Raw genomic sequence first — 72,089 nt, forward strand, 5'->3', positions numbered from 1 at the left:
CGGTACTTTGTAAACACCTAGAGGGGTGGGATAGGGAGGGTGGGAGGGAGGGAGACGCAAGAGGGAAGAGATATGGGAACATATGTATATGTATAACTGATTCACTCTGTTGTAAAGCAGAAACTAACACACCATTGTAAAGCAATTATACTCCAATAAAGATGTTAAAAAATAAAAAATAAAGATACTTCCAGGTTATAATAAAGTTGACAAATTTGGAATAATATTTGAAAATTTTAAAAAAACACAAAACTGTATTAGTGATTTCTAAACCCCTTCAGAACCTAAGGGCAATCAGTTTTAAAGATATAGCAAAAAATACAATTCTCCTTTAATTAATTTCTGTTGAATTGGGTTTCAGTATTCTAATTAAATAAGTCAAAAAAATAAAAAAGATAAACAGAAAAAGTCAAAGAAAACAGAAAAAAATATTCTTTGCTCTCTAAATATATATACATTAATTCATTGAATATTTTAAATATTGTAAGTAATAATTATATAAATTTGCCTCAGCAAATTATCAGGAATAAATCTTATAATCTCTTCCTTCAAACCTCTGTTTCTTTATAATATAGAATTCTGTAATAAGATACTTACTAAAACACCTTAAAAATTACCTGCAATTAAAACTTAAGCATCATTAATCAGAAACTTTAAGACTGATTTTTTATTTCACTTTAAAATTATTAAGGTCACAAATAAAAATTATTAAGAGTATTTTCAAATTTAACACTGAAATTTTTTGAGGTTAATTGAATATATCTGTAAAGCAGATTCTGCCTTAGTGAGATCATTTGATATTTTTTAAAATTTATTATCAATTAAATATAGCACATTCAATTTTAAATGAATTAGCCTTGAAAATGGCAAATTTAGATATCAATCTATGCCTTCGTCTAATAATTACAATCAAATTTACAACGAAATTCCTGAAGATTATGTGCCTCTTAGTGCAAATTACTGAGCTCCTACATCTCACTATGAGATATTTAAAAAGTAAAAAAAAAAAACCAACATGAAATTATGCAAAGTGATTGAATAAACATGGGAACATCATGTCAAGATACTGTTCATATGTTTCTCCTTTGCCTCAAACTTAATGTAGCCAAAACTATAGTTCTTTCTTTTCTTTTTTATTCCTAACTCCTCTCGGTGTCCCTTTTCTCTGTATGACACATCCATCCTCCCAGTAACTAAGGATCATAATTTGGAATCTCCATTTAATTCTAAATTTTGATCCCGTACCTAATATGATACTAAGATTTGTTGAGTTTTAACTACAAAACATTCCTGTTTTTCTTTCTCTTTTTACCATTGTGACTCAATATTCCACTCCACATTATTGTAGAAGTCATCTGAGTTGTTTTTAATACACTTGAAGGAGTTCAGCAAGTGTAGGAGGAAGTCAGGATATAAAGAGAGTCTTGGAACTAAAAACAGGCAGGGAGATGTACCACTGAGATATACTGGTAAATTATACACAAATATTTCAGCAGGCAGAGCATCTGAATCATCATGTCTATACATAATAGGTCACAATCCAGCAGTCTAGTAGGGGCAAGTAGAATGCCTGGCAGGATGTGGGCTTTACTCATATGTAGATAGAAGCAGAATTTCAGCCCATGAGAGGCTGAAAGAGCAAGGGAGGACATCTGCCCTAAGTAAGGAAATAAAATATAGTACTAAAAGCATCATCTAAGCAGACTGCCTGGTTTCAAGTCCTCTCATATGACAGCTGACCTTAGGCAAATTGTTTAGATTTTCTTGTTTTCCATTTCATTATGTTTAAAATTGGGATAAAATAGTATCTATATCATAGGATAAAGGAGATCATTTATATACAGAGCTAAATAAATGCCAGCTATTCTTAGCACCAGTAATTCCAGACCCGAGAAATCAGGCAAAACCTAGTATTTGCAGCTGAGATAAGAATTAGAGGTCACACACAGTATAGCAACTTTGTACAAGCAGGTAAAAGTCAGGGGTGGTCTTGATAGATAAACATACCTTGCTTTACCCTCTCAATTTTGAGGTTTCATCTAAAAATTACATAACAATTATATAGAATTTATGTTATCATTTAAGCCACCAATATACCATTTAGTTTATTAATGAATTTATAAAATGCTTTTTAATGTAGTTATTGTCATTGTCTTTGTATCAGAATATAAGCATTTGAACAGTATGGAGGTTTCTTAAGAAACTAAAAATAGAGTTACCATGTGATCCCACTCCTGGGCATATATCCGGAAAAGATGAAAACCCTAACTTGAAAATATACATGCACCCCAATGTTCATAGCAGCACTCTTTACAATAGCTAAGACATGGAAGCAAACTAAGCGTTCATCAACAAATGAATGGATAAAGAAAATGTGGTATATAGTATATGCCATGGAATACTACTCAGCCATAAAAAGAATGAAATAATGTGCTATTTGCACAACATGGATGGACCTAGAGATTGTCATACTAAATGAAGTAAGTCAGACAGAGAAAGACAAATAACATATGACATATGTGGAACCTGAAAAAATGATACAAAGGAACTTATTTACATAACAGAAGTAGACTCATACATAGAAAACACTTAGGGTTACCAAAGGGGAAAGGGCAGGGAAGGGATAAATTAAGAATCTGGAATTAACAGATACACACTACTATATATAAAATAGATTAAAAAGGACCTACTGAATAGTACAGGGAACTATATTCAATATCTTATAATAACCTATAATGGAAAAGAATCTGAAAAAATATGTATATGTATATAATATATATAACTGAATCACTTTGCTGTATACCTGAAACTAACACAACATTGTAAATCAACTATACTTCAATTTTTAAAAAGCAAGCAACATCTAATTAAACTATCCTAAGGTATTATTTTTGCTTTGAAAGGGTAAAAACTTGTATGTGCTTAAATATCACTCTAATAATGCAGAAAGTGGCTGACAAACTGAACTTAAAAAAAAAAGTGACATTTTAGAATTTTAAACTGAAATATGCAAAGATAGATTGTTCACTTGAATAACTTTTCATAATTGCTTTACTCTAGGTCAAACTCAGGTTTATTTGTTTGTTTATTCCTCCTACTTCACCAAGACGTCACTTCTTTGATGGAGCATTATAATAGTCTCAGGCTAATTTCTGATACCATCAAGGATAGCAGTTATGAGAAAATACTTTCATCTCCAAATGTTGGGATTTTGCATTTTCTTAGAAGGAACCATTTTCAAAATCTTAAGTAAAATGTGGGCTACTAAAAATAATTACCTCACAGATACTACTTTTCCAAACAGGAGGCATATTATAGGAAAATCTCATAAGTACTTTAAGACAATTTGAATATTTGGGTTCTTATTATCAAAAACTGAATATTAAAATTATATTGGGATTAAAACTGGGAGTTAGTTTTCCTGATATGGGAAAATATAATTTAATTTAATTTCTCCATTTTACTCCAAGAGTAAACTCAATATTCCTGTCAGTCAGTGGTTAAGAATATCATTATATCCTGTTATGTTTATTGCCATAAACATTACATTTTAAGAATTTAAATGTGTAATTTATGTTTGGGTTCATTTTAGGAAAGACATTACATTATACTTATATCAAAAGCTCTAATTTTAATGAATAAATTATAATATTCCATACAAATGTACTCTAAATGTAAATTCAAACTGCACATAAGGCATTATGCACATTTAAAATTGACCAAATAGTTGAAGATATGACTAATAAAATAGGTACTGTCATAACATTGTAAAATGAGCCTACAACTAAGGAATATTACTGTCATTTATCAATTACTATCAATTACTATCATTTATCAATTACTGTCTCCATGAAATGTTTTATACCCAGTCTCTTCATATTATTTATAGTTATTTCCTACATGCATACTTATATTAGGTATTTATCTTGCTTTATATTATCTTACATACCCACATTACATTACTTGAAACGTTTCTGAAATAATATTTGTACTTATTTATTTTCTTGTCTTTTACTGGAATAATGTATTTACCATGTAAATTGAAGACAGTGTTTCTGCCTAAAAGTCCTTCAGATGATTGGATTAATTGCTTTTCTGTAACCTCAAGATTTGTTTAACTTATTCATGTGGGAAAACTATTCAAGACTCCAGGGTTGTGGTGATGTCATCTTCTTGAAAAACTTTAGAAAAACCTTTATTTGATGAAGGAAGGACACATTTTAGAAAGGACTAACCACACTGGCCAATCTGGCTACGATTAATAAAACACCACGAGCTTAATAGGCTGCATACGTTTATGGGGCAGGCACCATGCGGGCATCAACAAGAGTAATCCAATATTCCCTTCCTTTGTCATCTACCTATTATAGGACAAAGGAACTCTACAGATGGACAAGGTGATTTAGTTTAGACTAATTTACAATGATTATTTTGTGATCACTTAGACAGTGGATGTTAGATGAAGTAGTTTGTCCTTTAGAAATTAGATCAAGATATTGAGGATAACCTTTAGATGGTGACCTTTATTCCTTTCAGCTTTGGATAATTATAGATCTTGGTTTCAAGGTTAATGACGTTATATCCATTATACTGTCAGTTTTCTAAGATAAATCAATTTTAAATGATATGACTGTAGTGCGAATTTTTCACATCAGGAGCTATTCTGGCCATGCACTTCACAATTTAACTACTGTAAAAGGAAAACATGCTAAAATGTAGTCATTATATGACACCTTTAAACAGAGTGCTGCCAGTACACTTTCATTTAGATCTCTGAAAATGAGTAAAGTTACTTTAAAAAACTTTAACTTAAAAATGCACAAAACACACAGAATAAAACAAATTGCTTGCTTATCTTTGTATCATAGATTTAAAACATTTACCTAGATTATATATATATATAAACACACATGTGTACACACACACATTTTATATTTGTGGAAGATAAGAAAGCTAATTATATTGCATTTCTTCAAAGAATTTCAAGTATGATCAGGTAAAATGCTCAGTAGTAGGTATAGTATGCGAGGCTTGAAATATATTTGTAAGTTTCTAACTCCTCCATGTGCAAACAATTTATTCACATGTAAGGAATTTGAGAATAATATATGATTTCCATAGTAAGACCAATTCTTGCCTACCACGATAAATGACACCATTTCATGATCCCATTGTGAACTAAAAAAAAACACATCCTTGATAGTAATACTAACACAAATAATAATAAAACCTGTCCTATAAGGTAATCAGGCCATAGGTATTAAATTACTCTTTTCATTTTATACAGTGCTTTAGAATCAAAGCTAGAGCTAAAATAAAATGTTTACTCCTGTAATCTGCATCTCTGATTAGTTAGGAAATGTTTTCCAATACTAGACAATTTAAAAAATGGATATGGAAAGTCTGTAGTGGCTCAAAATAAGTCATGGAAATTTAAAAATGCCATGCTGAGATCTTTTTCAAGAAGTTATTTAACTGTCATTCATTAGATCATCATTATTATATCTCAGTTTAACGAATGTATACATGTTTTTAAAATTCTACCAAAACCTAACTAGTAACTCTGATACAATATTCTAAAGGATAAGGTAGGAGGGTTTTGTTTAGTTGAATGTAATTTGATGACGGTAAGGGCAAAATTCTCGAAAAAGGAGTATCCTTTCCTGTGTCCATCAATGTTTGGCTGACAGGTCAAAGAAAACTTAATTTATTATCTTTGAATATTTTGCTCTGGGAGCTTTTAAGATTAAACTTCACATTACAACTATTAATTTAATCAATTATGTCACAGATCTGTCCATCAATATAAATGATGTACAATTTAACTTCACTATCACATAGTATTGTTTAATATTATTTACCAAAGAAGCTAATGTGTTTTTTTACGTATTTTTAGAACATTTACTCTCTTCCAATTAACATTGTGAAGCTGATGTATGCCTGAAAATTTCCCTGCCAATGAGTGAATTAATAGCATAATCTGTAAGTTGCATCTTCAACATTTTTCCCACAGGTTTGCCATCTTTATTTCTTTTTATATACAGCAACTCAACAATGAAAATATCTACAACAGATACGTAAATCACAAGTCTATTGATTGTAGCTATCCATTTTATACCACGTTTTAGGGACCATATTATTTGAACAATAAATTTACCAGCAAGTAATTAAACAAAATGATCTCTACCCTCAAATAGCAACTGTAATCACAACATTTAAGCATCAGTACTGACAGTTTGCCGTAATGTTTCATCATGCACTTCATTCTTCACAATAAATTGTAGTTTAAGTTAGAGGTATAGCTTTGGCATAGGAATCCACTTTACCTTTTGGAAATTAAGATTATATATTTAAATCCATACTCACATAAAGCTCAGCTATCTTCCTTTTGTATTTTATTCTGTCATTTTACATTCAGATTATCCTGATATCAAAAAGTCCTGCTGTTTTGCCTTTCTTCATTAGAATAGGAAACTAACAATAGAAATGTTCAATGATGAAACCATGGTTACATTAGAAGTTCTGCATTAGTAAGACATTCTATTAATTTGTGTTATGTCCATCATATGAGGCATATTTCAGTATTTTGAAGCAGCCTCTATTCATGAGGGAGATACAATAAGAGATAGGTTTTAAAAGATCAACTACTTATATTAAACAATATCAGAGGCTTCTAAATAAAACAGAATGAACAAAGTATACTCTTCCATTAACATGTGAAATAGCATTCTGCAGATAAAAATAATCATCTTATAAGGTTGGTGATAGCACAAAAGCAAAAGTACCACTCATACCTCTCCTATATGAAGAAGATATTCTTCTTCATATCCATAGAAAACAAACACTATTTTCTCTAATATATTATAACTGTACATTTTAAACACATAACGTATATTTAGCAATTTTATTCAATGAAACAAGTTTCAAACTTTTGACTATTGTTCATTAGCTACAAGAAAAAATTATGTTCTTTATATTAGGAACTACAAACAAAATAATCAAATGCACGTGCTAATTTTTGTTGTACATTATAAGTTGTTACATTTTAATGTGCTATATATGTACACATTTATAGACAGATACTTCATATGTATAGAGGTAGACAGTATACAAATATACACACAGATATAGATATACTTACATAGTTTATTTTTAATTCATATATCTGTATTTTTAAATTAATGGCTTGATGCATAGTCTTCCTTGACATAGTCTGTGAACATACAAATATTCATATTTACATGAATCAAATAATTTAACAATAACAATCATAGGTATTATTTACCTAATAAGTGCACATAAAATAAAGGTTGTGTTCTAAAGCCACACTTCTAAATTCACATTCAAAGTAAATTCCTTGATAGATGAACTAACCTTTAATATTTAAACTCTCAGCTCCCTTATCTTTAAATTTTGGAAATTAGGATGACAATGACAATATTTTCTATGTTCTGGACACTATATACGATATAAATATATGCATATCAACTTATGTAGTGGTCTCCATTTATAGAGATATTGAAGACTAAAATAGTTCATACAGAGTTCTTAGAATATGTGGTACATGGTGAACAATCAGTACATGTTGCCTTTCATTACTAATGACCCAAATCTTTTTGGCTGGTATTTTACATTCATCCTCTCATTTAATTCTCATGATAGCCCAATGGAACACACAATACCTGCTTTATTTAGAGATGTGGAATTAAGGTTTAAAGAAGTTAAGCCATTTTCCCATAGCCACTCTTGTCAATGGTATAACTGGGACTCAAGCTCAGACTCCAAAATCTATAACACTAACTGTTTGATAATTTCTGTTTTACATAGCAGATACGAACACTGCTGTTTATCAACTGTTTATATTTTTACAAATCTGATAGTATTTTTATTAATACCTCCATATATTCATAGATATATTGGCCTTTGGTATGTTATTTTCTTATATTTATTCATTATTAATGTCATTTTATAAACTTTTTTTCCATTTTACTTTCTTTTTGTATTACAAACACATTTATTTATTATAATTTGTACAAATGTAGTATTATACTATATTAATATTCTGCAATTTTGTTTTATTTCCAAAATAATCTGTCCTATTCTCTTCATATCAGGATATAGAGATTTCCCTTGTTCTTTCTATATGCTAAATAATATTTCATTTTGTGAGTGTACCAAACTATATGCAACCACATTTTTCTTGATAGACTATAGAAAAAAAATTTTTTAATTACAAATGACCCTGCAATAATCACCCTTCCACATACTCTGCACCTTTACAGTGTTTTTCATTTTCCATTGGACTATTAATCTTTTCCTTAACTAATTATGAGTTGTTTTGCATATTAAGGAAAACCGGCTCTCATCTGTCCCATTTATTGCATACATTTTTATCTATCATTGTCTTTTTTTTTTTTTTTTTTTGCGGTACGCGGGCCTCCCGCTGTTGTGGCCTCTCCCATTGCGAAGCACAGGCTCTGGACGCGCAGGCTCAGCGGCCATGGCTCATGGGCCCAGCCACTCCGTGGCATGTGGGATCCTCCCGGACCGGGGAACAAACCCGCGTCCTCTGCATCGGCAGGCGGACTCTCAACCACTGCACCACCAGGGAAGCCCTATCATTGTCTTTTGACTTTTTTGATGTAGAGTATTCTCAGCTGTTATGTAGAGACATTCACTAATCTACTACTTTAGGGGTCCTGTATTTCATGTCATGCTTATAAACAACATCCCCATTCTTTAGGGCGTTTCTTTCCCCAGCCTCCAGGAGTTTTCTCACAGTCATGCACTGATCAGTATTCTGTTCAATACTCAGGGAATCCACTGCATATCTCTGTGCAGCTCTCTTTTCAGGTGTTGGGATTTGCAGAATTATTTCAACCTTGGTTTCTCCAGTCCTCAGCTTAGACTCCTTAACTCAGGGACCATGGCAGTCTCTACCTAGGTACCCCCTCCCTGTGCCACACAGCATGGAAGCTCTCTCAAGGCAAAAAGCTGGGAAGAACTCACCTCATTTTTGCCATGTCTCTTAGGGATCACTGTCCTTCCTTGCTTTATGTCCACTGTTTTGAATACCTTTGATTTACAGATCTTGTCCATTTATTTTTTCATTGTTTTTAGGTAGTAGGGTAAATTGAGTCTCTGTCACTTCATCTTGGCCAGAAGCAGAAGTCCACACATAGGTTTTTGACTTTTATTATTATTTCCTAGAGACTCAGCAATTTTTTAATTTATTTTTTATTGAAGTATAGTTGATTTACAATGTTGTGCCAACCTCTACAGCAAAGTGGCTCAGTTATACACATAGAGACATTCTTTTTTTCATATTCTTTTCCACTATGGTTTATCATAGGATATTGAACATAGTTCCTTGTGCTGTACAGTAAGACCTTGTTGTTTATCCATCCTATATGTAATAGTTCACATCTGTTAATCCCACACTTGCAGTCCTGCCCTCTCCCACTCCCCTCCCCCTTGGCAACCACAAGTCTGTTCTCCATGTCAGGACTCAGTAATTTTGAAATTGATTTCCTTTATGAACCAACAGATCCCAACTATCTAGCATTATTTTGTGTATCTCATTTTACATGATTTATTTTTATATATTTATTTATTGTATTTTATATATATTTTTTAATACATCTTTATTAGAGTATAATTGCTTCAAAATACCATGTTAGTTTCTGTTGCACAGCAAAGCGAATCAGACATATGCATACACATGTCCCCATATCTCTCCTCCCTCTTGAGCCTCCCTCCCACCCTCCCTGTCCCACAACTCTAGGTCATCACAAAGCACTGAGCCAATCTCCCTGTGCTATGCAGCTGCTTCCCACCAGGCAACTATTTTATATTCCATAGTGTATATACATCGATGCTACTCTCACTTCGCCCCAGCTTCACCCTCCCACCCCGTGTCCTCAAGTCCATTCTCTATGTCTACCTATTTATTCCTGCCCTGCAACTAGGTTCATCATTACCATTTTCTTTCTTTTTATTTTTTTTAAAATTCCATATATATGCGTTAGCATACAGTATTTGTTTTTCTCTTTCTGATTTACTTCACTCTGTATGACAGACTCTGGGTCCAACCACCTCACTACACATACAGTCTGGCCAGGTATGTGCTCTGTACAATTTCTAGTGTTTTGAAGTTATTGAGAATTTTTCATGGTTCAGCTACAGTCACTGATGCCTCCATTATATTTTACTTATTCCACTGAAATGTGTGGAAGTCAGCACTATGATTCTGGAATCAGCCTCCTCAAGACATGTTTTGGAGCTACAGTTTAGCTCCAAAGAGATTTAGAAGAGATTCCTGAGTTTAGAAGAGATTCCTGAGTACCTTAGGGCCCTGTGAGCTGCATCTTCCCCCTACTTCTGTCATATTTGCATAGTCTGATGATTCTACTATAGTTCCCTGGATGTCTCCAATTCCCTTCATAGGGTTGGAGTTTTCCTCTGAACCTCTGTCCATGTAGCTGGTGACACTCTGCCTAGTACTTCTAATTTCCATCCTCCTGAGAGTGGCTCCTTCTCCCTGATACCAGCTTCTCTTCATGTGCTCCAGGGAACTAGATGACGTCTAGGAATCAGAAAATGACCCTTGCTGGCATGAAGCAATGCTATGGGCTAAGAGTTCTTGTTGACAAGCTCTGTCCTTTGGATATCATCACCATTTCCAGTTACTTCTTGTTCACAATCACCCTTCATTCCTCATCTCCACTTTAGGATAAATGCCCTCCTCTACACTAATTAATTTCCCTGTATTTCTCACTCCCAAGTTCACTTGAGATAGGACATTTCCCTTAATATGGTATAGTGTGGAAGAATTAATTATTCCACTTCACATGCCATACTGAATTATCGTTCAAGTTATTTGTTTCCATTTACCTTTACATTGTATGGCTAAAGTTCACAGTGAAGAACAAAAAGATGCTTTAAGAAAAGCTGTTTCAGGGCTTCCCTGGTGGCGCAGTGTTTGAAAATCTGCCTGCAGATGCAGGGGATGTGGGTTCATGCCCCTGTCCGGGAAGATCCCACATGCCGCGGAGTGGCGGGGCCCGTGAGCCATGGCCGCTGGGCCTGCGCGTCCGGAGCCTGTGCTCCGCAACGAGAGAGGCCACAGCAGTGAGAGGCCCGCGTACCGCAAAAAAAAAAAAAAGCAGGAAAAATTTTCTTTAATTCTATGCTAAGTCACTGAATCATTTTGTAATTAGGATTTTCAAAATCTAATTAAATGCATGTGACTTAAATGATGGGCTACAATTTATATTTTATATAGCACCCAGTCTATAATAAAAATATCAAATTAGTTAATTAACAGTGTGTTAATTAAATAATGAATATGCAGAGTATGCTACTTCAAAAGGGTTTGGGGCCAGGATGTGTGGGTATATAATTATCAAACTTTATGGCAAATGAAAATAAAATTTCACAGTTTCATAAATCCCATCTTTAATGTTTACTCTCCTGATACCACAAGTTTGGATAAAAAGAATGAATCTATTAATAATTACCAGAATAAGAATACACTAATTGGAAAATCTTTGTATATGGCTTTATAGTTTACAAAGGGTTTTCACATATGGATAACCAATATAATAAAAAAGAGAGTAAAACTGGTCAAAATTTATGCTTCTTTATTTTACATTACTCTACCTTTTCTTGGAATAATTTTAAAAATTAAACTGAAGTCACACGAAAACATTTTTTATTTCAATTAAAAGACATGTTTAATTTTGAAATCTGTCTCTTACTCTCAAAGTGTCTGCAAATATGGTGTCTTTCATGTGAATTCTTTCACTGCATGAGAAAAATATTAGTTTCTTACCCACATTGTAAGTTTTTCACCACTACAAGTAAAAATCAGTTAAATTATGTTGACTCACTCTGATGGCAGGTGAAACTGTTTCATTAAAAAATATTTGAACACATTGGATAAAATAAATAGTAACATTAATAATAGACTATATCATTAATAGTCATAGTATTGTTAAAATGCTATGGAGGATAGGATGGCTATATCTTTGTAGAAAAGAAATCTTATCTCATTCAGTTCCACTTGCAGCAGTGAAATATCAAAAAAGATAGACTGATGTTTGTATTGTTACCCAGTGAGAAAGTCACAATTTTACAATACAATATAGTGTTTCTCATTTTTAGATTTTTACTAGAGTCACTATATCATGTACCTTAATAATGAAAAAACCTTAATTTTATCAGCTATAGCATATAAACAAATATTGATTTCTTTCCAGTAGTGGCATAAATAATAAAAGGATGGAAAGACACAGCCAAATGTAGGCAATAAACTCAACCTTTATTGAGTTACATTGTTATGTGAGAAGTGAAGTAATGACTGAATTGAACCAAAGTTTTAAACAGATGAATTCTTTAATTATATCTCATTATAGCAGCAGTTTCACTGGTTTTCAACTCTTTAGAAACATTTTTTTAAATCCTAGAAGGGTTTCAGAAGTTCTCATCCAGAAATTGTAAAAACTATAAGAATTTTACTTTCCATAAAAACATTTGGAGGCAAATTTTATTGAGAGTTAAGATGATAAATGAAAGCTTATTATTTTGAGCCAGAATTATATTTATCTGAGCCCTTTAATAACATCCTTGTTATAAGTTCCAGGAATATTTTGTATCTCTAAGGGTGATCACTCAATTTCCACTTGAAAGTTCCGACCTAGTTATCACAGCACTTCATGAAATTTAAAACCCATTACCACCATGATCAGTCTTCTTAATATTTTCTCATTTATTTAATGTATTTTATAAGGAAATTAATTTCAAACTACTGAAGCCTTGTCTTCATAGCTTATTATTTTATCCCTTCTTAATAAGAGTAATTTTTCTGTTATTTCTGTTCGTTCTAATTCACTTTAGGTTTGTTTCACACAAGTAAAAATGTTTTATAGAATGTTCGAAATTCATTTAAATTGGTTTCAAATATATGCCTGTGCTCCGGAATGCTCACCATATTTTGGTCTACTGATCTTCTTTCTCTTTTTTGTTATCAGCCTCTTTCTTTCTTTTGACTCTTTATTTCAAACATATAAACCTGCTCAAGTCTCATCCATCTTTTAAATCCCTCCTAGGACCCATCTACTCTCCCAATTACTACTCTAGATCTCTTCTCATTTACAGCCAATCCCCTGATATATTCATCTGTAATCTCTCCATTTCATTGTCTCCCACTCATTCTACAACCCACACCAATATTCTCTAGCTAATGTCAACTTTGAGCTTCATGTTGCTAAACCAAATGGGCATTTGACACTTTATGTAATTAATTAATTCATTTGTTTGTTTATTGGTTGAGGTGGGTCTTTGTTGCTGCACGTGGGGTTTCTCTAGTTGCAGCGAGCAGGGGCTACCCTTCGTTGCGGTGCGCAGGATTCTCATTGCGGTGGCTTCTCTTGTGGACCATGGGCTCTAGGCATGCGAGCTTCAGTAGTTGTGGCTCGCGGGCTCTAGAGCACAGGCTCAGTAGTTATGGCGCATGGGCTTAGTTGATCCGCGGCATGTGGGATCTTCCCAGACCATAGCTCGAACCTGTGCCCCTTGCATTAGCAGGCGTATTCTTAATCCCTGTACCACCAGGGAAGCCCTGACACTCTTTATATAACCAGAATGACACTATTTCTTGGTTTGCTCAGGAGAGACTTGAATTATGCTTGCTGTTGTTATGGTGTCACATCCAGTTTTATATTTGTCCAAGACTTTTCATTGTTTAGTAAAATCTAACTTTTAATTCTTGCATTAAGTATGGCAAGTTGTATTGAGTAAACTGCTGTTTTGAAATGCCCACCTTCTGCTGTGACCTTACCTAACATGTGAAAAACATGAGCAATGCCCAGACTTCTCATTTTAATAATACTTTAAACATTATTATTATGATATTGTCATATTAAAATATCCCTGGACAGTCTCATATCAGCTGTAGATTAAATTTATATTCACAACATATTTGAACAGACCAAAAGATAGAGATAGCATGATTAAGTCTCATTATTTCTGCACCCTCCCCAAATAGGATGTTTAAACTCTTAGAAAACATAGTATTAACAGAAACCTCAGAAGCATTGCTTTGAAATACTCAATGTTTTATAGCACTTAAAAAATCATTTCCAATGTTTTTTTTTAACCTCAACTTTTTACCTATACTAGATGCTTTTCTTTCCCTTACACAGATACACACACACCACACACAGAGTAAAAGGCTCTCTATTTGACTTGTTTTTGTCTGTTTATGCTTTACTACTGGTTTCCTGTAGTTGAAGAGCTGAATCATCCACTCATCCACTCAGGGCAATACTTCTCAAAAATATTCATTTCCTTTCAGAAACGCTGGTAGATAACATTGCGACTTGCCCAGCTCATCTTTATTAGAGTTGATGATGAGCAAGACATGCTTGTCGACTTGGGTATTTGTCCTTGAGCGTGCTGTGTTTAAGAGTCACTTTCAATACTCAGAAAATACGTGTTATTTTCAGTATCTAAGTTTACAGTCCTGGAAACTCCAATCTCTTTCTCTAAAGACTTATAAAACCATATTAATGCTACACAGATGCATTAAAGAAGCTGAATTGAGATATAGCGGGAAATGTTACTGTTTTCTCTTTTGCCCAGAATCTTCAAGGCCCCATTTCAAACATCTCATTTTGATTTCTTAAGCAAAATCCAGATTCTTCACACTTCCATTTCCTTTCCTACCCAGAAACATAATTATTCTGATTAAACTTCTTATATTTCCATTTATCTAATATGTCTAAAGTTATTTGAAAATAGGGACATCTTAAATGATTTTTAAATTTAATTCTCAGAAAAGCCTCCAATAATATGTGAATATTATACAACTTTTGAAAAAATATTTTTTAAAAATATCTTTAGGGCTTCCCTGGTGGCACAGTGGTTGAGAGTCCGCCTGCCGATGCAGACGACGCAGGCTCGTGCCCCGGTCCGGGAGGATTCCACGTGAGCGGCTGGGCCCATGAGCCATGGCCGTTGAGCCTGCGCGTGCGGAGCCTGTGCTCCGCAACGGGAGAGGCCACAGCATTGAGAAGCCTGCATACAGCAAAAAAAATAAAAAATAAAAATATATATATATATATATTTAGAAATTTAGGAAACACAAACAATAATAACTACTGAAAATTATGTGACTGCACTTTGACAACTGAAAAGTACTAAGCAAATGGAGACTAATACAGTTATTATTACTCTGTTAGACACTAGGATTTGAATCTTTTCTACATCTGTATGTAGGAGGCCAAGAGTAAGGGGAGGACTAAGAATTTGGAGGGGAGCAAATCCTGAGGTACATTCTGTGGATATTACATATCTTTGGGAAATAGTCGGGATGAAGCCCTGTGTGGCCTCCCTCAGCTCTGCAGCTAAGCTTCATGCTTCAATTGCCACAGCTTCTTTGGCCCTGTTTTATTAAATTCAACACTAACACCAGGGTGTAAAGTTGCTAGGGAAAAAATTTGGAAAGGTACTTATTCACAGCCCCAGTTGGTTTTCTATGGATTAATAAGTAGCTCGGTGCAATTTAATTCATTTCAAATCAATGATGCTACCAATCTATCTGTGGAAGAAAATTATGCTCATCTCTGTTTAACATTGGTGAGTGAATTACCTATTTGTATTGCTTGCTCCCCTCAGTACTTAAATGTTTTTAATTTTAGCATAAACAGAATTATCTGTCTGTACAATTCTGGCCTTTAGCACATTGTTTAATTTGTGCAGTAGCTTTCTAACTTTCCACAGCCACATCTGGTGTCTTGGGGCAACTGCTGTCAAAAGAACCAGCCTAAGACAATGATTTCACTGTGGTGCTTTTGGCTCAGAAAAGGTCACTAGCTTATGAATGTCACAGAATATTTTTCTTGGGCTTCTAAAATTCCCTAGTAATCATCCCTATCAATCATCTGGCAAAATTATATACTATATTGTAATAGTGATTGTGTGTGTGTGTGTGATGTATTTCCAATTATATTCCAAGATGCTTACAGATGAGAAATTGAATTTTACTTTTGACTTGTGGCTATTATTTAAATCATGCCTGCTGTGTTATAAGAACTTTATATATCTCATATATCTAATTACATAGCACCTCCTGCTAGGTGTTGTTTTCACCATCTTATATTAGGGAAAGTAAGTCACAGAAGATGTGTAACTTGACTAAGTCCCCACTCCTGAGTAGATGATAAAGCCACTTTTTTTTTTTTTTTTTTTGTGGTACACAGGCCTCTTACTGTTATGGCCTCTCCCGTTGCGGAGCACAGGCTCCGGACGTGCAGGCTCAGCGGCCATGGCTCACGGGCCTAGCCGCTCCGCGGCATGTGGGATCTTCCCGGACCGAGGCACGAACCCGCGTCCTCTGCATCGGCAGGTGGACTCTCAACCACTGCGCCACCAGGGAAGCCCAATAAAGCCACTTTTAAACTGAAAACCCTTGGTTCCAAAACCCTCTCTTCATATGACAACATACTGCCTTTAGTAATTTGTTTTTGCTTTTAATGATATTTGGCCTCAAGAAAACAAAATTATCAACAGGGTGATACATACTGGATGAAAGAAAAACCACTAAGATGGCTGCTACCTTCTCTGTTTGCTTATTAAAGCTAGGTAAGAGAAGCAAAGTGAAGAATCATGAAACCGATGGCAGGGAAAACATTCAGCAGGACTGGGGACACTCTATATTGCTCTTGTATGACACATGTCCCCTGATTCAGTAAAATATACAGAAAGAGTAATAGCCTACCTTATTTAGACACCAGTTTTAAGGCAACTTAGGAGAAAAAAAAAGCCACAAGGAGAATTGGCACCTGTGCAGTAACATTCTCTCCAGACTAATGAAATAAGTAAAAGAATATTTAGGACACCTTCATTGAGTGTTGAAACTCATGCAGAGTAACTTTTCCAACAGGAGGTGCCACTGGCTGCTGGGAATTTTTGATGGTCATTGTCCATAGAGACGTGGAAGGCAGAATGTACAGAAATAGTACTTTCCTATGTCCAGACTCTAAAAAAGAGGAGGCATTTCAAGAAATATTCCCTTTGTGTCTATTGAACGTTTTGCCTGATTTCATGTGCACTCCATTAGCAAAAAAAATTTCTTCATCCCAGTGGCAAAAGAGTAGAAATCTTTTTCATTCTGGAAGGTTGTAGACATGAATTCCTTAATTTAATAAAGGAATCTTTTAGTAATCAGTTTCTGTGCTACCTAAGCAGCCCTTGACAACCAGACAAAGACCAAAAATTAACTTTTGGGGGTAGAAGATATAACACAAAATAAGTTATCTGTCTTTTTTAAAATGTTGGAATTAACATCATTTAAAGTTCATGACTTTGAAAATCTCTGTCGAAAGTCTAAACAAAGCATTCCATCAAGACTCTCGTTTTGACACTCAGTTTATTTGTAGAAATCATCTTCTCCCTTTTTCACCTGCCAGGGCATTGGCATCCCTCCCCATTATATCATTTCTTGCCAATTATAATTTTAGCAGTAAATGTACATGCCTTTGTGAATGTACATGTTACAAGAATTTTACATGCATACAAAATTGTAGACATCTTGAAATTCTTTTGATAGTAATCTTAGGTGAAAGTCTTTCTTTTGTGAGAAGGAGGGCAGGAGTTATCACCTGTCAGGGATAGTAGTTCAGTCAATTTTATCAATTTCTAATGGTATAGAAGAGAAAACATTAGAGAATCAAGTGGAAGAGGAAAGATTAGTGGTATACCATAATAAAATATGATTTTTAAACATAATAGTACTGATAGTACCCTCTGAAGGTACAACATTCATTTTTTTTTCAAAAAGAAATGTCAATATAAAAGACAGGCAATTATTACTTTTACTGTTCATTCTTATCAGTATTCTTTTTTCTGGACACAATAAAACCACACTTCCTCTTAAATTATGTAATTGAGAGGGAAGAACAAGGACATGGCTAAAGTACATCAAATAAGATAAAACCTACTTTGTAAATACAAAATAGCAAATGACCTTCTATATTACCAATATAATTTAATTAACAGTATGAATATGATGTAGCAAAATAAAGACTAATTTTCAAAGGTAAACCCAAGTCAAATATATTGTGGTATAATTCTCACATGTCTACATTTTAGAGAAGTATAGTGGATTGGAAAAATATGATATAATTTTATTTGTTGTAATAAATACATTGCTGTAGGGCTATAAATCATTTTTCTATTGTTAACTGAAAATGCAACCAAAAAATAGCATATTTACACTGTGCAGATGTTAAGTTAGAATTGCAGGTAACCCAAGTGTGATGGGGTTCCCATGGTCAGCGTCTCATTTATTTTTCCCATCGTGAGTAAGGAACATTTTGCACACCCTTCCCCAAAGTACAATTCTAAAAAGCAACAACTTGCAATGTAGATTTTACTGAAAATGGAGATTTACTGCAACCACACAGCAGAACTTCAGAAAAATCTTTCTAAGCACCTTCTATTCCTTCCTCCTCCTGTAGCTCTCTCTTTCCACACAGGCCTCTCTAGCCTCAGGACTACAGCTTTTCAACCTCTGGAATCTTTTCAATCTCTGGAACTAATAGCATTGTCGAGGAATATGAGTCATCAGATTTGTTCAAAGTAGAGGCTTAGGAAGGGTCCTAAGATCATGATCAAGGAAGTCGATTGGGCTCAGGTCCTGGAAGATCTATAATGGTCATTAAAGAAATCGTACTTTTTAAGAAAGTTAATGTGATTGGAATAAAGAAAGACAAGCCATTCCAAAAAATCACTTATTTTGCAGAAAGCTTTGGTTCCCACACAAGCCCAAACAACCAAAATCTTTTCATCTCTCACCATGGTGGAGAGTTCGTTATTTCCTGACATCCTGAAGACTTATCAGTTCTTTACAGCCTCCTACAAAAATGAAAAATCTACTAATAAAGGAAGTACTATGTATATTTTATATATATAGATATTTAAAAAATAATTAACTAAAATCCTCCTAATAGCAGAAGAGGAAGAATAAGGATCCCCAAAGTTTGTGGATGTGTATATTAAAGTGGTCATGCCAAAGGACAACATTTCTTTGTATTATCAAGCTCTATCTAAAAAGCCATGATAACTTTATATTCTACTGTACAGTATATCATATTCATCTTTCTTTTAATGTGCACTTTAATATTCTAAATTACTTAAAATTTGCTTGTCAAAAATTTAAAGCAAATATTTTAAATTGCTTAAAATTGAGTAAAATTGATGCTATAAAAGAGGTATCCCATGAGTTTCAAACTCTGATGTTACCTACTCAATTTTGATTCTTTCCTTCTGTCTTACATCACAACTCTGACTTTTTTTGTAGTAGCAAGGTGTCAATAGAAATATCCACAACCCTAGACCTTCTCCCAGTCAGGGGAAGCCATGTGACCCATTTCAGTTCCATGTGCTATAAAAAGCCTAGTAGCTGGAGATTCTGGAAAAGTTATTATTTTTCTGGAAAAAATAATTGAGGAGAGAATCAACTGTAATCAGCTTGTTGGCTCTTACTCTTTCCTTTTTTCTTGCCTGGAGCATTGACATGAGGCCTGGAGATGGGACAGTCACTTTAAGCTTGAACTCATGGACAAGTATACACAATGAACAACCTAGTAAGAATCTAGAAGGAGCCTGAGTGTCACCAGTGCTGTGACTGCCATTGTTGTCCAATGGAAATTTCTGTGTTGTGGTGTGCTGCCCAATACAGTAGCCACTGTCCTCACAAAGTTATAGAGCATTTGAAATGCAGCTAGTAAGACTGAAGAATGAATTTTTAATTTAATGTATTTTAAAATTTAACTAAGAGCCATGTGTGGCTAGTGGCCACTATATTTGCTAGCACAACTAGATTATATCTCTATTTAGTTGAGTATGTAGGCAGGTTTCTTTAACATGCAATTGACTGCACTCCTAACTAAATATACTATGTTTATTCCAGAGGTTCAAATTCTCTCTTTTACCTCTTGGTACACACACACATACACACATCTAGTCTTAAAACCTTTCCCTTACTCTCAGATCAATGCTTTAGTGGGATTGACCTACAGATAACTGAGATTTTCTTTAGACTGGGACACAGGATAGAGCAAAAAAATGGAAACATGGAATACTGAAAAGAGAGAGATTTACCATGACCAAACTCCAGTACCTGGATATGCCTCTTTCCGAATGTAATCAAGCTTCTTCATCTGCATTTCTCAATGCAAGCAACTAAACAATGCAGAAGGATATGTGTTCCTGGCAGGTTCAGCCTTTCCTTCTCAAAGAAAACTGGGGCTCTGCTTCTCCGTAAGGGATATGTCACATCCTGCATGTTATGCTGCTCTGATTTATCTCACTTCATATTCAGACACGGTACCTCTTCTGACGTGGGTTTGTTTTATATTGGGGCAAAAGAGGATAATGCACAGGCAGAAAGCCCTGACTGATGGTAAGCAATACACATATGTTCAGTTTCTTCTTGTTTCTGAATCATTCACACAGACCAGAGGAAGAATAGAGATCAATGTCACAACCACCAGAAGGAACAGAAGGTTAACTTTGGACAATTGAAAGAGCAAGAAACAATGTATAAAAAGATCTTGTCTTTGAAGACTGTGAAAATAGAAGGATTTGAGTCTTGGAATCCCAATCATAACCATAAATATGGCTTCTGTGAAAAGGAGGTATTAAGGACATTGCTGTGGTGGTCATTTTTATCCTAGGTTGCTAATGGAAATACAGCCTGATAGCGTTTCATACAGAGAAATTGTTAGGCACCCTTTGTAAAAAAAAAAAAAAAAAAAGGCCTCTGTGTATTTATGAAATAAATTATTACACACTTTCATTTTAAACATTAGAGATTTAGAAACTACCCTTACCTAACTATGGCCTTAATGTGTATCTGGTACTAACTGAAGCCATGTTATTACATTGCAATTGCTTATTTTCAATCACAAGGTTTCATTTGATATACTCATTATGTAAGAAATATTAGAGCATAAAAACATCTTAAAGGTTTTTAATTTTTTTTTCAAACAGAAACTATGACAAATAGTCATAACTGGACTTATGAGAGTGTGTTTCTTTCCAACAAACACAATTCTGGACCTGGCTGGCTCACTACAACATGCAACTAAAGGAACTTAAACAAATGAAGAAAACATCCCACTCTCTGACACGTAAATTCTAAATCACTTAATGATATACTGAGATTTCAGTTATACTGGAAATGATAGTGGGTAGATGTAATAAACCCAAGGAAAATGTCAAAGCCCAAAAAGAAATCCAGAACAATTAAATAATTTGCTTTAAAGGCTTCCTTAGCTATAAAGTGAACAGCAGCTTACTTGACATCTATTAACCACTTAATAAATAATGATAGCAGAGACTTATTGAGTACTTACTATGTTCTAGACCCTGTGCTAACCACTTATATTTATTGTCTCATTTACTCCCTTTAATCAATTGTTATAAAATCAAATATGTTCAAGGCAATATTTTTTTAGCTTTATGAAGGATTCACATTATGTCATATTGCATCAAAAATATATTTCATATTAGTTTGTAATCATTAGCTATAATATGAATTATAACCTCCAATGAGGTAATGAGTATATTAAGAAAGAATTTTAAACTGTAAATCCACAAGATTAACATCCTTGCATCCACTTTGGGCTCTACCACTGATTTATCAGGTATATGACTAAGCCACTGAAAATACTCCTAACAATTTGTCTTATAAGTTTTGAAAAATTGTTTCAAGTAAGTACAAAATAATAACTGAGTGAGGAGGAGGAAACAAAATAGAAGATACTCTTGAACCAAAAAGTGTTGATCCAAGAGAACAGGAACAGGACTTCAATACATGTGCCCCTGAAAGATAAGTAGAGAGGGAATGGAAAATGATTCAGATGGTTTTCAGGGCCTTTTATCTGGATTTTCATGAAGAAAAGCGTAGCAACTATGTAGGGGTGGTTGGAAACAATAGAGCAAAGTGGTAAGAGAGGGAAACCTGTCAGAGTCAACTTACAACCACTTATCGTGTCTCACAAAGACATCACACAGCTGGGTTCCATGAAAAGGAATAGATAGGAAAAAGTACGAATCATGGGCAAGAAGCAGGCAGAACTTTTGCATTAGCTTGCCTGAAATCATGGACTGCAAGAACAGTTCTCAGGGAAATGGATTGAAATGAGGTGTCACAAGTCTTTGAATCTTTGCAGTTTGTGTAATATTAGAATTCTTAAACAAGTATGGCTTTTGTCTTATGTTGGTGACTAATACTTCTCAATGATTGACTCCTCCACCTCCTCTGCTTTCTCTTCAAATTACCCATGAAATCACAAGTGCCGAAGTCTCCATGGCCCTAGAAGGGAGAGTACTAATTCTGATTTGCCAAACTGTGGGAGGTATTTCCTCTGCTACACAGCAGATGTGCCACATTCTGCAAATACTCAGAGCTGCTGTATATTTTGGTGGATGAAACAAACACCACCACACAGGGAAGTCATGAGTTTGAGATTCAGGTTAAATCACATGGATGGTGCCCTTGAAACAACAGGATCTGTACCAAAACTGAACCTGCTTTCTTCAGTTTTATGTCATTACTATCGCTTTCTATAAGCATTTGCCCTGGACACTATGCACCCACGACGTAGTTTGGCCAACTGAGAAAATTTCCAAACAGGGATGTCAGTCCTGGGACATGAATGGCATTGTATGTTGGGGCAGCCATTCTGAGGCTAGCAAAACAAATGCCATTTATTTCAAAATATCCAGGGGGGGAAAATACCATATTTCAGTGTTGGAAGAACAGGCAAAATGAGAAGGACAAGATAATTCCTTAATCTTGCAGAAGCACACTGGCTAAAGGCTGCCAGACAGGAGAAATTTGTACATTGAACTGTCCTCAAGCAGAAGATCTGAGAGGAGTATTCTAGCAGCATCCAGGTGGACCTGAAGATTCCAAGGAGAAAATGCACATCTTATCTGTGCTGAACAGCAAACTACTAAGATATAGTATTCATTATTCAAGAAAAGGAAACTAGACGAAGTGTTAAGGGAAGGAAGAGGCCTTAAGCTAATGAAAAGAATATTGCAGGGTGTAATGGGGATATCGCCTTAAAAATGTAGCACAAAGTTGACTCTTGAAATGTAGTCCCACAAGAAATGTAAGAAAATGTTAGACTGCATTTACTATGTGTTATCACTAAAATATAAGAACTATACATGCTATCTGAAATAAGAAGAAAAAAAGGAGGAGAAATAAAATGGGGACAGACTGGCAGGATGATAGCTACATGGCATTTAGAGTTTGAAAATTTGCATTCAAATCCAGGCTTGGCCACACCACTTATGAATGCTATGATTTTACTTTGTTATTTAGCATCATAGAATCATAAGCATCCTTGTAGATAATAAAGGAAAATTAAATGATGCAAAAAATTTACAAAGATAGTAAGTACAAAAATGCAAAAAGAAAAGTAGAGGATAATATCTGTAATACAGGCTTAATTAAAAACTTTAATAAGAACTACTGAGGATAAATCAACATATGATATAGCTACAAATTTTTAGCTATTTGAGAAAAAATAAACTCATATTTTAACCTTACACCATATAATATAATAATGCCAAACAGTTTGAAGAATTATATGTAAAGCATACAACTACAAAGGAACAAGATGGAAATATAGGGGAACATGTGTGTATGATCTAGGGGAGAGAGATAATAAAGTTTTCTAAGCACAAAATCATGAAATAAATCATAAAGGAAAAATTAATCTGAATATATTATTATTCGATATAATTATCTATTAAAACAAGACCACCATAAAGAAAATCTAAGCATGGAAATTTAAGCAAACTACCATACATAAAATAGATAAACAACAAGGATTTACTGTATAGCACAGGGAATTATATACATAAAAATGATATGAGTAGACAACTCATAGAAGGAATATGAAGGGCTAATAAACATACAAAAATTTTCATCCTCATCATAAATTGCTTAAATTAATATTCTGTATTACCTGTCAAATTCACAAAGTAAAAAGAATAATAGCATGGGTGAAAGTATACAAATTAAGCACTCTTACACCTGCTGGGAGTAAGGCCCAGAACAACCCTTCTGAGAAACAATCTCATGTATTAAAAAGTAATTTTTAAAAATATTACATACCCTTTGACCTTGTGTGTTACTTCCTGCTATTCTATCTAGAGGCAATAAAAATCCTGACAAAGATTAATGTGCATGTATATTCATTGTGGCATTACTTTTAATAGCAAGATATTGGAAACAACCTACATGTTCAGTGTTTGGAAAATGATTAAAAGCACATTGTCACATCTGTCTGCTGTTGGGAGAATGGGTAGGCATAGATTTAAATCCTGATTCTCTCCTTTATCTGTGACTTTTTCTGAGTTACCTAACTTATCTTAATCTTTGTTTCTTCAAATGCAAAATGGGGTTAATAGTATCTATTCCAGGGTATTTTTTCAAGAGTAAATATGATGATGCTCTGCACATATGCAATATAAGAATGTTGTGCTTAAGAAAATTTATCAAAACAGTGTTTGTGGAATCAAATTATATGAATATGTTTGAACATTTTTGAAGAAAAACTCATCCATAAAATTCAGGGTATTATTTTGTTTGTTCCCTTCTGACCTTGATTCTGGTATGCTTGCATAGGGTGCTTTGCTCCCTCCCCATGCCTAACCTGAATTTAGAGCCTAGATTCCATGTAAGCTGAGCTCCATTAGGTATTTGCCTGGGAGTTATCATGGCAAAAAAGGCTCCTTTCCCAAAAGTAGAATCAAATTTGCACCCTAGTGGCAGGCCTGAGGACGTTGCCCCCAAGGAAGCTTTTGGAATTGCAGAAGCCTCTTTATCACCAAGCACTGTGTAAGCGGGTTGAGTAAATGGGCCACCAAACAGGGGATTTTCCCCACTGGTTTGTGGGATCCAGGCAACACTGTTTGGTACACAGAGTGTTGTGACAGAAGCTATGTGACAGGCTGGGAGACACAGAAACACAACATCAGATTACTCAGGTTTTCTCCACTGCCAATTGAAAGGGAAATGCACAACTTAAAAGTTGCAAGTTAAGTGTTATTCAGGGACCTAACTTAGGGCTATAGCCTGGGAAACAGCCTCTCTGGTAGCTCTGAGGCTACACCAAAGAGGTAAGGGAGAAGCCAGGATATTCATGAATACAGGATATTCATGTAGTCCAGCATCTAATGATTACTGCTAATCACAAAGAACAAACATCTCAAGATAATGATTTTAGTGCTTTATTGTGTGTGGGAAGATGCCAGAATCTGGGTTCATAGAAATTATTCCTTAGATATGCATCTTAAATATCTAGGGCTAGTATCCATAGCACAGAATGCTTCCTGTTTTTCTCCATCCTGAATTCCCCTCAGGTGCACCTTTGCAGGACAGCATTAGCAGTGGCTAATGGCTTGATCCATGTAGAACTAGAATGGCGGCCAACATTCTTTGTTTACAGTTCCCACATACAAACAAATAAGACTCTACAGACAGAAAAGGTGAGACCCTCAGATGTGGTAAGGTAGGGAATTTAAAGTAACTCTTCAATAAATAATATGAAGTATTAAAATTTACTAAGCCTCTAGGTGCTACGCATGACTCTTCACACATCCATTCATGAATTCATCCAGTAGTTACAACATCCCTGTGAGTTGATTCTGTTATTAAAACCATTTTATAAAGGTGGAAACTGAGACAGAGATGATTAATGACTTATCCAGGGTAATACACCTAATACCCACCTGAGCTAGGACCTAGATCCTGGGAGTCTGACTTCAGAATCTGAGCTCTTTATCAATGTGCAACTGTCACTCATTGCTAACTTAATTGATAATAATAATAAACAATAATAATGGCCACTTTTGAATGTTTACTAAACACTAGGCTCTGTAATAAGTACTTTATAAAGCTTATCTCCTTCATTCTTCACGTAATGAACTCTGATATACATGCATTGTATCTTCTAGCACAATTTGTAATCAAATCCCAAAGCCTGAGTTTGCAAACCTCTCAGCTATACCTCCTTCTACTGGAGCCAAAGAAAGTCAAGATAATACCTCTAGTGATCATAGATTTGGGAGTAAAGAAGAAAATTAAGAATAAATATACATTCTTACTTGCACATTGAGTTGGTAGAACATAGAATTTGTTCCTTGGAATCCTGTCTGTTATTTATACAAAGGTTAAAGATCTTTGTGTACTTTCCCAATTACAGAAGTTTAAGAATAAGCTACCATGTAGAATCTGTGGTTGATGAGACACCAAAAATTTTTTTACCCCCAAATACTCCTAGGATTACCTACTCCATATATGATATTACCATTAGAATTATTCCTCCTAAGAAGACATACAGATGGCCAAGAGGCACATGAAAAGCTGCGTAACATCACTAATCATTAGAGAAATGCAAATCAAAACTACAATGAGGTATCACCTCACACCAGTTAGAATGGGCATCATCAGAAAATCTACAAACAACAAATGCTGGAGAGTGTGTGGAGAAAAGGGAATCCTCTTGTACTGTTGGTGGGAATGTAAATTGATACAGCCACTATGGAGAACAGTATGGAGGTTCCTTAAAAAACTAAAAATAGAATTACCACATGACCCAGCAATCCCACTACTGAGCATATACCCAGAGAAAACCATAATTCAAAAAGACACAGGCACCCCAATGTTCATTCCAGCATTATTTCCAATAGCCAGGTCATGGAAGCAACCTAAATGCCCATTGACAGATTAATGGGTAAAGAAGATATGGTACATATATACATATGTGGTACATATATACAATGGAGCATTACTCAGCCATAAAAAGGAATGAAATTGGGTCATTTGTAGTGATGTGGATGGACCTAGAGACTGTCATACAGAGTGAAGTAAGTCAGAGAAAAACAAATATTGTATATTAATACATACATGTGGAATCTAGAAAAATGGTACAGATGGACTGGTTTGCAAGGCAGAAATAGAGACACAGATGTAGAGAACAAATATATGGACACCAAGGTGGGAAGATGGGGGTGGTGGTGGTGGTGTAATTAATTGGGAGATTGGAATTGACATGTATACACTAATATGTATAACATAGATAACTAATAAGAACCTGCTGTATAAAAAAATAAATAAAATTTAAGAAAATTAAATTTTAAAAAAGAATTATTCCTATAAAGTAAGACAGTACAGGTCCCCTAAGAATCCCATTAAAATGTGAATGTATTATCTGATCTATTAATTTCCTATGGCTGCTGTAACAAATTACCACAAATTTGCTGGCTTAAAACAACACACATTTATTTTCTTAGAGTTCTGGAGGTCAGAAGTCTGAAATCAGTTTCACTAGGTCAAAATCAAGATGTTGCCATTGCTGTGCTTCTTCCAGAGGTGCTAGGAAAGAATCCATTTCCTTGACTTTTTTAGCTTCTAGATCTGTATTCCTTGAATTTTTTGGCCCATGGCCCCTTCCTCTATCTTCCAAGCCAGCAGTGTAGCATCTTGCTACAGTGGTCACGTTGCTTTCTTCTGTGTCAAATCTACCTTTGCCTCCCAATTTGGGGTTTCATTTAGAGCCCATTTGGACGATCTAAGATAATTTCTCCATCTCAAGATCTTTAATTTAATTACATCTGCAAAGTCTATTCTGCTATACAATGTCACAAAGGTCTCAGGGATTAATACTTAGTTATCTTTGGGGTCCATAATTCAGCCTACCACACCTGAGGAATGTGAGAAATGTGACCACTTTCAGTGAATAGCAGATAATGAAATAAGAGCCTAAAAGAATGAGAGGCAAAATAAATGCACACTATTTAGTAGTTACAGTAGGTGATAAAACTGCTTGGGTCCATTCAGAGAGTCACAATAAAATGAAGGTTTGAGGTTACTAAGTACAAATTTAGGGGGCTATGATCTGCTATTCTATCCTAAGATTAACTTTTGAATTTTAAAAGCTTACCTTTAAATGTTTATCCCGTAGAAAATTGGAACCCTTGTACACTACTTGTAGAATGTAAAATGTTACATCAACTTTGGAAAATAGTCTGGTAGTTCCTCAAAATGTTAAACATAGAGTTATCATATGACCCAGTAATTCCACTCCTAGATATATGTCCAGGAGAAAATAAAACAAGTCCACACAAAAACATGATCACAAATGCTCATGGCAGCATTTGATTTATAGTAGGTGAGAGTAAGAAAATGTAAAATGTAAATCAACTGATGAATGGATAAATAAAGTGTGGTATATCCATACAATGGAATATTATTATATGGCAATGAAGGAAATGAGGTAGTGATAAATGGTATAATGTGGATGAACCTTGAAAGCATTATGCTAAGTGAAAGAAGCCAGTCACAAAGGATCACATACTGTATTGTATGATTCCATTTCTAGTAAATATTCAGAGTAAGCAAATCCATAGAGATAGAAACTTGATTGATGATTGCTTAGTACTGGAGGAATAGTTTGGGAGGAAGTGATGAGAGATTGCTTATAGGTACAGGGCTTCTTTTGGGGGTCGATAAAAATTGTGGTGATGGTTGCATGACTCTGTAGATCAACTGAAAATGATTGAATTGTACCTCCATAAGTGCATGAGTTGTAAGTTATGTGAATTATATCACAATGAAGCTCTTATAAAAAAATACTTGTCTTGACTTTAACTTATATCAAAACCTACAATGTCAATTAATCCTAGACTATTTAGAATAAGAATCACTTAAATTTTAGAGTTGAAAGAGACATTAGGTATTTTACATTCCAATCTCAGTTTATGTATCATAAACTACAAAATAGTCACTCTCTCTCCCCAGATGACATAGCTAGATGTTCAAACTGTTCTTTAGTACTGAGGATTATTTTCTCCCACCTAGCACTCGCTTTGTATCGTTAGCAGGCACTTAGTTCCAACAACCTTGGTTTATGTACAGTTTAGGGAGAAGAGCTCCAAAAATCCTGATGATACCTAAAACAAAAAACAAAAAAAACAAAAATTATGTGATGAAATTTTTAAAAAAAACTTGCTTCTGTCCATTTCATTCAGATCTTGGCTCAACCACTTACTCAAAGGCATTCTGTGACTACTCAATAAAGTAGTTTAATAGGTACCATTGTTACCAAGCTCAGGTCCAGTTGCTTGCCACTCAAAAGCCAATACTCAAGTGGCAAGTGTTGGTAGAAAGGAAAGGTTGCTTTATTCAGGAAGCCAGCAACCTGGGGAGAAGGTAGACTCATGTCCAAAGGCCAACACCCCCTGTTGATCAGGGGGAAAGAGCTTTTAAATGGGAATTTCAGGGCTGTATAGGTGGAGAAAGAAAGCTACATGCAGAACAGCATAGTCAGCTCTGACAGTTATCTTGAAATTAGTCATATGGTGGTCGGATCAGCATCATCTTGATTGTTTTAAGTATAGTTAATCTGCAGTTCCAGAGTTGGTTTGTTCCCATTTCTTTGAGGCCAGTTCTCAGAACTGTGGCAGCTTATGTCATGGCTACAGCCAGGTCATCATGTAGTTAACTTCTTCCACCTGTGAGGGTTTCAGTATCTACAAAACAGCTCAAAAGATATGGCTCAGATATTACCTATATCCCTTCAGAGGAACTAAATGTCCTTGACTTTGCTTAATTACTAAACTATTATTACTTTGCCCTGTTTGACTTCTTTTTGTTTGTTTGTTTCTGCATTTCCTCACTTCTCTGATTAAATTTGTTCTTTGACTAAAGTTTTTCTGCAGACAAAAGGCATGCTGAGGACATGGGAGGGGGAGTCTGTCCTGGGAATACCCCATTGGGCCTTGTACCATTTTACTATATTTATTTGTGTATTGTTCATTTCTCTTACCAGAATATAAACTCTGTAGGGTAGGACCATTTTCGTTGTAATACAACCTAAGTTGATTTGGTCATGCACAATTTTTAAATTTTTATTTATTAAGTTTTATATTTGTAGATTACAGCAATTGGCAAAGAGGTCTGGGGTGGCCTGGCCCTTCTCCTCTGTATTGCTTTTCTTCTCCCAGCTCTCTGTCCTTTCAGGGACACCAACCACACTTTGCACAAAGGGCAGATAAAACAATGTTCTGTCATAGTTATGGTCACCTTCAGGCAGCAAGCTATCACCCTGCCCGAGGCTGGCTGTAGGACACAAGATTCATGACTTGCTATCTTTTAATGCTCTATTGTGTAAAGGAAGGAAGTAGTTCTAAGACATTTTAACACATGGATATTTCTTGAATATTGTTAAGTTCTCCACTAATCCCCAAGTGTAGTATTCATCATAATAGGCAAGAGCCACACTTTTCACTAATATAAATCCACTTCTGAAGTCCAGTATGCCAACTAGAAAGCCATTTGTTTTTCAACACACTGATATCTGAAGCCCTTATTGTAACCACCACTAAAATGTTGGCCCTCTAAAACAATGGAGATTGACCACCCTAGACTAACTCTTGATTACACCAGCTAATGGCCTCTAGTTTTTGGCTCTTAAACTAATATCATGTTCTGTAGGCTGAAAATTTTAAAGTATGGTTCAAACATCTTTGCATCTCTCTTATTTTCTATTGTACTCTTCATCACTTAGAAGTTTGCCTTAGTGTAGAACTCTGTAAGTATTTCCTGAATGGATAATATCTGCATATTTATCTAAAAGTTCTCAAAACTGTCCATCATGAGTCTTACTTTAGGATATTTATTTTATTATGAGACCTTGGTTTCAGAAGTTGGTTTTAGACATTTTCTGCCATAAAAATTGTGTGAGGGTTTCCCTGGTGGCGCAGTGGTTGAGAATCCGCCTACCGATGCAGGGGACACGGGTTCGTGTCCCGGTCCGGGAAGATCCCACATGCCGTGGAGCGGCTGGGCCCGTGAGCCATGGCCACTGAGCCTGTGCGGCTCCGCGACAGGAGAGGCCACAACAGTGAGAGTCCTGCGTACCACAAAAAAAAAAAAAAAAAAAAAAAAAAAAAAAAAAAAAAAAATTGTGTGAATTACATATATCCCTCCATTTACACAAATTCCTTTCCTTATTTATTAAACTTATACCAGGTGTCTATCATTGTACAGTAAATTGTTTCATACAAACTCAAGATGCCATCTGACCCTTATCTTCAAACTTCTCATCCTGCCATAGTTATAGTGCATAATCAGATATAATAACTTAAACTGTAGCAATGATAAAGAACTTTACCTAAAGAAAATAAAAGAGCTAAATATGATGTTCTCCTGAATAAGTTCATCCTCATTCATGAGTTTTGCCTTTTCCTTTTTATTTTTGTATACCTTTGGATGTGGTGACCAAAAGATTTTTTCACCGAGGCTCAAGTAGAATTTCAATTGAAAATCAGTTGCTTTTGTTTCCTGGGGAAAAATTAACATTGAACACCTTGACTTTTTATTATAACTTAAACTATTGTCTGCTTACTGTGGTTTTTTTTTTTTTTTTTTTGCGGTACGCGGGCCTCCCACTGCTGTGGCCTCTCCCATTGCGGAGCGCAGGCTCAGCGGCCACGGCTCACGGGCCCAGCCGCTGAGCGGCACGTGGGATCCTCCCGGACCGGGGCACGAACCCGCGTCCCCTGCATTGGCAGGCGGACTCCCAACCACTGCGCCACCGGGGAAACCCCTTACTGTGGTTTTGACTAAGAATTGTTGTCACAGTCATGAAGAAACTTTGCCATGTTAGATCAGAAATCTTTTTTAATTATACTAGATGCTACATACCATGTAAAATGGTATAGTTACTAGTTAATGGACTCTTTATCCCAAATCATAAACATTTACTATAAATAAAGCTTTATCATAGAAATGTAATTTATAATCATGAATGTAAATCGGGAATGGTATTTTCAAAGTTCCTTTAAGTTTGAACTCATGCCAAAAGACAGCCTTATGTCAGTGTGGCAGATGCTGGCAGTTGGCTCACTCACAACTCACTGGAAACCTCTCTTCCTTCCTCTTCTGTAGAGACTGGGAAGCAAAATACTCATTACTCCAGTATCTTTACAACCTCCTTACAGGATTGGTCAGGATATAGAGTTTTGGCCAGTAGAATGTAGAAGGATGCCCCAGGTTTTACCTATCTGTATCTATATCTATATCTATCTATATAACATAACCTGACCTTATAATGACTTTTAAGTAGCTGATGATCAATCATACTGGTAATGGTTGACAGTTATTTTCCTTCTTTACCACAGACATAACAAGAAATTTTGTAATCTAAGGAAATTAAAATAAAGACTTTATTAAAACTTCCAAGCATAATAACTAACATTCTATATCAAAGAATGTTTCCCAATGAAGTCAGAATATCTAGATTTGTATAGAAATAAACCCCTGTGAGATAACATATTTTGAAAAGATTTTTAGAAACACAATAGCTTGTGGTGACACAAGAGGACAATTTTACACTTACTTCTGGAAAGAATTCTACAATAAGCAAATTTATGATAACAAAACTAACATTAACCTTCAGTCCCACCCAACAGCTGACCTGCTACATTTCTCTGGTCAAATTGCTTTCTCACTCTATAAATTATTTGCAAACTTCTCCACTCCTTGTATCCTATCCTCTGTGCCCCTCCCTGTCAGCAAATGATCTCCCTTGCTATTTAACAGAAGAAAAGAAACAGGAAGTCATTCAGCTTCCTTCCACCAATCTTGCAAGCCTATATGTACAGTCATTCTCCTCTCTGTTCTTTCCCTTTCAATAGAGGTGTCCCTCATCACATCCAAGCCCAATTTTTCTATTTGAGCTTCTAACCTACACCTTCCTGCCCTCTCAAGAACCTCAACTCACACCACTGGTTATTATTTCTTTTTCCTTTACATTCAGATTATCCCTTTCAAGTGTTTGCATTAAAGCATGATCAAGCCTGTAATACAACAAGCACAAAACCTTCCTAAATCAAACAAACTTTTCTAGCTAACAAACCATCTCCTTCCTGCTTTTGCTAAGAAGATATGGAGGAGTTTTGAAATTTAAAAAAAAAAATGTTGTTGAATTTTAAAATCTACATAAAGGATCTTTTCAAACTGCATTAAAAGAAAAAAATCACAGTCCTATCACAGTATATTCCTAAAAGTTTCAACTGCTAAACTATAAATTTCCTAGATAATTGTTTGGAATTTTAACTTGAAATTTTTTCAATATGTGGTCAGATATACTGTAAATTTCCCATTCTTGCATATCATTTGATGAGTCGAGATATTCTGAAAATTTCCAGCGGCACATTAAAAAATCTGTAATTGCCCATAATAAAAATTGCATCTCGGTGGTGCTTTCTCCAGTTTTACTGTGGAAGAATTTCTGCTAATGAAAGAGCAGTAAAATAATATTATAATAAAATAACAAAGGCTTACTTACTGTAATAAAGATTTATAGACTAAAACATGAACTGGTCTTTCTCTAACACAATTAGAGTTCCCAAACAAAATTTATTGAAAATCCAAAGGACTTTGAATATCAAAGACAATTTTTTAAAAAGAAATTTTATAGGATTTACACCATCAGATTACAAGGATTACTATAAAGCTATAATAATTAAGACAGTGTGATGCTGGCATAAAACTATTCAAATAAACCAATGACTAGAATACAGAGTCAAGAAGTAGATTTATATATACTGAGTCATTTTATTTTTAAATAAACATGCCAATACCAGTCAGTGGAGAATGGGTAACCTTTTCAATAAATGGTACTAGAAAATTAAATATAAATAAGAAAGAAAGAAATCTGTACTCTTATGTTTACCATAATAAAGAAGAAATTCAATTATGACTATTGATGCAAAAGAGAAAGGTAAAACAATAATACTTATAGAAGGAAACATAAGAGTATATCTTCATGACCTTAGAGTAGACAAAGATTTCTTTAGTAAGACAAACAAAAAATTCACTGAAAATTTCTAACTGTACAACATTAAATTAAAATTATTTGTTCATCAAAAATTATTATTAAGAGAGTTAATAAATAAGACATACTTGAAGAAATTATTCACAATAAATATACTGGACAAAGGATTCATACTGAGAATATAAAGGACTCTACTAAACAAATATTTTAAAAATCTCGATTTGGGGCTTCCCTGGTGGCGCAGTGGTTGAGAATCCGCCTGCCGATGCAGGAGACACGGGTTCGTGCCCCGGTCCGGGAAGATCCCACATGCCGCGGAGCAACTAAGCCCGTGAGCCATGGCCGCTGAGCCTGTGCGTCCGGAGCCTGTGCTCCGCAACGGGAGAGGCCACAACAGTGAGAGGCCCGCATACCGCAAAAAAAAAAAAAAAAAATCTCGATTTGAAAAAAAGTGTATATTTAAATGAAAATGGCCAAAAGACTGACCAAGCATTTAACAAAAGAGGATGTTCAAATAGTCAATAAGCATATGAAAAATTTCACATCATTAATCAAAGAAATGTAAATTAAAACCACAGAATACCCACCACAGTGGCTAAAATTAAAATGAGAGAACGTTCCAAGTGTTAGAACAGAGAGGGAGTAAGGAAAACCCTCATACATTGCTGATTTTATTGTAAATTGGTACAACCACTTTGGCAAATTTTAGATAGTATTTAGGAAAATAAACCTACATTTACCTTAGACCTATTATTTCTACTCTTTGATATTCCTAAGAGTGCATATGAGTTACAAATCATTTATTCATAGGAGCTTTCTTTACAGTACCCAAGTACTTGAAAAAAACTTAAATGACCATAAACAATAGAATGGATATATAGATTATGTATTATGCATACTTAGAGAAATACTACACAGCAATTAAAAAGAACAAATTAGCGATAACCACACATAAATAGATCTCACAAATGTTGATTGAAAGAACTCACGCATGGTATATGACTCTATTTATACTAGCTTCAAGGATAGGTGAAACAAATCTATGGTGATAAATATGATAAATATCAGAATATTGTTTATCTCTACAGGAAGGACCCTAGGATGGAACACAGAATGAGGGAATCTTCTGGAATTCAATATCTTGGTCTGAGTAGTGGTTATATAAGGGTATTCATATTGAAGAATCATATATTAAAATTTCTCAAGCCATACACTTAAAATTAGAGCAATTAACTGTATAGATGTAGACTTCAGTTATAAAATAAACACACACACACACACACACACACACACACACACTCACACTCAGACTCACACAAGAATAGGTATGATCAAATGCTCTGAAAATGTAGAGAAGAAAGTCATTACTTTTACTTGTGATATGTTCAGCTGAAGAGGGGCCCATCCATCCTATCACATGCTTCATGCCCATGACTAAGCATAAGCCAGTCTGAAAAACACTTGGTCTGGTTAAATGTTTTTAGGCTGATACATAATGATGCCCTTCTATTTTCTTCATTCTTTTTTTTTTTTTTTTTTTCTTTTTTTTGCGGTATGCGGGCCTCTCACTGTTGTGGCCTCTCCCGTTGCGGAGCACAGGCTCCGGACGCGCAGGCCCAGCGGCCATGGCTCACGGGCCTAGCTGCTCCACGGCATGTGGGATCTTCCCGGACCAGGGCACGAACCCGTGTCTCCTGCATCGGCAGGCGGATTCTCAACCACTGCGCCACCAGGGAAGCCCTTTTCTTCATTCTTTGTGAGACTTTGCTGACAAGATCCTGAATCTTGTACAATTAATATTCTGACATGAATCACATTTGAAGATGGAAGGGTTTTTAAGGAAAATGTGTTTCTTCATAATGATTAATAATTTTATCCTGTAATACTAGTTTTCTTAAGTTGTTATGTCCTTTTTCCTTCAAAATATGAGGCTATAGTTAATCTGGATGTAGTTTTCAAACAGGAATGTAGTGTAGAGCTTGTCTTTTCAGTAACCTATAGTTTCCAGGATGCCTACCATTCTCCCACCTATTCCCATATTTTTGACATCTCTTGAAAATGCTTACATAAGTTTATTTTGTTGCATACTTAATTTTGTAGTACTAATAGGCTCCTAATTAAGTGATACAAATGAATGAATTGAACATATTTCCCATAATACTTGATGTTAAAATTAGAGAGCATCTATGTACAAAAAGAAATAAAAATAAAAGATAATTTATTAACCTGATTATGTTTATACTTATTTTTCTGTATTGTGTAAGAAAAACTTTTACAACCATGAGTGTCAATTATCACGTGAAATATGTTGAATTTCTTAGATATATATAAAATCTATATGTTCTATCTCACATAAAATGTATGGCTTAGTAAATCTTTTTCTTTGATACAATTAAAGCAAAAGGTTTTACATAATAAAACAACTTTAAGAAAATAATTAAAACTGTAAACATAATTTAAAGGATAATTATTCTTTTCTTTTAAAACATTATTTCTGTTTGGTCATAATGTACATGAGATGAGTCGAAAGTAAGCAATACATTTTTAATTTGCAAGTTACTTCAAAAGTGGTGATAAATTTCATTTGAATATCAAATATAATCTGAGCTTAGCAAAAATAATTAATCAACTCAAATATGATTTATCTTCAGCTTTGTGAGCCAACACAAAAATTCATGCATCCAAAATATCATTCAGGATTAAGTATTATCATTTTAGAACAATTTTTCTTACTATTTGTCCTATTTGTCTCCTTACCTCTTCAGGCTGTTTTCTCTTTCAGTCAAAAGTTTAAAATATGATATTAGGATAATATTAATTCCTAACATTTATCATACTTGTTTACTACATAGCCAACCATCTTCCCAAGAAATAGAAATTAGGTAAAATTGATTTGAGCAGTGATTTTTAAGACTCTGGGCTTTGAAACATTCACTGACTACCACCATTGCATTCATATTCCGTGCTCCCTTTGGTTATGCCCCTGCCTATAAGTGATTCCTGTTCCCCTACACTGAGTGTCTACTTCTTGATTATTTCTCTTTTGATGTTTGGTCTTGATGAGTGTTATTTTCATACGAAGTGGAGAGTGATTCAGGATTCTCTGCTTAAAATGGGAGAGCAGGCAAGGAAGGAGATCTATAATCAAAATGAGGGGGAAATAGTAAGCTGAACCTTTATACTGACCTTCAGCTCACTATTTTGCCCTCAATCCAATCTGTTCCCCCCAAATCATGTTTAAATGCAAATAGGATCATGTCACTTGAAAGGTCCTCAATGTCTTTCTTTTGATTTTAGGATCTATTTCAAAATCCTCAACATGGCCTGCATCATTTGGTCCATCCCTAACAAAGCCAATACTCTACAGGCTATATAGTTTTTTTCAGAAATATACATTCAGCTAATTACTTGAGTGAAGCAAAATAATTGGAATAAAATGCCAGATGCCTTCCATATTCCAAACAATACCAAATAAAGTGCTTTGAAATGGGATATGAGCCTGACCAACTCCTCCTTCTTTTCATGCAAGCTGTTATTATGACTAATCCTGGTGGGCTTTTGGAATTAAAAGTATTTAGCTAAAACTTCCAAAACTATGTTGTAAAAGAGTGATGAGAGTGGGCAACCGTGTCTTGTTCTTGATCTTAGTGGAAATGTTTTCAGTTTTCCACCATTGAGGATGATGTTGGCTGTGGGTTTGTCATATATGGCCTTTATTATGTTGAAGAAAGTTCCCTCTATGCCTACTTTCTGCAGGGTTTTTATCATAAATGGGTGTTGAATTTTGTCAGAAGCTTTCTATGCATCTATTGAGATGATCATATGGTTTTTCTCCTTCAATTTGTTAATATGGTGTATCACGTTGATTGATTTGCATATAATGAAGAATCCTTGCATTCCTGAAATAAACCCCACTTGATCATAGTGTATGATCCTTTTAATGTGCTGTTGGATTCTGTTTGCTAGTATTTTGTTGAGGATTTTTGCATCTATGTTCATCAGTGATATTGGCCTGTAGTTTTCTTTCTTTGTGATATCTTTGTCTGGTTTTGGTATCAGGGTGATGGTGGCCTCGTAGAATGAGTTTGGGAGTGTTCCACCCTCTGCAATCAGAGAAGAAAAAGAAATAAAAGGAATCTAAATTGGAAAAGAAGAAGTAAAGCTGTCACTGTTTGCAGATGACATGATAATATACATAGAGAATCCTAAAGATGCTACCAGAAACTACTACAGCTAATCAATGCATTTGGTAGAGTAGCAGGATACAAAATTAATGCACAGAAATCTCTTGCATTCCTACACACTAATGTTGAAAAATCTGAAAGAGAAATTAAGGAAACACTCCCATTTACCACTGCAACAAATAGAATAAAATACCTAGGAATAAACCCACCTAAGGGGACAAAAGTTTCTGTATGCAGAAACTATAAGACACTAATGAAAGAAACTAAATATGAAAGAAGCAGATGGAGAGATATACCATGTTCTTGGACTGGAAGAATCAGCATTGTGAAAATAACTATACTATCCAAAGCAATCTACAGATTCACTGCAATCCCTGTCAAACTACCAATGGCATTTTTCACAGAACTAAAACAAAAAGTTTCACAATTTGTATGGAAACACAAAAGACCCCAAATAGCCAAATCAATCTTGAGAACGAAAAATGGAGCTGGAGGAATCAGGCTCCCTGACTTCAGACTATACTACAAAGCTACAGTAATCAAGACAGTATGGTACTGGCACAAAAACTGAAATATAGATCAATGGAGCAGCATAGAAAGCCCAGAGATAAACCCATGCACATATGGTCACCTTATCTTAGATAAAGGAGGCAAGAATATACAGTGGAGAAAAGACAGCCTCTTCAATAAGTGGTGCTGGGGAAACTGGACAGGTACATGTAAAAGTATGAAATTAGAACACTCCCTAACACCACACACAAAAATAAACTCAAAATGGATTAAAGACCTAAATGTAAGGCCAGACACTATCAAACTCTTAGAGGAAAACATAGGCAGAACACTTTATGACATAAATCACAGCAAGATCCTTTTTGACCCACCTCCTAGAGAAATGGAGAAAAAAACAAAAATAAACACATGGGACCTAATGAAACATAAAAGCTTTTGCACAGCAAAGGTAACCATAAACAAGACCAAAAGACAACCCTCAAAATGGGAGAAAATATTTGCAAATGAAGCACCTGACAAAGGATTAATCTCCAAAATTTACAAGCAGCTCATGCAGCTCAATAACAAAAAAACAAACAACCCAATCCAAAAATGGGCAGAAGACCTAAATAGCCATTTCTCCAAAGAAGATATACAGATTGCCAACAAACACATGAAAGAATGCTCAACATCATTAATCATTAGAGAAATGCAAATCAAAACTACAATGAAATATCATCTCACACCAGTCAGACTGGCCATCATCAAGAAATCTAGAAACAATAAATGCTGGAGAGGGTGTGGAGAAAAGGGAATACTCTTGCACTACTATGGAGAACAGTATGGAGGCTCCTTAAAAAACTACAAATAGGGCTTCCCTGGTGGCGCAGTGGTTGAGAGTCTGCCTGCCGATGCAGGGGACGTGGGTTCGTGCCCCCATCTGGGAAGATCCCACATGCCGTGGAGCGGCTGGGCCCGTGAGCCATGGCCGCTGAGCCTGCGTGTCTGGAGCCTGTGCTCCGCAACAGGAGAGGCCACAGTAGTGAGAGGCCCGCGTACCGCAAAAAAAAAAAAAAAAAAAAAAAAAAAAAACAACTACAAATAGAACTACCATACGGCCCAGCAATCCCACTACTGGGCATATACCCTGAGAAAACCATAATTCAAAAAGAGTCATGTACCAGAATGTTCATTGCAGCTCTATTTACAGGACATGGAAGCAACCTACGTGTCCATCAACAGATGAATGGATAAAGAAGATGTGGCACATATATATACAATGGAATATTACTCAGCCATAAAAAGAAACGAAATTGAGTTATTTGTAGTGAGGTGGATGGACCTAGAGTCTGTCATACAGAGTGAAGTAAGTCACAAACAGGAAAACAAGTACCATAGGCTAACACGTATATATGGAATCTAAGGAAAAAAAAAAAAAAAAGGTCATGAAGAACCTAGTGGTAGGACAGGAGTAAAACACAGACCTACTAGAGAATGGACTTGAGGATATGGAGGGGGAAGGGTAAGCTGTGACAAAGTGAGAGAGTGGCATGGACATAAATACACTACCAAACATAAAATAGATAGCTAGTGGGAAGCAGCCGCATAATAGAGGGAGATCAGCTTGGTGGTTTGTGACCACCTAGAAGGGTGGGATAGGGAGGGAGATGCAAGAGGGAAGAGATATGGAAACATATGTATATGTATAACTGATTCACTTTGTTATAAAGCAGAAACTAACACACCATTGTAAAGCAATTATACTCCAATAAAGATGTTTTAAAAAAGTATTTAGCATAACAAGGGTGTTATGGCTATGGAAATCTATTCATAAATGGATTCTAAACAAGGAAATTCTTTAAACCTATTTTAAAACAAAATATATTTAAATAAATTAATAACTCCATGATATTCTGTCATAAGATATTCCATTTTCAACTACTAATTTATTTGAATGGAAAGCTAAGTACATACATATCAAATATGTATATATTTATTGAATATATATGTTTAAAGAATTGTTTCTTGGGCCACCTTTCCTTGCAGGTGTTCATAGAAGTATTCAAGACATAAAAGCTAAATATAGAACTAAATGATATTTGTTCATGTCACCTTTCAGTAAATATTAATGATTTGAATCCTTCAGAATTCATTTGAGATTAAGCAATCCTTTTCTTTTTCTTCCAGATGTAATTTGAAGTGTACCTTTAGCTATTCTCCTGTGACTAAAATTTTCAAATCTCTTTTTAGCGTTCAGTGATATAGACATATTTTCCAACATGTCTCAAAATGCATTTCATGTACTAAACGTTTCCTATGGTTTTTAATAGGTGCTTTATGAGAAAAAAATCACATATCAATATCATACTAGGAAAATTTGATGTTAAATAAAATGAAATAGGTTTCTCTACTGCAGGACTTCTTAGACACTTTAATAGTCTAATATGCATAGAGATTCAATAATAGTAAAATAAAGTGTGCTGTAATTTCCAAAAATATTTAATCAAATACCTACTGAAAAAAAGAGAGCACTACTTCATGAAACTTTGAAAGGGCTGGCAGAAATGAACGTTGATAGATAATTTGCTTATTGTATTCTAACTTTCATAACTAAAACTAAATATTGTTTCTTCTGATGCTTTATTTAGTATCTGAATAGAATTCTCTTGTAACATCTTTTCTCATTGAAATAACATGAGAAATTGAAAGCATCTTTTGGTTCACCTGCTGTATTTTGGAAGGTCTTGTCTTAAACATTGTTTATTTTGTAAGACTTTCTCTCACCATACAGTAACTACATAGTCTATCTTCTCTCACATCACCATGTTAATTTCCTCATGATATATGTATCTTCCCATCTGCTTCCTCTCACTAGCATTATCTACTTCATTTCTATAGTCCCAAAGCCTAGGCAGTGGTTGACACATGGTAAGTTCTCAATTAATATTTGTTAAATAAATGAATGAATTCTTTAGGGCTTTATGGCTTGTAGAAATTTAACCAAAATAGTTACATACATAAAAGCAGTATAAATCAGGATTAAAGGCCACATGCCCTACTAAAGGATATCATTTCAGTTAGTTATAGTTTTACCAATATTTTAGTGAAAAACATCAAGCCAGTAGTCATAATATCAAAAGACATGTGCCTCTGTGGAAAACTCATGAACCTGTAGCAACCCTAGCAGGTTGTTGTATGGGGACATAATGTTTCTGAATGCAGTAGTTCACTCTTCTTTGAACAGTTCACCATTTCCTTTAAAGCCAGTTAACACTGAAAACTATGATATAACTGGACAATGCTGTATTTGCCATTTTTGGAATGCCTTGACAATCAAAATTTAAAACATGCATCTAAAATACACAACCACAAAGCACTTCACTTCATAAGAAGTGAGAAGATTAGAACTTGGATATTTCCAATATACTTAGCTATATAATGATTATCTCAAAAGATTTTTATTTATTTACTAAAGGAAAGAAAGCTATTAAATATAAAAAAATTAATTACAAATGTTTGTAAGAATAGTTAGCAAAAAACCTCAAATAGAAGTCTTTCATTCTACAATATTGTATGTAAAGTTTTTTTTAACATCTTTATTGGAGTATAATTGCTTTACAATGTTGTGTTAGTTTCTGCTGTATAACAAAGTGAATCAGCTGTATGGATACATATATCCCCATATCCCCTCCCTCTTGCAGCTCCCTCCCAACCTCCCTATCCCACCCCTCTAGGTGTTCACAAAGCACCAAGCTGATCTCCCTGTGCTATGTAGCTGCTCCCCACTAGCTATCTATTTTACATTTGGTAGTGTATATATGTGAATGCCACTCTCTCACTTCATCCCAGCTTACCCTTCCCCATCCCTGTGTCCTCAAATCCATTCTCTACGTCTGCGTCTTTATTCCTGTCCTGCCCCTAGGTTCCTCAGAACCATTTGTGGTTTTTTTTGATTCCATATATATGTGTTAGCCTATGGTACTTGTTTTCCTGTTTGTGACTTACTTCACTCTGTATGACAGACTCTAGGTCCATCCACCTCACTACAAATACATGAATTTCACTTCTTTTTATGTCTGAGTAATATTCCATTGTATATATGTGCCACATCTTCTTTATCCATTCATCTGTCGAGGGACATTTAGGTTGCTTCCATGTCCTGGCTATTGGAAATAGTGCTGCAATGAACATTGTGGTACATGACTCTGAATTCTGGTTTTCTCAGGGTATATGCCCAGTAGTGGGATTGCTGGGTCATATGGTAGTTCTATTTTTAGTTTTTTGATGAATCTCCATACTGTTCTCCATAGTAGCTGTATCAATTTATGTTCCCACCAACAGTGCAAGAGGGTTCCCTTTAATAACACAATGTTAACTTATACTTACCACAATAATATTTTAAGCTGTAGTTTCAAGTATGAAAAATTTTAGTGTTCAAAATATTGAATTATGTTATTTCTTTTTCAATATTATCATTTGCCCATTAAATAAAATTGATTTTGAAAGTGAATCATTTTAGTTTTTAAATTATTTTTCGTGCTTCTGATTACTCACTTGAAATTGGATTTGGTCACTACTTGAAAAAAAATTTTACTAATGGCAAGGAACATTTTACTTTTCTGTTAATGATCCATCTTGAACTGTATTCAACTTGAATTACAGTCAAAGCAAATTGCAAATTGCATAAATGTTTTATTCATAGTAAATAATTGTGTCCTTTTATTTGGGGAACAAAAAGCACACAAAACAAAATAGTTTCTTATTTGCAGTCTGATAAAATAAAGTAGAACATGTTATTATTAATGTGATCATTTATTTTATTGTTCAAACTGGGACAGTTTTGAGAGCATAAGGGGACCTAAAATTAAATCACATAATTTAAAATATTTATATATTGATTTAAAATTTTAATTATTTTTGGTTGATATATAAAATAGTTATAACTATAATCATATGACCTTATGACTAAAATACACTAAAACATACACTGAAATATTCATAAAGCACTTTTTTTCAAAAGCCCAAATTGGAAATTACCAAAATGTCTATCAAAATTAGAATGTGTAAGTAAATTTGGTACGTTCACATAATGGAAATCTATACAGTAATGAGAATGTGTTAATCAGAACTATAAATATTAGGGAATATGGAAACATTATTATCAATATTTTGAGATAAGAAGCCAAATAAAGAAGACTACATAGTGTATGAGTCCATTTATACAAAATTTGAAACTGGCAAAATGGATCTATAACTTAATAGCAAGTAGAGAGGGGCATAAAGAGGGCTTATGTGTTCTTGGTAGTGTTCTGTTTCTTGATTACATCACTGGGTTCAATTAGTGAAACTCTGGATTTGTACACATGTTATTTGTGAACTTGTACACATATGCTTCAATTAATAGTTTTTTAAAAATCATTGATATACTCCATAAGCAAAATTATTCTTGGTAAATATGCATAACTTTACTGAAATCTATAAACATCTTATTCTAATGTCATGTCTTCTATCTTTCTGAAGAATCAATGGTCTCTCTTTTTTTCATAAAGTGGTCTGCAAATTATCTTCAAAATTGCATTTATGGTTGGTACATTTGAAATGGTTGACGTGTTTAATTAAATCTCTTCTAGAGACCATAATCTTCTTTGAGGAAATAATCTCCTGATAGGTACTGAGGTAAAGGAAACTCAGAGAAGATTCTGGTAAATGGAGGATACTCTAACTTCTATTTTTTTATACTGTAATAGATAATTATTTCAACCCACATATTTTCAAATGTACTTGTCTTTTTTGCCTTAACTCAGAGAAAATTTTTCTTACAGTTTACAGGAAACTAAACAATAAATTAACTCTATATTTACTTTTCTAAACATCACAAAATTTAGATGCTGCAAAATCATTAGGCTTCTCGAGTTAATTTAGTTTTGGCATAGAATGTAAGTTTATTCAATTAAGTATACAAATTCCTTCAAAGAGTCTTAAGACAAATCAATATATAATAATAATTACCCTATTTCAAAACTATATCTCATATACTATTTATGTTTCCATCATCTAATTTGTTTACTTCCTCCCTTGCTTTTGTAGGAAACAAATGAATTCCTGTTTGCAAGTGTCATTTTCAGTAATTGTAACTTACTAAGAGTTCTAAAAGCTGTAGATTGTTATTGCATTATTTATTGGTTTTAGGCTTCCAAATGATTTTGGCCAAATGCAACCAATTTAGAACAAAAATTCATAAAATAAACTCAATATTATTCTAAGGTACTTACTTTACAAGGTAGTTTCATCAAAGGCTCAAAATTTTAAAAATCCAGTTGATGATGGGCAACGAAGAAAGAAAGCACATAATGCTGTGCTGTAAGCTTCACTGTAAAATAGTTTAATTAGGTAACAGTGTATAATAAAAAAGTATTTGTGAACATGGACAATTTTATTTTGATTGGTAGAATATCACAGCTTGTTTCTACACAATTATAAATTTGTGTGCGCACCACAATCAAAATCAAACCACATTACTCCTCTGAGGGTTCTGAATTTGATAAGAAAACAGGTTTTCCATGACATTGTGCTCCATCAAAATTTGTGTTTGAATTTTCACTACAAAACCAAAAATTTTACATTCAATGTTGAATTTTTAAACTGAATTTATAGTAGTACTCATAACAATGTCAGGTATTTCACTTTGTACAAAATGAACTTCCCAATGCTTTACTTTGAATTCGTGAAATAAAAGCAGTAGATTAATTCAACAACTGATTTTCTCTCTGAAGCATCAGTTAACACTGACGAAAAAGTCATCGTTAATATGAAACAATTATCCTCTACTTGTTCCCAAAGTTCTGCTAATGGAGCAACACATTAAAAGTGACAGACTGTTTTACCTTTTGTACATGTAAAAGAAATTTGGTGAAAAATGTGAAATTAATTTAGAAGAATAGTTATTTGCTCTAAATAAAAGTCATGGTTTGAGAGAAATCCATAACACATTTTCTACAGCTACGTGAGTTAATTATTCATCTTGTGGGGCACCATCTTCTTAAAATGAAGACTTACATTTGAAGTAGATGCTGATGGCTCTTAAGCAGATTTTATGGCTTTTTACTTTCATGGGCCATTGATATCATCATGAGGCCCATGGCAGATGTTAAATGTAAGCAAACAAAATTTCAAAATGTTAACAAACATAAAATAAATGCATATTTTAATACTATATATTTATATCAAATAATAAATGGCAAAACTGTAGAAGTAAGAACATTCAGAATCTCTATGCTCTCTAAACCATGGGGCTCAGGCTCTTTTTCTTGCTCACATTTTGTACAGCTAACCTATAATTTCCCACTGATAATGCTAACTGTTCTCACACAGCTTCACGTATCTTACAGGCTGTGAATGGGCCATGACACAGCTGATGGTCACATCAGTGCCCAACAGAGGCCCAGAAGGTCTTGCTCTTCATGCTGCCCATGAAGACAGGTGTTTGTTAACTTGTGCCTGGAAAAAGCAGTGGAAAAGAGAAAGATTGATACTGGTTGTTTTTCCATTTTATGTGCACTTTGAAGTGAAAACTCTGTGCACTGCACATGTATTTCAGATACTACTAGAAAATATGGCGGTAAAAAATAGGCAGAGTGGAGTCAACCAATTGCATGTCAGTTTATTTTAATGCACTATTGGTAATAATTAAAAAGCGAAAACTCTGGGACATACGCTAAACCAGATGAGATTCTAGGTCAATAGTCATAAACCAAGAAGAAAAGTTTTGCTGAATGTGATCATGAAAGAATTCTTAGAAGAGGTGGCACCAAATTTGGGATTTTAAAGATGAAGAAGTGTTTAACAGGCAGAAATGGGAGTGAAGATACTTGAGGCAGAGAGAATGGCTGTAGCAAAAATTCACGACCTATTTTACTGTCAATAAGTAAGCCAATTTTCTTGTTCTTTGTAGCAGTAACACAAAAGCTCAAGATGTAGTCAAATCCCCTTAGAAACACTAATGCTTTTCACACCAATAAAATCTTCAGTACATTTTCTTGATACATCCCAATTGTGGATCATACCACTGATGGTAAAAGATGATTTCATTTATGTGAACACAATGTGAAAAAACTTAAATCAAATACTGAGACAAATATTCTCTTCAATCTTTCTAATTATTTCAAAAGGAAAATCTCACTTTGTTGCTTATTTGTCTCTATTTAACACCTTTCCAGATTTGATAATATATGTTTTTCAAGTAATAATTATCTGGAAAAATTTTGCATACTTGTTAAAGTAAAAATTTAATAAATCTTATTTTAATTAATTAATTAATTTAACTGTTCTATTTTTTTATTACTTTTTATATTTTATTTTTTAAAATTGATGCTTTTTTATTTAAAGGCATGATATAAAGTTTTCCTTTAAAATAAATTTCTTTAAGTGAAAAAAGAAAACTTGATTTAAATATAGTATTTAGTAAATAATAGTTAATGCAATTTGCAAAATGGTAAAAATTTCAAAGGTCAAAGGGCCTAAATTTGGGGAAATAGTATGTTCAAGATTTGAAAGCAATCTATAAAGAAAATTCTAAATTCACCAACATAGTGACCAGGCATTTCAATGTGTCAAAATAAGGACCACTTAAATTTGTCTTTTACAAAGACATTGCTTTTCCCGATGTCCTATATAAAATCCAACATTCATTTAATTCCAAGGTTTATCTCTATCTTTCAACATGTAGTCAACCTGGAAAATTTTAGAGTGGTTCATATAATTTTTCTTGAATATTTCCCATGAATTCTACAATTGTGATATGATCATGTCTGGAATCTGACCTCTCCCTTCCAAAAGAACATATTCAACACATTTGCCTATTTAAGTCTAGATTTAAAATATTCTACAGAAATTGGCGGGGAAATGTTATATAAAACATTTTTAAAGATTATTCAGTAAGTTAACAATTATTCCTGGCCATCAGAGTACTTTTAACTATGGTGTGTTTTTATTACTACCTGCATAATAAATTTGGTTCCTTTGGGTTGGAAACATGTTTCTATTGTTTCTGAAAAAATTTGACATACATGTATGGCTTTTATTCATTTAGTCAGACCTTGATGCATTTAAAAATAAGTTTAAGCATTGTATAGCAACCATTCCTTTATTTACCATACAATATTAACAGCTTATTTAGAAAGGACCTTTTCAAATGATACCAAAAGAAAAACAAAGTTTAGTTATAGGTTACGTCACATGCATCATTTCCTTGGTTAGATCAGAGATTATGCTAGTAGTTTAACTTTGTAATTTATTTCTGAAAATTTGCCAAGACGCTGAACTCAGCCATTACTTCCATTCCTTTCTTACATCAGTTCCTACATCATGCCCTATGTTTCTAAATTAGGTTAAACATTAACCTGTAATCTGACATTCAGATAAGATTTACTGAACATTAATTATGAGTTGAAGTGATCTCAGAGCCTCAAAAATATTAGAGTGTTACAAAAACAGAAAGAAGCAGAGTCTCTGCTATTAAGTATAAATGCTAGTTAGGGAAAAACAAAATATAAACATGAGAAAACTAAGGGAATTTTAAAAGCAACTTGCAATTTACTATAAATTAATTTAAATAGTAGTTGAGAATTAAGAGATGAGAAATGAAAGGCAGCACATTCTCAGTGAAATTCCCAAATATACCACTTATTAGATCTGTAATCTTGAGCAAGTTTCTCAACAATTCTATGATTCAATTTCCTCATCAGTAAAACGTGGATCACATTAACACATATTAGGCAGGTAGCTTAGCTGTTCAACTCTCTCCCCTTCTATGTTAGTCAGGTTTTGCTGGGCAAGATTTGCCTATCTATAGACTGCATTTCTCAGCTATCATTGTAGCCAGGTGTGGCCATGTTACTGGTTCTAACTGAAGGAATCGGAACAGAAGTAATGTTTGTCTCTTCTGGACCAAGATTATTAAGGAGAGAGTGTTTTTCCTTCATGCTTTCTTTCTGATTTCACCAGCTGATGGCTGGTGAATGTGGGCGTACCTCTGTCCATCTACCAGGAATAATCCCCTTTGACTATTTAACTGAACCATTGGGATAAGCCATTTGTTAAAGTAGATTACCCTACTCTGATACAACTGACCTAAGGTTGTTGTGAGGAACGATTTAACATATAGCGTCACCCGTGTTGAAAGCTCAATAAATGTTATCAGTAGTGCTTTTACTGTGATAAAATATTTCTGGATATTTGCTTAGTCTTATCAATTCGTTCTTTCTATAAGATAGATGAAAAAATAATCAATCAACTCTAACTTGAGAGAATTAAACAACAAACCCAACTTTTTAAGCCCATGTTACCAGTATGCCATTTGATCCAAAAAGTATTTCATATTATCCAAAGAAAACAAGTTATTCTGTCAAAAGTGAATCTCCAGAGTTTTGCACAATAAATGCCTGCTCTTTTATGTTTATTATTATAATTATTTGATAAATGAACAAATGCATGATCCAAATTGATAATCATCTCCAAAACTAGCAGGTAGCAATTCTATAGGTTGGTCTCAGATAATGCACTAAAAATGACTGGATAGGGGGTTCAACAATTGTTTTCCAGCCTTCATGTATGTAGAAGAGAGTCAATATCTAAAATAATCCAATGGTTAATTTGACAAAGCAGTAACATTACATTTTTCCTGGTTGCTCTTTCAATGGAGTCTAATCAAATCTTCAGTAATTCATTTCACAATCAACAATCTATCAATTTTGCTGGATGTATTGTCTTGGCCAAAAAGTTCACTTGGGATTTTCCATAAGATGTTTATATTGGCTTAACCCAATACAAATCCAATCTCATGTAGAAGTTACTATTTGACATCTTATATCAGACATGTTATTTCTTAGGAGTTCTCTTTGCCTCGGCTGTCATTTTCTTAGTCACTTTCAGAATATCTGTCATCAGTTTCTTGTTTTTCACAGTAGCATCCTTTTATGATAAGCCATCATCCTCCAACTCCTTACAATAATACAGGATTTCTGTCATCCACAAACCAGATAATTTTCCACTGGTTCAGAGTATTTCACAACCAATTAATTAGCAATGATCTCTACTTTTTGTTTTATTCTATAGGAAGTATTATAAATCCAAGCCACTGATACTGATTGTAAATTCAAATTAAGGATCTATTTTTGCACTGTAATGAACAATTTAAGTGCACCATATTTGTCACTTTGACACTTTTTATAAATTAAAAAAATAAAATTAAAACATTTCCCACAAATACAATAGTCTGAGCAAGGAAGACAATAGTCTGAGGAAATGTGGACTAAAAGTCAGCATTGAATATTCTTTGTCCTGAGACAAAATTTGGAAGTAGAAGAACCAGCGCTTCTCTATCAATGATCAAGATAGTTTTGCCTGTAGATTTCCCGAAAAGATCTGCTTACAGAAGAATATGTTTAGAATTGGATAACAATGTAAACTAAGGACCAATGAATATAAAAAGACAAATATAAGTCAGCATTTTTTCCAAAATCCTCTTGTAATTAATTTATAAATGAAGAAGAATTATAAATACCATGGTAACTTAGCATTCTGAAATAAATAATGACATATTCAAGAGTGAAGATCTCCTGACCAATTTTGTTTCTGCTACTAGAGATGTTTCCTGGGAAATTTATGTAAACTGATTCATATTTATTAGGATTGAATTCTCCATGCATAAATTGAACGACAAAATTGTGTTTCCCCTAAAGAAAAACAAAGGAGTTATATTTCTTAAATTTTGCTTCTTGGAGATTCTAAAAGAGGAATCCCCAAATCCTTTTTTATTATAAAACACAGGACCTGAACACACGAATAGTACAGCCCTCTGGTGTTAGCTGTGAATGTAATACATATACTTTCATTTGAGTCTATTCCATCTGATAGTGATTTACCTAAGGTAAATAAATGAATGCCGTTCTAAAACAAGAGGCCTAGAAGAGCTATATTAACTAATGCACCAAACCTCTATTCAAACAGATTACCTCAGTCTTCCAGTTCTTACACTATCCAAAGTCCAATTCCTTCCCCACATGAAAAAAATTGTATTACTATATTCCAAATAATGTCCATATGTTATATTTTTTCAAAGTCTTTTGTTCAGCATAACCTGTTCCTACTGAAGTCAAACGCCAGGAAAATCTACCTACAAGGGAAGCAATCATTTTAAAGGACTGCAGGTGATCTGGGTGGTTATTTGGCTTCCATTTACATAGAAAAATCAGGTGAAAAATTGAACACAACTGAATAGGAAAAGATATCTGTGAAGGGCCAGTGCTTCTGGATCCGCTAAATGCTGTCATTCTGCCTAACTGGCCAGCTTTTGCTCATCCATCCTTTCCAACAGAACTAGATAATAATGGCTAACATTTATTCACATGCATCATATGCCAGGTACTTTTCTAAGCACATTACATGCACTAAATTCTTTAATCCATACAGCAACCTATAAAAGTAGAGACTATTATTATCCTTCCTCACTGTTTGACAAATAATGCTACCAAAGCTAAATATTACCCATAGTTATAGTTAGTGTATAATTTGCCATACTTTTTGAGACACTTTGAGAATAAAAGTATAAATAATAAAGATAAGACAGCAAACAAACTAGGACTATCTCAGGCACACCAAAACATATGGTCACACCACCCATATTTCAAAATGCATTTTTAAAAACAGAAGTTATGCTACATGTTAATCATTGTTTTTCTAGCACTTAAATATCTACAATTTCAAATTTTTATTTCACTAGTTCCAAATATTTGGGACTGACTGTATGGTACCTACTAAGTAGCAATGTTGAGAAACAGTTTTCAGCTATGTTTGTTTTATACTTCAAATAAGCAGAAAAACAACTTGGCCGAGAAGTTAGGAAGAATACAGAGAATTTTATGTTCCCTTTAAATATATAGAAATTTCAAACTTTTAAGCAAAATTGCTCAAGTCATTTCTTTAAAAGGGGTAATTGAACAACAAATTATGGTACTATATGTAAACCTAAATCCATCTGCAAAGGTTAATTGTTCATCTCAGAAATGTCAACATGAAACAATACTAAAAGACATCATCCATTCCTTTAACACATTTGTTCAGGACACACATGGAAACTAATATTTTAGACTTAGTCTAAATACTGCACTATACATAGTCTCAATTATTTAGAGAAATTGATTTAACTGACATTTGTTGACTACCTACTGTGTGCCAAGCAGATAGGAATGGTGAGAAGAAAACAGTCAAATTCTACTTAAGGGTGTGTGGGGTGGGGAGAGAGAGAAAATGACTAATAATGTAAATAATCATACAATCACAGTGTATCAGACATTAATAATTGCTATAAAAATACATTATTGAAATAGTGACTGGAGGGTAGCAGGGTAATTTTGATTGGGTTATTAAGGAATTCTTTTCTCAGGGGTAAATATTTGAGCTGAGATTTTTATTCTAGGAAGGAATCAATCATGATAAGGTTGGGAGAAGCATATAATGCAGAGGAAAGAGCAGATTCAAAGTCCTGAGATAGGGAAAAAAATGGGAGGTGAAGAGGATAAAGAAGCCAGTGGGTTAGAGCTCAGGCACAGCAGGAAAGAGGGTATCAGGTGAGGCGGGGATGTCATTCCTGGCCAGAGCACCAGTCTTCTGGACCCTGGTACTTGCTGTGGTTTTAATCAAAGTGCAATAAAATGCCTTTAGAGTTTTAATCAGCGGTACCATGAATTGGTATGCCTTTTAGACAGATCACTCTGGCTGCAGTGCAGAGTACAGATAGATTATAGGAAGGCAAAATGGAAACAATGATACTAAGAGGTTTTCTAGGTAGCCAAACAGTGGTTTAGGTCTGGGAGGGGGCTTTGGAAGTGAGAAAAGGTGGATTGATTTGGAATGTATTTCAGAATTAGAACAAGCAAGATTTACTGGTAGACTTTCTGGTAAAGAAATTACAGCTCCTTTTTTTCTGACATAATTTTTGCTTAATTAATGAGATTAGTTTTTGCTGCTTTATTTTGTTTTGTTTTTCACTTGTCACAGGATTCAGACTTAGTTAATAGATTTTGGATGCTCAGTGAGCTATCTAAAATTGTATGCAAAATAATCGAGTGCATTTATTAATATATACAATTTTGAAAGGAAGTCAGTTAATTACTTTTGTTGGGTAATCAGAGGTCCATGGCCCAGAGCAAGAGAGGAACTAGTGAGCTTATTTCCTAAATATTTCACATATGCTTTTCCATGACCTATCTCCTTGTTTTCATCTCTTGCTACTCCTGTCTGGTAATTTACATTATAATAATACCAAACTACCTCTTCTATGATATTTTTTCTATAATATCTCTGCTCATGCTGTATTCTCTTCCTCTTAGCATTTTTGGTTTATCATACATTCCTCATCCTTCAAAATTTGCCTAAGATATAAACTCCTCCACAATGTGTTTTCTAAACTCCCAAACTCAACTAACTTTTTTTCCCTAAATGTGCCTCAGACTTATTGAAAGGACATTCTATGTTTAAATCTTTTAAATTTTTATCCCATGTGGAGCATAATGCCTGATTTGTGATAGACAATAAAGGAATGTAGGCATTATTTTTATTTACAGAGTTCCCAAAGACTAAAATATTCTTTTATATTGTTTACTGTTCATATATGAAATAATATATGTTGTGCTGTTCTTGTCTAGTCTTTCTACTTTTAACTCATATGGAGGCCCGGTATTTCTTCTTAATGTTTTCAATTTATAAATTTTTATACCTAAATATAGGCAAAGAAACTGTGCTTTTTATTTGTGGTTGTTTTGAGGCTTTAAAAATTACTTCTCAGACAATTTTGATATATTTCCTCTTTGGGCTGCCACCATAGTTTCTCAATATAACTTTCCAATGTAGACAATGTAAATAATCACAAATTTATTTAATATCATTTATATTATAATATGTATTTTAAAATTATAAAAGTATTGTAACCATATTACAGAATATGGAAAGAGGCAAGAAAAAAGTCACTCAGAATGCTACCAATTTAATACAACTAGTGTGACATGATGTTGTATCTCAGGCTAGGATTTCTTTTATCTTTTTTACATACTTACAATTTCTACTCTCTTCTTCACTTAAAACTCCAAGGATTTTCCTTTTTGCTACAGATTCTTCATAATGTTTATTTTTAATAGTTTGTAATATTCTTATATAAACTATCATTTATGTAAGAGTCCCTTATCAGAGTATATTTATGTATTTATTTTTATATCAGGGTTATTTCATTAGATAAGATCCACAGTACAGATATTACTGGATTAAAGATTATTAACATAAAGATTCCTTTTAATAGATATTACCTAATATATTTCTAATACAGTTGTATAATTACAAGGTCACCATCAGTGAAGGATAAAACTACTTTTATATTCTCCAGTATAAATATTATTTATTATATTATGCTTAATGAATACAAGAAATGCTTTTTCATTTTGCCTTACTTTGCATTAGTTTGATAATGACCAAGGTTGAATTTTTAAAAATAACTATTTATGTACTAATTATATTTCCTCTTTTGTTTGCCTACTTCTATGTTAGTTATAATTTATTTTATTTTTTCTCATTAATTTGTAAGACTTATTTATAAAACAAGCAATTATTTCTGCCATATTTGCAATTTTGTTTTAAAACTAGTTAACATTTATTGAACACTAATTGAACTAGTCTATGTCACAACCACTGTGCCTAGGGGTTTACATACAGTAGCTCATTAAATTTGCAAAGCTAATTATGAGATAGGTGCTATTGTTAGTAAGGAAAAACAGACTCTAAATTAAAACAGACTCCAGAACTCTTACTATTGATACTTCCCTAGAAAAATCTAACCTGTTACAGTTGACATATTGTTTTTATATTATGAACATATATTATGAACATACTTAAGGCTTTGACTATGTAAGTTTATATTGTTCTTAATTTGTATTTTAGTTCCCTGATTAGAAGAGGGTAAATACTAATTCCTAGTTATTTTCTGCTTAGTGAAATACATAGAAAAGTTATGTGTTCCAGTGTTAGCTCTTTGAAATCAAAAGTCTAAAAAGTATTGGAAGTATGTGTACAGAAGTTGGATACTTCAGTGCATCATCTCAGCTACATAGTCTGCAACATGAATAGTACTCACTAGAGTTGTGGGTAAATAGTGGTTTAATAATGAGCACATAGGAAGTCAGCATCACAGGGGTAAAAAAATCTCAAGGTCTGAATCAGAAAGGCTGTAGAAATTCACGTTCTGTCATTTACTATGTGACCTTGGGCAAGTGAATAAATTTGTTTCCTTACATTTAAAATAGGGATCATAATAGCATCAACCTTCTTTCAGGTATATTTTGGTGATTAAATGTGATATTTACTGTACCAGAAAAGCAAGTTAAAGTGTTTAAAAATGTTAGATATTTATATAAAGTAGGTCAGAAATGAGTATTAATCTAAAAACAGTGCCTTTAAGTAATATCTGGTGACTGTAAATATAGAGCTTTTTGAGTTTTATTCTTGGACCTCTGAATTAAGGCCCTCTGAGGTTGCCTTCACTTCAGTGGATAGGCAACCCAATAAATTAGGCCACTGTAAAAAATACACTCTTGACTTGGCTGTCAGTGAACTACAGTTTTTTTTTCAGTTGGGAGAATGTTTTTTCCCTTCCCAATAACTGTTTTTCAGTTAAATCAAAATTGAAAACATAATTATTTCAGTTTATTTTCCAGATTGCTGAAAGTGATGACTTCATTTATTATTAAGAGCAGCAGCTGGTAACAGCTCAGAGCCTGCAAATCAGTTAACACACTATGATTTGGTTTTCTTCTCTCTTTTCCAGTGGGCTACAGCTTTCTTATTGATCCAAAATGTAGTTATGTTTAATATAAGAAATAATCAGCAAGTTGTTTATCAATATCAAACAGATTATGCACTGTGAAGATATAGGGAGTTTTGAGCTGATAGAGTAAGAACTCCTAGTATATTATAATAACTCTGGTATCCTATATTTAATTTAAACATGAGAAAATACTTCTTTAATATGATAAATGATTTTAATGCTGCTTTGCTGACCACTGTCATCTGAATTAATTATATTATAATAATGGTCAATGCTAATTTTGGCTAACATCTCTAGGGGAAAAAAAAAAAAAAACCCACTTTATTTTGGGGCATTGACTCCATGTGAAATGTAAGAGTATTTTTTTAAATATTAAAATATAAACCCACTTTAATTTAACTAATACTTTAAAATAAAGATGGAAATTTTTGCATAAAATTAACATACTTAATAAAATTATAAACCATTTCTTCATTAGAAATTTTTACTAAGTCTTTAGTATGGCATTTATATTTTTATCACTAGAGACAATTTTTCATGTTCATTTTATCTAGTCCTTTTCAGTGTAAAGAACCAGGAAAGTGATAGAGTAAACTTTCTATCACCTTATGGAAAGAATAAAATATTTCCCAGCCAAAAAACTTGGCTTTTCCTATTTATCATCTACCCTTTGATTCTAAAATAATTATAACTGTTTTTACATAATTTGCGGCATATTATTCATGTATTGCTAAGCATGTTTTGAAACATTAAACTCCTATTATTCTCCTGGAACTATTATGAATATTACAGGTATATTTCATAAGTCTCTTCCATGAGAAAAATATGACTAATAATAAAGACTAAAACTCTAGGCTCTTTCCTAAATTATGCCAATTATTTGATCTGGATTTTATTTTTCATTGGTTTTCTATTGCGTGCATTCATGATAATATTTTTTAATTATTATTTCCAGAAAGTGTCATAGCTAAACAGTATAGTATCATCATCACATTTGCTGTATTATGTCAATAGGATAAAATAAAATTCATAAACCAAGATACTGATGAATTTTAAAATGCACGTAAATATTTTAAAAGCAATAAAATGAACATTTGCACTTAGAGAGCCAAATGACAGTTCTTAGTGGCCAAAACATCCCAAATTAAATTTGACAATATTTCAAAGAAATTGATTTTTAAATATTATTTCATCACGTTGGTAGCTGTTTTCATTTTAATTCATCCATGTAGTTAATTACTCATATTTCTACTTTTTTTTCTAAATTAGTTCAAAAACCAGAGTATCTGGTATCATTAAAATTAAACTACTTTTGCTTTTGACTACTTTTAAGGAGAGTACATTGCTGAACCAAATTCCCCTACCTATATGCTGAGAATACATTTCCACTTTTTGAAACCACACGAATAGGGTAGTATTTTGAACTTCTGGTATTCTGGATCACACTTAAAGATTTGTTAATTCTATGACACAGATACAACTTTATTCAAATAGCTTATTGAGCATGCTCCTATAAGAATTGAGACACCCAGGACAGGGAAGTGAAAGATAATTGCCCTGAAGAGTCCTAGGCCTTCTAATGAGACGAGAATAAAATGCCAGTTGAAGCACAACCAAGGGAAATATAAACAATTTCTCCCCAAATTCCAATTGGAACTTAAGTGCAGATAATTAGATCCATGGCTTATTATAAAATATCATACAGTTCATGATATACTATTAGCATTGGTTCATATATAGTCTTCTTTCTGTCTTATTTTCTTTCTTTATAAAAAGAAACAGTACCATAAATCCAACCCCAACTGAAAACTATAACATTAATGTTACTTTGTATTTACTATGCATTCCTTTCCTAATCAAATCTGTATTCTGAGTTTTATATTTATCATCACCATATGTAGTTTGTTTGAACCTGCATTTTTCACTCAACATTTTTACTAAGATTCATTGCATATTTTCCTATACTTGACTATTTCCTACTATTCCTATTTCTTGACTTTTTTAGACACCTTAAATAAGTAGAATCATGCAGTATTTTTCCTTCTGTGACCAGCTTATTTCACTTAGCATAATGTCCTCCAGGTTAATCCATGTTGTTGCAAATGGCAAGATTTCCTTCTTTTTAAGGTCGAATAATATTCCATTGTATGTATATACTATATTTTCTTTATCCATTCATCTGTTAATGGATATTTGAGTTGTTTCCATATCTTGGCTATTGTAAATAGTGCTGTAATGAACATAGGAGGGCAGATATGTCTTTTAGATTTTGATTTCAATTTCTTGGATATATACCGAAAAGTGCTATTATGGGATTATACAGTAGTTCTATTTTTAATTTTTTGAGTAATCTTCATTTTGTTTTCCATAGTGGCTGTACCATTTAACAGCCCCACCAATAGTCTACAAAGGTTCCACTTCTCCACAATCTCGCCAACACTTGCAATCTTTTGTTTTTTTGATAATAGCCATCTTAAAAGATATAAGGTGATAACTCATTGTGGTTTGATTTACATGTTCCTGATGATTAGTGATGTTGAACATCTTTTCATATACTTATTGGCCATTTGGATGACTTCTTTGGAGAAACATCTATTCAAGTCCTTTGCCCATTTTTAAAATTGGCTTATTTACTTTTTTGCTATTGAGTTATAGGAATCCCATATATATTTTGGATTGTATATATCACCTAGTGCAAATATGCTATTATTTCTTTGGGGTATATGTAATTTGAAGTGGAATTATTGGAGAGTATGTGACTGTTCTATATCACAACACAATGTCAAAATGATTTGTGAAATGGTTTATTCATTCAGCAAGTATTTATTGAAAAAATATTGTGAGAAGCATCATTTTGTATCCATATGAAAACAAAGGTATTCCCTTCACAGAGTTTACATTCAGGTGTAGACTACAGATGATACATATAATAAATAAATTACAGAGTTTGCTAGAAGGTGATAAGCATTATGGGGGAAAAAGTATAATAGGTTTAGGAGTATTGGAAGGACTGTTGAGCAGGGACAGGGAAGAATTTAATTCCATTGAAAATTCAGTTGAGTAAGAACTCCATTTTGGTTTATTATAGGATATTGAATATATCAATAGTTCCCAGGGCTATGCAATAGGATCTTGTTGTTATCCATTCTATATATAATAGTTTGCATCTACTAGTTCCAAACTCCCAATTCAACCCTCCCCACCCCCTTCCCCCTTGGCAACCAAAAGTCTGTCTCTATGTCTGTGAGTCTGTTTCTGTTTTGTAGATATGTTCATTTGTGTCATATTTTACATTCCACATATAAGTGATATCATATGGTATTTGTCTTTCTCTTTCTGACTTATTTGGCTTACTATGATGATCTTTAGATCCATCCATGTTGTTGCAAAAGGCATTATTTCATTCTTTTGTATGGTTGAATAATATTCATCTTCTTATCCATTCATCTGTTGATGGACATTTAGATTGTTTCCATGTTTTGGCTATTGTAAATAGTGCTGCTATGAACGTAGGAATGAATGTATCTTTTTTAATTATAGTTTTGTCCAGATATATGCCCAGGAGCAGGATTGCTGAATCACACAACTACTCCATTTTTAGTATTTTGAGGAACCTCTATACTGTTTTCCATAGTGCCTGCACCAACTTACATTCCCATCAACAGTGTAGGAGGGTTCCCTTTTCTCCACACCTTCTCCAGCATTTGTTATTTGTAGACCTTTTAATGATGGCCATTCTGACCTGTGTGAGGTTGTACCTCATTGTAGTTTTGATTTTCATTTCTCTAGTAATTAGCAATGATGAGAATCTTTTCATGTGCCTATAGGCCATCTGTATGTCTTCTTTGAAGAAATGTGTATTTAGCTCTTCAGCCCATTTTTTGATTGGGTTGTTTTTTGTTTTTTTTGTGAGTTGTATGAGTTGTATGAGCTATTTCTATATTAAAGAAAGTTTTATACTGTGTTTGAGAGAGAGGAGTTTGGAGTTTGAGAGTGAGTTCTTAGCAGGAGATATAACTTTGAGAAAAGTTAGAGTACCCTGGATAAGACTATAAGGAAGTGATTGTATGTAGAGAAGAAAATAGAACCAAGAGCTGACCCTCGGGACATTCAAACATTAAAAGTTCACAAGAGGATGGACTGTAAAAAATAGAGTGATTAGAGAGGAAAGAAAAAGATCAAGAGTTCAGTGTCCAGAAAGCCAGTGACAAAGTATATTAAGGAGTACATAGTGATCAACTTTGTCAAATGCTGCTAAGGGGTCACATAAAATGAGAACAGAATTGACCATCTGGGTATAGCAACACACAAGTCATAGGTGTCCTTTCCAAGAGCACTTCCACTGGAGTAGTGGAAGTGAAGACCTAATTAAAATGGTATAAGAGAGAATGGGAGGAAAGAAATACCAGTTTATAACCCCACCAGCGATATACGAGATCCTACATAGAATGACAGAAATAGTCATATTATTTACCAAGCTTCGCTCAAGTTACAACCATCCTCAACTTTTCTATTTATATTATCTTCCACATTTACTAAGCAACTCTTCTATTAATATCATCTTCTGCATTTGGTGACTAATTTTTAATTCTCTTCTCTACACTCTATCTTCATTCACTTAACTTCTCTTATTCATACTATTGAAATAGCATCCTCTGTGGTCTTCCTGCCTCATCCCCATCCAACCTCCACATGATTTTCTAAACCAAATCTGACGTTTAATAGATTCTTTGGCCCCCCTACATACCATAGACACACAATTTTAAGTGGAAATCTTTGTTCCCCCTCATCAACTTACCTAAGATTAAGCAACTTTATGTGGAAATTTGCCAGAAGCCTTGAAAAGAATAAATAACAAGAATATTTCTTGGAATAAGTTGTTCCTGACTTTGACAAAACGGAGTAAGAAAAATTGCATAATACATTATACAGGACAGTAAAGTTCCTGAGACTTCTTCTCAGAAATGAGAACAACATACAAATCGCGTTAAGGTAAGATGTCAGGGGCATGCCAATTAGTACTTTTGAGATAGTAGAACAAAGAAAAAATGATAATAGCAAAGTGGGCTAAGAATGGAGGCTCATAAATGTTTGTGTGAGGAGTCTGAAGATATTTTTGAGAGAAGACTAATACTGTTAAGCCTTCTTTCCAGTACCTTGTCCCATCTGGGTTAAATATACCTTAAAGCAATCAATAAACTGATGTAAGCAAGCTATTTGTTTATTTGTTTTTTATTAAACCACAGGATCTGAATGTGCTCAATACTGAAATTTCAGAATCTCTTGATGTATTGGGTTGCCATGACCTTGGGTTATTACTACTAGGAGAATCACAGAAATTTGAAAATACCATTCTTCTGCTTAAAACCCTGATTATAGGATAAAGTCATTACTCCTTTAGTGAAATGAAAATCCTTCACATACAGTAGCTTCCTTCTCTTTTTAGGTACTATCCTTTATACTCTGTATCCGCCAATGTCCATCAGGAAATGGTACACTCACACAGCTGATTATAGAGAGTTCAATAAAAGTGTCAAGTATATGTTAAGTATCATAGTGAAAACAATTCAGTAGAATAATTGCCAGAAACGCTATCATAAAAGCACTGATAAAAGTTTGTAGTTGGTTTATGAGGTTTTTTATGTTTTAAAAAAATTTGCCCAATTGAGACACAAATCCAGTTCAGGACAAGGCATAAATATCCAATTCAAACACAAATCAAAGCTGACAAAGTACAATGCAAATTTAAAATGAATAATCAAATTAATAAAATTGCCCAGATTTGTTATTAGGCTCAGCGTTTTAATAGACATAACCATACTCCTGTCCTTGGCAACCTCCTTAATTTTACTGGATAATTGGTTCTATAGAAAAGGATATCAGTTAATATTTGGGGACATAGTTTATTTTGTTTTTGATGAGAAAGGAAGTGGGAATAGGATTGTTTATTTTGCCACCCAGGGTTGGCGTTGTAAAATCTGGGCTCTATAATTTAGTATCAGCTGGTAAAGGAGAGCTTCTGTCTGATTAGAAAGGAAGCAATGCTTTTGTGGTAAACCAACACACTTTTATTCATATTATTGTACTAAATAGACCTTTGAGGTCAGCAGGGCAGAGCATGTTATGATCCCTATTTCACAGCTGAGGAATCAGAGACTCAAAGTGTTTGCAACTAGTTCAGTAACCCACAGATTATTTACAGAAGAGCTAGAATGTGAATTTAAGTCTCTTAAAATCAGACTGCAGAAGTCTTTCATGCAATTCAATTTAATCCAGTCAAGGAGCCATGAGTACCAGGTACTGATTGGTGTTCATTCAAAGTTAGATGAAAAGGAATTCTATCCTTTAGGAATGTATAATCTGGTTTGAGAAAAGAAATCTACAAATTTGATAACATAATTCAGAAACTCATTCTGAGACATAAAATTTTTAAAATATAAAGCCCTATATATAGAAACAATGGAAAACCACTGTGATTATTGTGTGCAGATAGGGATTGAATGCAGTAAACAATGTGTGGTAAACTCTTTCTAAACTGGTTTTCTCCAATTGACTGTCAAGCTTTTCCCCAAATAGTTTATAAAACACTGATTAAAACATTCTGCATTTTGTAAGCACTTCCTCTAATATGCTAAAATCATATAGTGCATACATGAAAATGGTTTTTTACAAATTTAGAGGACATATAATTATTCATGTTACTTGGTGTAAGTACTTACTTGAAAATTAGATGGAATTCAGGAATATTCCTATAGTGTAGTAAAATTACCTTTGATATTTTAATCCTTAAATATCTGTCATTATGCTTTTCAGGGCATTTTATGGCCTAAATATACACTACTATGTCTTAAATATATATGCATTCAGGATGTGCAAATATTTTAAATACTAAGGTACTCAAGGAAATTGTAGTCATTTTGTTCCCTCCTCCACCTCTTAAAAATTTACTGAAATATGATACTAGAAGAAAAACTGATTATTTGGTATATTATAGTATTCCTTGGAAAAAAGTATAAATATGTCAATATATTTTTATCTTCTTCTAATCATTATTAAAATTTGAGGGAAATGTAGAAATGGCATTGAAAACCATATTTTTCCTGAAGCTTCACCACTAGCTTTACCTTGATCAACAGTGAGTTAACCGTCCAAGGGGAGTAGAAGTATGAAGTAAATGTATTTTAATTATGTTGAGTATAACACTGTATGCTGAGAGAAAAATAAATATAAGTGTAATGATAACATTTATTGATTGTTTACGATCAACAACACACAGTGCTTGCTAAAGGTGTCACACATATAATCTCATATTTTACATACAGTTGTTTACTGTTTTCTCCTTTTTATAGTTGAGGAAACTGGGTCTTACAGAAGTTAAGTAATATATCCAATATATATGCTGTGGATATAGGATGAAAACTCAAAATTTTCTAATTCTAGCACCTAATTTTCATGCTTTGATTTCACCACCTTAATATCAGGGTAATTATCTTTAACATTGGAAAAATAAATAAATTTTTAAAAAGAATTTCTCTTTCCTTGGAATGCTAGCACTAACATGAACTAATTGATGATACACAAAACATTTTTTTCTTGCCATCTGTTTCTTGGATAATTTTTGGCTGATAGACATCATTTTATTTCATTTTACTATTTAAAAAAAATAATAAAATGTCCAGTCCTAATTTTAAAATATTATTTTCTTATGAATGCCTAGCAGTTCTTTTCTCTGGTAGGATTTAAGTTTTTCTTCTGATCATACCTTCTAACTCTGTCTTCTCAAAGAAAACATGTGCTATCCATCAAATATTGCTAGAACAAATGAGGAAAATAGTTAATTCACGAAAATTACATTTAAAAATTAAGTTCTGATTCCAAATTATCATAAAACATTTTATGGAGCCATTTAATAAGAAATGCTTATGTCTGTTCCATTACTCCATAAAAAATTCCTGAAAACCCTCACAGATAAATGACTAACCCTGAAAGACATTAGGATGTAAGGAGGATTTCAGCTAAAGTTTTCAAATTCTTTAAAAAGAAAAATAAAACAATATAAAGGAAAAAATATACATTTTTTCTTTTACTATTCTAGGAAATACAACGACATAGGAGCAAAACAATATGGACGGGATTCTTAAATGTAAGTAATGAATCATGTCAGCACTAATAAGACAGAGGATCTCAGAATCTGTTTGCATCTTTTTTTTTTTAAAGAAGATGTTGGGGGTAGGAGTTTTTGTTTATTTATTTATTTATTTATTTATTTATTTATTTATTTATTTATTTTTGCTGTGTTGGGTCTTCGTTTCTGTGCGAGGGCTTTCTCTAGTTGTGGCAAGCGGCGGCCACTCTTCATCGCGGTGCGCGAACCTCTCACTATCGCGGCCTTTCTTGTTGTGGAGCACAGGCTCCAGACGCGCAGGCTCAGTGTTTGCATCTTTTTATCGATGAAACCAATTACTTTGCTTTGCCATGCGTGGTTTGCTCATTTAAAAAAAAAAAAAAATGCAGGACTTTTAAACTCTTCCTTTATTTCAAAATTATGCCTTCAGTGAAAACACTCCTGTAAATTTCTGTGGCAAAGTAGGATTTATAAAATCTTATGAAACTTGAAGACAGTGGGCAAAAGAAGGAAACCAAAGATTATTGGCACTGTGCTAGAATCCTTAAAATCATTTGTCCATTTGCAGTATGCATTATTTTCACCATCCTGAAAATGAATATGAGGAAACGAAGGCCAGAGAAAGATCATCTAGAACAATAGAGCAAATATGCTGCTTTCTCAAAAAAGAGAAGGCATCATGGTGTCTACTAGTAGTTTGCACACGTGTGATTTTTGGAATTTACTTTCAAGCCTTGAGTGTGTCTCTGAAATCTTTGGCTGGCATTCTTCTTAACTTTTATACTTGGATTCTTGACCTCAAACTCCTGACTTAATTTTTTTAATAATCTAATGGTCTCTGCCATTATTAGGTAAATACAAACATGATTATATATTAATTTGACTAAAGTAACTTTCAAACTGAATCGGAAAATATCTTAGATTCAAATCGCATTCATTATATTGTGAAAAAACTAAATATTTAAACCTTTTTGCAGTTGGCCTTTTGTTTCCAATGTCAGAAGGTCTGCAACATAGAGACAGGTATTCCTGCAGGAATTTTACCATACGAGCTACATATTTCCAGGATGCATTACTCACTTATGTCACTCACTGTTTCCCTCATTTAGCTACCCTTATGCTTCAGTGGCTTTCATACTTTCATGGGAACAACAACAAAAAATAATTTTACTGGATGATTTGAACTTAACAGATGATCTGTTCAGTGAAGAGAAACCGTCTTCTCTTTTGTAGAAGGTGCATTAAACATTTGTTTCCATCTAACACATAAGCTTTTAAAAGGTATCTCTATTTTCTGTTTTTCTATATACATTTTCTGCAGTTTCTCACACATAAAACATTCAACTAATTGTTAATACAATTCAATTTAATATCAGTAACTAATGGTCAGGATACTTTGAAAGTGATTTACCATCTTTAAAGATGCTTTTTATGTTATTTTGAATAAATAGTGGCAGTTTTATTAGTTACTATAGCAACCTGAAATTCTATTTTAAAATGCGGCATTCCATTTTCTCAGAGGCATTTTAATTAAAACACACTCAAGTGTTTACTGAAATGAATATCTAATCTCACCATTATAGCAGGAGAGCATATAATACATATGTATTGCTGTGTCTGATAATACGAGTACATATCACTAAAAATGATTTGAATTTGGAAAAATGTCTTTTTCTACCTGATTAACTTTCTTGTTAATTAGGTTTGCTTAATGCTACCACTACTACCTATAATTTAATAAGCTTACACTTTTGACTTACTTACTGTATTGAACTTGCTGTTACTTGAATACCAGATACTATTGTGTATTTCTTCTCCTTCACCCTGAGTCTTACAAGTCCATAAGTTAAACAAACATCTTTTATCTTCAAGACTCAACTAAGATATTCTTCTTTAGGGTTTTTAAACCAATTTTCCCCTTAGGAAGAATTGCCCACTCCTCTAAGTACCCCCAGTGTTTTTTATATAGGTCATGAATATGTTTTATATGTATTTAATTCTATTTCCTCTTCACTGAGTTGGTATGTCTCAAAGGCAGAGCTACGTTTGTTTCCCAGCATCTAGTTCTAGCACTCAAAATAATGGACTCTCAGTAGTGAAATTAATGCCTAATGTATACATGCATGCAAGAATGAATGGAAACGAACCAAATCACAGATGGCAATGATTTATAAAGGCACATATTTGAAAGATCTCATGAAAAGATGAGAATAAATGTTATATATCTAAGCTTTCAATGTCTCAATTAAACTATTCTCTTGACCTGTATCCTTATTGCAATTTTTCTTAAAAGTTGTTCCTGTGCAGTTTAGAACATACTATTAAGAGAGAAGGGTAGTTATAGAACAGCATGTATAACGTGATATTACATAATATGCTATATATGGAAATCGTGTGTAGGGGGGTATACTTAGAGGTCTTGATAGGGTTTATTAAAGTTTTAGAGTGGTTACATTAGGGTGTTAAAATTTTATGCCAAATTTTGTTTCAATTTTTAAAGTTTATTTGAACTTCTAGATTGATCATATAAATTTATTTTTTAAAACTCTATTCCCTGGGCTTCCCTGGTGGCGCAGTGGTTGAGAATCCGCCTGCTGATGCAGGGGACACGGGTTCGTGACCCGGTCCGGGAAGATCCCACATGCCGCGGAGCGGCTGGGCCCGTGAGCCATGGCCGCTGAGCCTGCGCGTCCGGAGCCTGTGCTCCGCAACGGGAGAGGCCACAACAGTGAGAGGCCCGCGTATCGCAAAAAAAAAAAAAAAAAAAAAAAAAAAAACTCTATTCCCTAAATGAAAATATGTTATCAATTATTCATATTAAATGAAAATATATTAGTAAAAATGCATATGTATGCTAGAATTGAATAATTCAAAATGATAATGCTATTTTTCTATATGAAGGAATTACAGTTGTCATTTTTCCTCTTTTTAAAATATATTTTTCCAAATAATTATTCAAGTATAAATTTTTTTAAAAAATGAGAAAACCATAAACCTTAAGATTAACAACAACAAAAAACCCAGAAATAAAGTGCCTTACTCTGTTTGAAAACTCTCCAACTGGTGACTTCCAAGATTTTTTTGAAAAAAGGCCAAGAGGGCTTCCCTGGTGGCGCAGTGGTTGAGAGTCCACCTGCCGATGCAGGGGACACGGGTTCGTGCCCCAGTCCAGGAAGATCCCACATGCCGCGGAGCAGCTAGGCCCGTGAGCCATGCATGGCCGCTGAGCCTGCGCGTCCGGAGCCTGTGCTGCGCGACGGGAGAGGCCACAACAGTGAGAGGCCCGCGTACCGGAAAAAAAAAAAAAGGCAAAGAGTAATGTCAGGTAAAAGAGGAAACATAGCACACCAGTATTTCAGATTATTTTGTAGATTCTAACAATAAATGCTCCAGGAGATAGTGATGACAAATGTCTGTTTATAGTTAATGTTACTTCTGCTTTGCACATTATGTTTACAAGTGGCTAAGTGTATTGATAGACCATTGTTACAACAGTCCAACTATATCCTAAATAGAACACTTCCCAGAAGGCATAGTTGGTTTCACAAGATATAAGATGGTCTTTAATTATCTTCTCATATTTAAAAAAAAAAAAAAAAAAAGATCCAGCACTAGAAGGGTACATGGTCCTAATAATGGTTGTTCTGAGGACATTTTCCAACAATAACACTGCTGTGAGAATATTCAATCTTAGATGGAATGAAATTGAGACACAGAGTCTGTGATTTCCCCACTGACTACGATCATCAGGAGGCTGATACGATCTCAGCTTGGATACTAGTAAATGTAGAAGTAAATTGTCTTAGGAAAAAAGATTTCCCAATTTGTGTTATGCTAGATTCTCAATGGATAAGATGAAGCTATAAAGTCTATCAAAGATCACCAAATGTGAAATAAGTGAAGCCACTATAAGTCAAAGTCAGATGAAACAATGAACAAAAAATTTAGATGTTCAACTATAAAGATATTGAATTACAGATATTAGAACAGCTACATATCAATTATTTTCAAACAGTCTGCAGAAAGTCCCACAAGCAGAATTTTGTTTTTGCTTTTTTCTTAGTACTCAATACAGTATGACTATGAGATAATTCATTAACCTTTTGCAATACATAAAAATATTCTCTCCCTCTATACCACTGACTGTTAAGATCATGAGACACCATCCCTTCTTACCTATGTAACTTATATTTATATATATTAGGTTATTAGTATTACCCTATTTTGCCACCTTCTACTTTTAAAGAGAATGACTTCAGCACCATAACACTCATTCCACCATTTCCCCAATCTCCAATTATTTTTGAAGGTTACCAATGTGTATTTTATGATTCCAAAGACATTCTCTCAAGTTTTTCTACTCATTTCCATCTAGATGTGAAGTTCTCCTGGACATTAATAATGTTTCAGTTCTCATGGTGTCAGAGCTGCAGTATGATCCTCATGGATATTGAAAAAAGACTACCAACCACCCAAGATCACACTTTGTCTCCTAAGCCCTGAGATGACACTGTATATTCTCTGTATTCCGAAATCACTTTGAAAACATTTACCTTCACTTTTTAATTATAGGACTCTTTTTAGATATTATAAAACTAGTAAATTGAAGCAAATTTGAGCATAAACCCTCTTGTGCTCTCCTTCTCCACATCCAATTTTTCACTTCCTCTAGACACTTCTCACAAAACTTCTCTCTCCCCCACATTAAGTAATATCTTGTTCCTGATCATATATCACTTTAAAATAAGCAAGTTAGCTCTAAACAATGATAAAGTTCAATATTGTTAGCAACTTGTATGTCATAAGAACTGCCTGAAAAATCAGAACACCCAGGTGGTATGTCACAGTGGTATATACCTGCTGAATCATACAATAGCAGTAGTATAAGCTCTAGTAAATTTAGATTTCATCTTAGGGTGGCTTGAGCAGGTTGTCAATATCTTATCCTGCATAGTTTTCTTCTTATCATTGTTGATGGTTCAATATCTATCCTTCAGTGTGCTGTCAAAAATAAGCACTCAGAAGTTTTTGATACTTTGATGGTAAGTGAGTTATAGTTCTAGTAAAAAAAAAGGTACAACTTTATAGTATCTGTAGAAGTGGAAACATTTATTAGTTGGGTCGATTTTATAGTTTTACATATTCTGTAGAAACAAAAGTCTAACACTCAAAATGGCCACTGGCCTTTTATTCATTGCCAGACTAATGTGTGATAAAATAACTTTTTCAATTCCAAGCATCATGGTGGCTTATAGAGGTATTTAATGACTGGACATCAACTGGCATGAAAAGTCTGACATGGGCTATTGCCATTGTCACATTGATTTATGTTACAAGCAATTGTGCAAAGTACACATTTAAGATTCAAATATCACCCTAAACACAGAAGAAGAAGAGAGAGACAATACATCCATTTCCTTTATTTCTAAGACAATTTCATCATATCTTTTTTGGACTAAAACCGCATCTTTTGCTACAAAGGCAAAATTGCAAATGCCAAAGGGTTGTGTGTGTGTGTGTGTGTGTGTATGTGTATGAACATATGTACATACAGATACTTGCCTACAGTAAGAGTTTGAAACAGCCCTTGGGAACTAACACATTTCTGTATATATGCAAACTGATTGGGAGGAAGGCAGGAAATAGGAACAAGTTTCTCATATTTCAGCATTACAAATGTCCTAATACAAGCTCAGGATACCCAGTTACCCTTGTTGCCTCCATTTTTTCTTCCTCTTTACTAAGCTAAATTAACTCCATCATCACCCAAATGTATCCAGTACCACAATTAAACAAGCATGTAGAAAAAGACGACATAACACATTTTCCATTTACACCTCTTGCTCATTTATATCTCAACAACCAAAAATTGGCTTAAGCCTAGAATCCAGTATAAAATTTTAATATGAGGGTTAGGAAAATGAGTATGAGAATTAATGAAAGAGATTGCAAGTGGTAGCTGGAAAATGTATGGAGACATACTGTCCTAGCACCTCTGCTATAATTTTCAAAGTATAAATACTGGGACAGAAAAGAATTCTTTTTGCCATTGGATAGAACATAAATCTTTAAGAGTTGAAAATATCATCACCTCTTTTACCCAACTCCAAACCAGCGGCAGTAGGATTATTATTAAATTATGTTCCTCTGCAAAATTCTGCTCATATCAAATATTATAGGACAAACTTAAAACTTGATCTCTAATATACAGAGATAGGGCTATTTATATGCCATCAGTAGATCATGCACATTGAGTTCTCCATTCAGAAGTCCAGAGAAATTTTCACTAATTAATACAGCATTTCATATTGCTTTTGAAAAAGACATTCTCTATAGCATTAAAAAATTTACAAGTATATTAATATATATTTAATTCTTGAATTCTCAGTAGGAGATAAATAAAAATACTTTGCTCTGTTGAACCAATTAAGAAAACAGAGATGCAGAAGACCTAAATAACTTGCAAATTGCATGTAGAGAGTAAGTGGGAACTATAATTCATATTCTCTAATTTCAAGTTGCATAGTTTTTCTTATGCAATGTTATAATTACAGAATAGTTTTTAACCATGAAGATAAAATGGCTAACAAGGCCATATGAGCACTGAAACTAATTCATTCTAAGAGAGAAACTACAGAGAAAACCAGACTGAGCTTAGAAGCTTAAATTTTTCCCCAAAGGATGGATTCAAGACAATAAAAAAAAGAGGAAAGCTAAATGCAGATGGATATTAGAAGATATTTAATTATTATTATTAATTTTTAAATTAATACATAGTGAATTATCCACAGAAAAAAATATATGATTTATTGGATTTGTTTTAAAATATTTGTGCCACAACAAAGGATACCATAAACAAGACCAAAAGACAGCCCTCAGAATGGGAGAAAATATTTGCAAATGAAGCAACTGACAAAGGATTAATATCCAAAATTTATAAGCAACACATGCAGCTCAATGACAAAAAAAAAAACAACCCAATCCAAAAATGGGCAGAAGAACTAAATAGACATTTCTCCAAAGAAGATATACAGATTGTCAACAAACACATGAAAGAATGCTCAACATCATTAGTCATTAGAGAAATGCAGATCAAAACTACAATGAGATATCATCTCACACCGGTCAGAATGGCCATCATCAAAAACTCTAGAAACAATAAATGCTGGAAAGGGTGTGGAGAAAAGGGAACACTCTTGCACTGCTGGTGGGAATGTAAATTGATACAGCCACTGTGGAGAACAGTGTGGGGGTTCCTTAAAAAACTAAAAATAGAACTACCATACGACCCCACAATCCCACTACTGGACATATACCCTGAGAAAATCATAATTCAAATAGAGTCATGTACCAAAATGTTCATTGCAGCTCTATTTACGATAGCCAGGACATGGAAGCAACCTAAGTGTCCATCGACGGACGAATGGATAAAGAAGATGTGGCACATATATACAATGGAATATTACTCAGCCATAAAAAGGAATGAAACTGAGTTATTTGTAATGAGGTGGGTAGACCTGGAGTCTGTCATACAGAGTGAAATAAGTCAGAAGGAGTAAAACAAATACCGTATGCTAACACATATATATGGAATCTAAGAAAAAAAATGTCATGAAGAGATTAGTGGCAGGACAGGAATAAAACACAGATCTACTAGAGCATGGACTTGAGGATATGGGGAGGGGGATGGATAATCTGTGACGGGGTGGGAGAGTCGCATGGACATATACACACTACCAGGTGTAGATTAGATAGCTAGTGGGAAGCTGCCGCATAGCACAGGGAGATCACCTCTGTGCTTTGTGACCACCTGGAGGGGTGGGATAGGGAGGGTGGGAGGGAGGTTGACATAAGAGGGAAGAGATATGGGAACATATGTATATGTATAACTGATTCACTTTGTTGTAAAGCAGAAATTAACACACCATTGTAAAACAGTTATACTCCAATAAAGATGTTAAAACAAAATAAAATAAAATATTTGTGCCAAAAAAAGTGTCAGGAAGATAGATGAAATTAAGCAGTAGAATGTTTATATAATTATATATAATTGATGTTGGCAAATGGGTACAGGGGAGTTTATTTTATTAATCTATTTGATGAATGTTTGGAAATTTTTCATAATAGAATTCTTAAAACTCAAAGTAATACAAATCTATGCCAATAAACTTGAAGACTTAGGTAAAAGGAGCAATTTTCCCTATAACATATCTTATCAAATCTCATTTTTAAGAAATAAAAATCTCAAAAGATATAGAACCATTAAAGAAATGGAATCAATAGTTTAAAATCTGCACACATACATACCTAAACCTACTGATCTCAGATGTTTTTGCAGGTGAAGCCTATTTTCAAAAAACAGATAATTTCAATTACATGCAAATCCTTTCAAATAATCATAAAGTGAGTATACTCTCCAATTCACTTTATGAAGCTAATATAGCGTTGATACCAAAACCAGAAAAGGGCAATATGAGAAAGGAAATTTATGG

Source organism: Kogia breviceps, chromosome 12 (assembly GCF_026419965.1).
Source record: "Kogia breviceps isolate mKogBre1 chromosome 12, mKogBre1 haplotype 1, whole genome shotgun sequence".
NCBI lineage: Eukaryota > Metazoa > Chordata > Mammalia > Artiodactyla > Physeteridae > Kogia > Kogia breviceps.